Source organism: Melitaea cinxia, chromosome Z (genome assembly GCF_905220565.1).
Source record: "Melitaea cinxia chromosome Z, ilMelCinx1.1, whole genome shotgun sequence".
In the NCBI taxonomy this organism is placed as follows: Eukaryota; Metazoa; Arthropoda; class Insecta; order Lepidoptera; family Nymphalidae; genus Melitaea; species Melitaea cinxia.
The window spans coordinates 22,545,972-22,618,060 of NC_059424.1; the positions used below are offsets into that span (position 1 = coordinate 22,545,972).

Below are 72,089 nucleotides of genomic sequence, written 5' to 3' on the forward strand. Positions count from 1 at the left end.
TCTACAAACCATGTTTCACATGTTTTCTTATACTACATTACTATTACGAGCCTCCTCATTAAATACCCGCACTTTTCGTGTTGGTTGAAGAATAAGCAATTTTATTTAACAACTAGCTGTGAACAGCGGTTTGTGAGATCGAAAATATATTCATATTTCATCAGTATTTAATTCGTATTTAAATAAAAATTCCAAAAAATACGATTTACGAGAAAAGAAACTGAGCAAAGTTCTATCCAGGATCCAGGTACTATTTATTCATTAACGCAAGCATACCCGCACGAAACCCGTAGTATACGGCGGATTTGCGGAGAACTATCTGGAATACATCTCACCGCGCATGATCAGAAAAATTGATAACGAGAGTCCTGCCAGACGTCTCCCGGGGAGTCGTTCGCGTTGCAGATTTAAAATCTTTTAAACAGCTAAATAATAACTTGTAGCTAAAGTGATTTTCTATTTAATTGAAGAACTATCAATAAACCATGTCCGAGAATAATCTTGGTGAAGGTGATGAGCGCGAAATATTAAAATCGATCAATAATGATGCATCAGCTTTTCGAGTAGCGGTAGATCTGCAGCGATATTTTAAAGATAATCGCGCCCGTTGTTATCTGATGGTCGCAAGCAAAGGTTACGTGCGCTATCTGGAGCAGCGGATAAAAACGGTCTTCGATTTGCGCGGCCCTTTTTGTCTGTGCACCGATGGATACCTGTTGCCGTCGTCCGAACCACTCGCCCTGCTCGCTCCTGGAGATGTTATAGAGTAAGGATCTCGCAAAATTATTTAGAAATGAGACCTTCTTCATATATTTGTATAGACATCATTATGAAGCAAAACCTACATTAGTAAATAACTGCAATGACTCCGAACCTAGCCTCAGTGAGTAGTTCAGGGACGCAGCAGACACATGGGTGGTGGATAGGTAAAGGTGATGGGTGTAAGCATTCACGTGCTTTGTTTCTGCGTATTTAGGGACAATTATAATTTTGGGGTCCAATAAACCACATAAATTTATAATCATTTGACAAATGACTTCAATAATACTGTAATATTCAATATTAACTGAACCAAATCAGCCTGTAAATTCACTCACTCGGAGATAAAGATAAACGGCTCCGAATAGCACTGTGGATAGAGCTTAAACCCCCTCGCTGTTTCCATGTGGGTCAGTGGATAACCCGAGTACCGTGAGTAACAATTGCTGTTAGTTTCTTGTGATGACAACCCTAACCAACGATTTCGAATGTTCTTTGGAGCACAGTGACAAAAGTGGGTCGTGACAGATCATAATATGATTGTCTTATTTAATATGGTCTTCAACTTTCTTTACACTCCAATTGTCAATAGAAAAAGAAGTTTTGCGCTCAATGGTCCCCTACATAGATGGATACCAATCCTGTGCCAGGGTCTGAAAACTCACAAATACAGTTTCAGAGCACAACAAGAGTGTGGTCTAGACAAATATGGCGAATACTGCACCTGTAAAAGTTTTTGTAAATTTGTTAGTTATTAAAATTACGTGTATGGCGGCTATAATTTTGAACAACGTCAACAAGATTGACGGTCGGTAAATTTTTTACTGATTTAGTGCGCATTATTCGCACGGGTATTGCTAGTAGTTAACTACTAATAAAGTTAATCTCATTTGTAGGAATTGAAATAATAAAAAATGATTTGTTAGTATGTAGTACAACAACCTCATGCCTGGCACTTCCTTTATTAAAAGACGAATTTATATTTTTCAGAGTTGTACCCCTTGAAGAAACACAAGAGAGTTCTCCTCCAGCCGTACATGTAAAAGAAGAGAAAGAGGCGCCACACCAGGAGAATTCCCGTACAGCAGTCGACGGCAGAATGAATGATCCGTACTTTCTTGAGCTATACGCGCGCCGAAGACAAACTTTGGAGTCTTTACGAAGCGAGCATCGCTTCTTACTGAACATGGATCTGTTGCGCACGGAGAGAGCTGAGGCACCGCCGCGCCGAGTGCGTTGGGGAACGCGCAGCCCGGAGCCGCGAGCTGAGCCGGAGAGGGACCAGCCATAAGTTACGTCACAGTCGCGGGGGGGGGGGGTCAGGGGACCCACGAAGTGTGACTGGGGGTGGGGAGGAGATCAATGTTTTGTGACATTTCATTTCAAAATATAATAGATGTGTTGGATATTAAAAGGAAATAATAATAAAATCGAAACCGATGTTTTAATTTACCAAATAATAATATACCTATAGATGTAAAATGTGAAATGTGATGTTATAAATGTGACCATCTGTGACGAGGACGTGGGAGGAGTCAAAAAATCGTGAAGTATCCTTACTTAGTAATCATTACGAATCACTCTACTAACATCATTTGCTAACTTTTATTTTAAATAACTCTGTGACAAGATGTATGTCAATCACGCACTAACTAATACGAACTTTGCAAGCTGAACAAATCATGCTATTCTCTGTATCGAATAGAGGACACTTTCTGCTCCGCAGATAGCGGGTTCGATTCCCGCCTGAGTCTGGGTGTAATAAAAGTATTTATATATTTGTAAAAGTATATCTATTCTTCTTTGCTCTCACACCAAAATATGTCAGAAAATGTCCCAACAAAGCTCCTGTTATAGGCGGAGCTCAGAATTCCAATTCTAAGAAGTTCTCCATCGAATTCTAAGTTTTCCCTAATAAATAACATGAGAAGCATGGTTTTTTAATACTTTTTTGTTGTTGAAACAATATTTTTTAAGAAAATGATTGAATTTAATGGATAATAATAATAATTTCTTGACATACATTGTACAATACTGTTATCTTAAATACATGTTTAGTGAACAATGTGACATGCAGTAATTCATTACAAGCTGTTTAGAAGTAATATCAACAATTACGTTCAATTTACAGTATCTTCAAGTAAAAGGAGAGAACAAGAAGAAGTAAGATTATTAATTTGCTGTTAAGTTTCATAATTGTGAAAATCATACTTTAAGATGTCAGATAAGCTTTAAATTGATTAATGGAAGACAATACGTAACATATAACAAAATAGTTTGTTTAAAATACATATCTATGTTTCAAAAGTTTTTTATTCTTTACTACAGCTATACAGCCATAACCCTTCCTTGGCAGTCGGGTAATAAAGACTAAGTCGACTCATAAGTCTTAAATACTAGATCTGTGTACAATTATTTTAATCTAGGTTCGTTCTCGTGAAATTGCTGTTTTGTATATACCTGAGATTTCTGTACTGACACATGATGTCCGCATCTACTCACAATAATTATCTCAATAAACTTAGTCCTAGATCGACTTTAATTGTGTTTGGTTTAACTCATGACCTTCCCTCACATGTCACCTCTCACTCACGTGACTCATAAACTGTACCTACGCCCTACACGTTACATACATCGTTCTAATACTTATTTTACGTCATTTCAATTACGGCGGCGCTACATGACAACATTGTTTCAAATTCCCACTGTAGTACTAAAAATAAGGTTAATAATTATTACCAACTAGCTGACCCGGCGAACTTCGTATCGCTTAACACAAACTTTATCGTATGGTATTAAAGTTCAAATTGACTTTTAAGTATTATCACAAATCTTTTGTATGGGAGTATAGAAAAGTGTTGTTTTTAGACTTTTTCAAGAAATTTAATTTTTTTTTTAGAATTTTTCTCTCCGTAAGAACCATCCTCGTACTTCAAGGAACATTTTAAAAAAAGAATTAGCGAAATCGGTCCAACCGTTCTCGAGTTTTGCGCTTAGCAACACATTTTGCGATTCATTTTTATATATAAGATAAAGACAATTCTTTAACTACTTTGTCCTTGAGGAGATACTAACATAATTATATCGCTAATCTCAGTTGAAATTGTAAGATATTTGTCTCTATTAGAGACTCTTTAATTCAAAGGAAATTCGCTAAGCTGACGATTTTGTCCATAACGTCATTTCGCTATCCCCTTGAACTACGCATTAATCGGAGATGAATTACCATTCACTAGGCTACCGCCTAAGTCCGTTCCGGGTCCCTAAGCTACGTGCACACCAAATTTCATAGTGATAATTTATAAAGTATTTTATTATATTATTATGTTCATCTATATTTATTTATATTTATACAAGCATATCCACACAAAACCCGTAGTATACGACACATTTGACGAGAACTATCTAGAAAACATCTCATCGCGCATGATCGAAAGTTCATACGAGAGGCTTGACAGTCTCCCGGAGAGTCTCTCGACGTTAGCTTCATATTAACTTATTCGAAGTACTCTAAACAAGTCATGGATAGGTCTCTAATATTTCGAGTTAATTTAAGTCGGTATCGAAGATTTAACGGTGCTTCCGTCTATTGTCACCTGACTGGCGCGAGGAAACAACGGCTGGTCTACCTGAAATGTCGGATAAAAAAGATATTTGCTTTGCCCGGGACTTTTCATCTGCGCGCCAATGGGAACCTGTTGCGGTCACATGAACCACTTGCCATGCTGGCTCCTGGCGATGTCATAGAGTAAGGATGTTGCAAAATTATTTAAAAATGAGACCTTTTTCATATATTTCAGTTCACATAATTAAGTAAAACCCACATTAGTAAATAGCTGCAATGACTCTGAACCCAGCTCCTCAGTGATTAGTTTAGGGATGGAGGAGACACGTGGGTGGTACGTATGGCACACCTATCCAAGGAAAAAGGTGATATTCACAGAAATATAGCAGACTTGCGTCACTAAAATGTTTGTTTATTCTTACTGAGGGAAATTATGATTTGGAATCTAATAAAACACATCATAATGTAACAAATTAATTTAATAATCTCAATATTATTCAGTATTAACTGGACCAAATCGGCCTGTAAATTCGTCCACTTGGGGATAAAGATAACAGACTCCATATAGCAGAGTGTATTAACTATCTCAAGCCACCCGGCTGCTTCACTGTGGGTCAGTGGATAAGCTGACCACTATGAGTAACAATTGCTATTAGTTTCTTGTAATAACAACCATAACCAACGATTTTGCATGTACTCTGCAGCACAGTGAAAAGAGTGGGTAGTGACAGATCATAATATTATTATCTTATATATATGGTCTTCGGCTCTACACTACAGTTGTCACTGAAATAAAAGTTTCACACTCGATGGTCCCCTAGTTACATGGACGCCAATCCTGTGTCAGGGTCTGAAAACACACAATACACAAGTACACAGTTTCAGAGCACAACATACAAGAGTGTGTCCTAGACAAGTACGGCAAATACCACACCTGCAGCCATTAGAGCCAACACATTCTCTAGTGGTTGTACATAGACTGTGGCACTAAGTTCTGAACATGTTATAAATATTATAAAGATGACAATTGAGTTATAGAATTAAAGGTTTATAAGATAGTAAAATTCAAGTCAGGGTAGGTAATAAATTAAACTGCAGGTAGCACTCGGTGAGGTGACAAGTTATTATTGTGTATAAGAAAAGCAAAAATAAGTTTAGTTTATGGTAGAATAGATAATCCTGTATTATTTAATTTCTAGGAATTAAAATAATTAAAATGATTAGTTATTAACACAATGACCTCAGGTTGTTAATGATTAAATTTAGAAGCTTGTTATATGTGAACAATCTACTTTATTAAAATTATTAAATTTATATCATTTCATAATATTTGAAAAGGAATTTAATTGTTATGTTAGATAAAATTACTCTTAAAATGGTACGAACAAAGTGTAACCAAACTGATGAAAATTGAAAATATTCGGTTCACAGAATAAATAAATACAACAACTAGTCAACACAACAACTCAGGCGGTCTGGGGTTTCGATTCTCGCTCAGGACCGATATTTGTCTGTCTGGTTTAGATATCTGTCCTTGTCCTTGTGGGTTCCCCACCATACCTCGGAGAGCATGTTAAGCTGCCGGTCGCGATTGTATTATAAATACCTGAGAGTGATTGTTACTCACAGTAGGGAATATAACCCACATTGGAGCAACGTGGTGGATTGAGCTACAACCCTTCTCCTACATGGAGAAAGAGGCCTTGTCCGTCAGCGGATGTTACAGAATGAATCGTGACCAAAAAACATCAAATACAAATCTTACCACTACTCATTTAATTTTCAGAGTTGTACCCCTTGAAGAAAACGAATCAGATAGGAATATGGAGTCAGTGCAGTCCGAGGAGAGATCTGGTCACTCTGAGCATGGGACCGATGTAAATGAAGATACTGCTCGAGTATTAGGAACGAACGCGCCACTCCAGGCAAATAAAAGGAAAGCTTCGTACTCTGCAGTCCAAGTACGCCAAGCTCTGGCTCTACACGCACATCGAAACGCGCTATTCGCTGCACAGCTCGATGCTATAGAGGCAAAGGTCGCGGAGATCCAGGAGTCTTTATGGGCGCGTTCCACCTAAAGCCCGCAACGCTATCGATCACAACCGCCGAAATTGTCGTTCCACTAACGTAAAAAACGCCACGGGCGTTGTGGGCGAATTTTATAAGTGGAACGCATATTTGGACGCTGTCAAGGGTCAGGTATCAGCTGTGTGGTCGCAATATTTCTGTGGGGGTTGTGAGTGAATATTTCGTATGGATTGGAGTAAAACGTAATTCAACATGGATTCCCGGGATTCATCGTTGCGTTTTTGCAAAATCGAATGAGAGATAACATTCACAGTTTGACATTGTCAGTTGTTTTTTTAATATTTCCACCACGTTTTGATAAAAGCCAACATTGACCCATTTATATTTTGTGGGCTATGTGGATAACTTCGTCATTTATGAATCGATTGTGATAATTCTTTTTTTATTGGAAAGGAGATATCCTAAGTGTAGTACTATGATAACGAAACCAGGATCTGATGATGGGATCTCAGAGAAATCGAGAGAAACCCTCGAAAATCCGCATAACTTTTTACTTATTGATATACGGTATTTATTTTTTTACATAATTATGGTCTGAGAAAACCTTTTCACATACAACTGTAACGTAATTTGGACATTTCGGAACTTGCTTGCGCGGACCTGGGGTTGAGCAGTCTTGATATATATGTGACTGTTATTAGTATGAAATAATTGCAAAATTAGTTAAAAAAAATAAAACCATAAAAAGCCGAAACTGGTGTTTATATTAACAAATAATAATTGGTATAAAGTTGCAGAATTTGTGACGTCACACTAGCTGGGAGGGGGGTGTTTAAACCTTCCAAGCCGAACATATCATTCTATTCTCTGTATCGAATACTACTAGCCCTAGCCCGTTGCGCAGTTTGTATTGGCCCTTCTTTCTGCTCCTAGTGGGTTCGATTCCCGCCTGATATAATGAAATAAATAAAATAATAATTAAAAAAAAAAAACAAAAAACCCGCCTGCGTGAAGAACAACTAATAGAAAATCAACTGAAAAAGCTGAAACAAGATAAAAATTCAATATGCACACAAAGTCAGCGAAATAAATAGAAACAATATCAAACATTTTGTGTTGTACATTTAAAATATATTAATACGGTAGTCCTTCGAAACTTTATGCAACGTCGTACATAACATGCAGTCGGAGACATGCACAAAGAGAGAATGATTTGACTTATCCTTCAATTTCATGCCTTTTTTTGTCGTTTTAGTCAGACAAATTACGTAATCGGTTCAATTCGTTAAAACAGTTTACATCATGTGGTTGATTAAGTAATTTTTTAGGATCAAGAGAACTGATAGCAAGCCCGGAGAAAGATCTCACTCTGCTCAAAGCAACGTAAGCCTGACCTTTAGCAAATAGGTGACTGCTTAAGTCAACAACTATTAGTTTTAATATAATGAAATTATTATTAAAATTATTTGTTTGTATTTGGTATTATGTATTTGTTATTGATTTTATTAATGTAATTGTAAATTGGTGGGAAATTTATTAACTTTTATTTGTAATTTTAATTGTATGTTTTTTTTTTAACCATTGTATTTTATTAGAAAGGCTACACCCCGAAGTTGATCGTGGCCTAGGAGGCGAGTTTGGCATGGCATAGGTGTGGGAAAGAGCAAAGTCCACATTTTTTAAACTTTAATATTCTATTTCTTTATTAGTATTACGGTAATAATAATCATGATATACCTTTTTAAAATCCTTGTATTGTGCCCTTCAATTTGATACCCATATTGTAGTATTCGAGAAAAAAAAAATTTCTCATTAACTACAATGGCTTCGCGCAGTCGCCATGTTTGTTTTTTTTTTAATGTCACCTATCTAAGAACACTTGGGCAGCTAAGACGAACCTAACGATACCTTAATTATGTAAATCCGTTCAGTGGTTCTGGAATTATGAGGTAGTAAAGAATATTACATACAAATATACATACATACAAGATACGCGCGAAAAACATAACCCTTCCTTGGCAGTCGGGTAAAAATATATAATAAATAAGAAATATGTACTATTTATTTTAACCGTCAGTCGTTTCGGCTGTTATTTATAACTAGCTTTGCCTTGCTTACTGTGGGAACAGACGACCGTGTGTTTCCTAAGATATTTGTTTTTTATTATAGATGTCAACTAGCTTTTAAGAACTATTTTTAGTTTTACTTTTAATAAAATCATAAAAATATTCTAGTTTAGTTTTAATTCAAAGCGCTCCAACGATGGCTTCAGTAAATACCCTATGGAAAAATCTCATAAAACATGGACAAATACAGACCAAATTCTCATAGCGAGTTATAAGAATCTATCAGATCTCATGGGCTCTCATAACCCTGTAACAGAATTTGGTCTGCATTTGTGCATGTTTTATGAGATTTTTTCAATAGGGTAGTTTGTACAGACTTATTTCACTGACCACGTGACACGCCCGCGTCCTTTCTCGTCATATTATGTTACTCGCTGAACCCCGCATTATAACCTGAGTTCATTTTAAAATATTTTGAAACCATTTTACTGTGCAACCCGGGCGAACTCTACAGGCGCGCGGCTCGATCGTTGTTTCATTTGATTTTACATTATCTACTAAATTATAAATAATCTTCTCAGATATTGTAATAAATGAAAAATAAAGACTGTAGTTAGCTTTAATTGTACCAAAAGTTAGTCTACTTTGTTCTTTATTGCACTTAAATTTAGTTACATTACTACAGTTACTTACACTTAGGTATTTGTAAGCAAAAGTTAAAAACGGTGGACTTATCTCCAGAAGAGATCTCTTCCAGCCAGGTTGCGACAGTGAGAACTAATGTTATCTAGCAGGCTAAGAAAGTGCAGTATTTTGCCATTTATGTTATTAGCCACCTTAATCCCCCCCCCCCTTAAAATTTAGGGGTATGAAAAACAGATGTTGGCCGATTCTCAGACCTACCCGATATGCACATAAAATTTCATAAAAAAGCGGTCTAGCAGTTTTGGAGGAGTATATTAACTAATATTGTGACACGATAATTTTATACATAAGAAAAAGATATATATATATATATATATATACGGTCAAATTGAGTAACCTCCTCCTTTTTTGAAGTCGTTTAAAAATAGAATCGAACGAATTGGCAATCAGTGACATTTTTCTTTCGGATACTCCAATCACCCATTATTTCTTAAAAAGATAAAAATAATCACATATCCATTAAGTTATCCCTATAATAAGCCACATGTTTTTAACCGACTTCCAAAAAAGAAGGAGGTTCTCAATTCGATTGTATTTTTTTATGTATGTTACTTCAGAACTTTTGACTGGGTGGACCGATTTCGATAAAACAAATAATAATAATCGAATGGTGGTGTGTGTCAATTGGTCCCATTTAAATTTATTTGAGATCTAACAACTACTTTTCTAGTTATATCGAATACTGTGTATAATTACTTGACTATTTTACTATCGACCTATGTTGTATTATACCTGGCCCCTCTCGCCGGTGACGCTGTAAAGGCCAGTAGGGCCAACAGTAACAATCATTAAAAAAATAAATGTGTTTGCAGACAAATGAAAAAAAACCGACTTCAATTACATCGACAAGTAATACAACGTAGATCGACGAAAAAATAGTCAAGTAACTACGCGTTATCAAAGATTACTCAAAAAGAAGTTATCAGATCTCGATAAAATTTAAATGTGACCACATGATAAACACCAGCTTTTGATTAAATTAAAAATTATCAAAATCGGTACACAAAGTAAAAAGTTGTGCGGATTTTCAAGAGTTTCCCTCGATTTCTCTGGGATCCCATCATCAAATCCTGCTTTCCTCAGCCAAAAGCGTCAAGTAATAAAAATAGGTAAATAAACTTTTTAAGTTAAACGGTTTTATGTTAAACATACATTGCAATGTTTAAGATAAATGTACTAAAAACCAAAAAATAATAAAATAGATACAGTCGTGGGAATTATAAACATATGCATAGACTAGACTAAAATAAAACCGTGGGGCACGTCAATTGTCTACAATCGTTGATTAAAATGTTTGTTTTGTAATGTTACACTATAATTAGGCAGTTGTTCAACCGACAACGATGGACGTGTGATAAGTAGGGCTAGAATGTGGAAACAAGCTAGCAAGCTCGATTATAAGCGAGTTTTAGGGTTTCATAGTGGTGAGCGAGTAGTACTTTTATCATATGTTTTGTCGATTAAAGACAAACTACGAGCAGTGAAACGATTCCTCGCCAGCCAGCAGTGTGAATGTCCAACGATAAACTAGTTGAAACATCTCTTTTATTTACATGGAGTGTATAACTATTGGAATTTCCATGAGCAAGAAAATAGTAAGTAATTTCCTTACCGTCTGCGGGCCAACTGCCTATTTTAACAACGAATTAAACGATTCTTCTATCGCACATTAAGTCGATAATTTGTAGACAATTGACGTGCCCCACGGTTTTATTTTAGTCTAGTCTATGCATATGTTTATAATTCCCACGACTGTATCTATTTTATTATTTTTTGGTTTTTAGTACATTTATCTTAAACATTGCAATGTATGTTTAACATAAAACCGTTTAACTTAAAAAGTTTATTTACCTATTTTTATTTTCTAGTTTTTAGTTTTTATTTCGCATTCTGTTTAATTCATTTAGTGCTTCATTATTGCAAGGCCCATCTTAAATATTGAGGTTGTATAGTGCACTGTATTCTTCTTGTCAAGCCCTTTTATTTGATACCCATATTGGTGGGATTGATAAAAAATTGTTATCAGCCATTTGGTAGCGGCGGACATCTTAGATTTCAATTTTGCATAGTAAATTGTATTCTACTTGTTGAGACCTTTCATTTGATACCCATGTTGATGGGATTGATAAAACCTAAGTTATCCGCCATTTTGTAGAGGACGCCATCTTGGATTTTAATTTTATATAGTACATTGATTATATTGGTTGAGCACTTTCATTTGATACCCATATTGATGGGATCGATAAAACCTACGTTATCCGCCATTTTGTAGCGGCCGCCATCTTGTATTTCAATTTTTTATAGTATATTGTATTCTGCTTGTTGAGCCCTTTCATTTGATACCCATATTGATGGGATTGATAAAACCTACGTTATCCGCCATTTTGTAGCGGCGGCCATCTTGAATTTATAATAATAATGAATAAACATAATTGTATTGTCACCAAAATCCAAAGCGTATACAAAATTTCAGATTAATCGGTTGACAGGAAGAGGGTGAAATTTGAATTACTAAATTTGACCCAAGAATAATAAAAAATAAAACAAACGGGGTGAGCTAAATAAAACCGTTTAAAAACGCATCATTAGATATAACTCGAAAAGTAGTTGTTAGATCTCAAATAAATTTAAATGGGACCAATTGACACACACCACCTTTCGATTAAAAAAAATGTCGAAATCGGTCCACCCGGTCAAAAGTACTGAGGTAACAACATACATTAAAAAAAAAAATACAGTCGAATTGAGAAACTCCTTCTTTCTTGGAAGTCGGTTACAAAAGTAGCACGTTAGTTCTACTTGTCTTAAATTTGATTCTCTATACGCTAAGTCTGAATTAATATAATAAAATAATCCATCATAAGTGTTATACAACAATTTAGTATACTCGTATGGCTGTAGTATACTGTACAATAATACTAAATCATTAATTCGCTAGCTATTGTACTAGATTACGTAGCTTTTTGAATTGATTGAATATTAAGAAAGGTTTATAAGTAAATATTCATATTCTTTTATTAAATTTTAGCTTATTGTGCTCGTGATAAGGTTTAGGTGTCTGTGTTAGATATATTAAGGGGGAACTAGGTAGCGGGTGGGGGAAGAGGGTGAGCCTGTTCACCATCCTCTACCTCCCCGCCAATAGATGTCACTGTACGCTATTAGATCGCGCTAACGACTTGTTTACCTTCCGGTATATAGACTGAAAATTTTCATCCACGTTATCAGAAAATTAAATCCGATAACTGGATACAGTTGTAATTTTTGAAGATGGGTTTAATTTAAAAATCCATCCCATCCCCAGCGCTGGATAACGTATTAATTCATACTCAGTATATGCTATAAAAGATTTTTAATTTGTTAAGTATTGTGTATTTAATTTGTTATTAACTAGCTGGAGCGATATTTATTAAATCAATTTCTTTGAATTAATTTTTATCGATTTTCTTTAATCGGTTTAATAAAAATAAATATTCGCTTTCTGCGAAAAAAAAACGTTTTTTTCTTCTATTATTTAAAAATCTATTTTATATTCCTATTTCAATAATAAACGTTTGCGTTTCACTTCAGCCTAATACAGTCCATCGCTGAACATAGGCCTCCAAAAGTTCGCGAGAGAAATCACGCGAACTCATGTGTTTTGCCCATAGTCAGCACTTTTGTTCAAACAAAGAAAGGATATTACTATCATGTCATTTTATACAAAACAGATCCACACACAGTACCATTATACATGTCGCGCGTAAAAAAATAAGATTAAGAGAGAAGGAGAAAATAGTTTATTTTTTTAACGCGACGAACTAAACTTGAGAGAGGTAAATAAAAGATTAATAGTTAGCTAATTAACATTGGATTTGGAGTTCAAAATTAAATAAGACAATAATTAGAAAGTAATTTAATACAAAGTTATTCAATAGCCTGGATTTAAATGAAAATAAATTAGGGTTCACACAGATTTGTATGAATCGACCACTTTAACTCACTTCTGAGAATTAAACGCACGTTTCTAAAACAATACAATATTATTTAAAACTAAATTGCACTTCACTGTTTGTGACTATCTTTAAGCTTTGTTTGTAATAATAATAATAATAATAATAATAATGTTTATTTCAGAATAAGTCTTACAAGTTGCTTTTATACAATACTTCTGCCAAACTGTAAAACAGTTTGTTGGCAAATGTAGCTCCTAATTTACATTGTAGGTAATACTTATTCTTACTGACTATTGTTAGTTTATTTTACACTACTTAAAATTATTTACAAGAAAATACATACTTAAGTTAGATATTATATAATTCGATAATTCTTTCCTTGAGAACACTTAAAAGGCTCTTTTGTAGTTGATTTTTAAAAGATCTTTTTGTTAATTTATTGTTTTTTAATGTTAGTGGCAAATTATTAAAAATTATAGGCACCATATATTTTCTTTTACGTTGACCGAAATAATTACTATATGTAGGTACTTCATATACTTTTTTGCTGACTGTTTTACGCCCTATAGGTTTATTAATACAAATTTTAAATTCATCGCTACAAAATTGCTGAACAGCTATCAACAAAGTTACCTTGTCATGGACTGGCAGCATATTACACTCGATGAATAATTCCTCGTAATCACTGGATTTACATTTCTTTTTGACTTTATTGTTAACTAGCTGTTTTAAGAACCTAGTCTGTATTAATTTTAATTTGTCTAAATATGTCTTAAACGTGCGTCCGTAACTAGTCAGTCCATAACAAAGCAACGAGTCTACTAGCGCGTAATAAACAGTGTACATAGTTGACCTATCTAATATAAAACTTAAATGATGGAATTTAGTAAGCACGATCCTTAGTTTTTCACATAAGTTGTTAATGTGCGTTCGCCACGAGAAATTCCGGTCTATGGTTAAGCCCAAGTATTTGTATTCATGCACTACTTCAATAGGTAAACAATTGCAGTATGAATGTGCTTGATGCAGACACTCATAGTTATGCCCCACTATTTTTGGCGCGGTATCTACAATCCTGGAATAAGGTGATCGTATGTACATACATTTTGTTTTTTCCATATTGATTAATATTCCGTTGTCATGCGCCCACCGTACAATATTGGTGAAATCCTGCTGGATTTTATTTTCTATGACACTCAATTCCTTATCTGCGTATAATAGACAGGTATCATCCGCATACATATATATACTACAGTTGCTGACAACATTGCACATATTGTTCACATGCATAATATAGCCAACGGGGCCGAACACGGAACCGGTTGGTACGCCACAGCTGATTTGCGCCGGGTCGCCGGTAGCCCCGCTCACTGCCGTTATCAATGTTCTCTCGCTCAGATACGCTCGGAGCCAATTATTTAAGGGTCCTGCAACACCACACTCCCGCATAGCTTGCAACAGCTGGTGGTGTTCCAGGGTATCGAAGGCTTTTTTAAAATCGATATAGACCACCCCCACCTGCTTCCTTTGATCTAGTGCTTCATTTATTTCATCTGTGAAGCGGGCTAACACCGTCTCCGTGCTACGACCACGCCGGAAACCATGCTGTGCGCTTGTTAATATGTTATATTTTTCTAGGAAGTTACTTATTTGGTTGACTATGTACTTTTCTACTATTTTATTAATAACTGATAATATGGCTATAGGTCTATAGTTAGTATAATCTGTGTGCGAGCCTTGCTTGTAAATTGGCCGAATTAATGCGGTTTTTAATTTTTTTGGATACGTTCCCTTTTCTACACATAAATTAATAAACAATGCTAAAATCGGACTTATTTTATTTTTTAATAATTTAATTTCTCTAACTCTTATTCTATCCACTCCTGGTGATTTATCACAACTCAAATTATTTATTATTTTTTCTACATCCACAGGAGATGCTTTTTGAAATCTCAGTGACACTAAGTTTTCTTTTACATACGTTGATCTATCGAGAAACTTACAATCACACACATGCTTAATATTCATAATTTCTTGGGTAAATGTATAAGAAAAGTTGGTACACACCTCTATCATCGTATTGGATCTGCCTAAATATTTTAATATAATGTCATCTATACTTTTTTTACTCTGACCTGTCCAGTTATTTATTTTAGCCCACACTTTTTTTAGGTTATTTTTACATTTTAATATTTCTTCTTTTTGAAACTTATTTTTTGCTTTATTTATTTCTTTATTTAGTCTATTTCTATATTTATTATATTGACTTCTCAAGTTCATATCATTAGGTTTCTGTTTCCAATATTTAAATAGTTTATCTCTAGTCAAAATCATGTTTATTAATCTTTTATTAATCCATCCTTTTGGTTTTCGTTTTTTAGTTACAAATTGTGTTACTTGAGACCGATCATAAACATTAGAAAAAATTGAACATAGTTTATCATATAAAAGTAAAGGGCACTTACAGTCCATTAATTCAGTCCAAGAAACAGCTTCGAATAGTTCACGCACTTTATTATCACAAATTTTTGTTACCTGAGTTTTTCTATTCGTCACAGAGTTATTCACATAACAGTCGTCGCAGCTGATGCCTAGTCCTATCAAATAATGGTCGGATAATTTGCTATTTAACACATACGCTGCCGTCCCCATTGTAGATCGCACCCACACATGATCGATACATGTCTTCGTGACTATGCCTCCATATACCTCCTCGCGCGTAGTGTCGATGATCGCACACTCTAAACCTAGTTCGCACATGTTGGTTTTGTAGATACTAGCAATGTTGCTCGTACTCGTCAACAAATCAATGTTTGTATCCCCGATAGTTACCGTCTCACAGTCATAAGGCACACTGGTTAACATTTGTTGTAATTCTTTTATGAAACCCTGTTTATTTGTTTTGGGTGGTCGGTATACACCCAAAATATGCATTGGTCGTTTGCCAGGTCGGAACAATTCGCACTTAATTGTTTCGCAATAGTTAAGTTTTAAAATGTCAGTGGTAAAGTTGTGAACATTCTTAACATACATTAAGATTCCACCTCCTCTTGTACTTTCTCTTGTGTTTACACACATCTCAAACCCCTCCAATTTGTACAAATACAGTTCATGTTTTTTAATATTGATTTCCGTGAGAATAATAACATCTAGTTTATCCATACTATCTTGTATTAGTGCTTGAAATTCATTAAATTTCTTTCTTAAAGAACGTATATTTAAGTGTATAATGTTAAAACTTGTTTTTTGTTGTTTTAAGTCCTGATGCCAGCTATTTAAATTTAAATATTTTTTATACTTAGTTTTAGGTTCTACATCCAAAGTATATTGATCGAATTATGATTATAGCGATATTCTATGTGTTGCATAATCACGGATACATAAAGAAGTGGCCCTAGTTGTTCGCGTACTTGTCTATATCAGATAGTGTACGAATAGCTCTGATCTTTTTATCCTTAGGGTCATCTTTCTTAATGAGCACTTTACCCGCTTGTGTCCATATGTATTTATATAGCGGTTTTAGTTCAATCTTTGCAGTCCAGAATAAATTACGCATGTACTTAGTTAGATCCTCGTTTATATAAATCCGGTTTTTATTTCCATGCTCGAATAAGTCATTATTACTTAGCCTTACTGTTTTTCTTGTAGCTAGCCATTGATCACGCGCATTACGTGTGGTCATAGTGACTATAACCGGTCTCGGTTTATTCTCACGCTGCTGCTCGCCCGCTGCTGAGTTCTTTTTTTCTTCGCCTACCCTCTTTATTTCACATATGGTTTTGGTATCCATGCCCAATTTATTGGCCAGCACTTTTATAGTATCCTCTAACTTCTCTTTACCCTCTTCTTCCAAACCTATTATTTCCACGTTTCTCTCTTTCTCTTTAATCTCAAGATACATAATTCGTTCCTCCAACGCCTTGTTGCTTGTTTCAAGGTGAACATTCTTATGCTCCAGCGCCTTGATCTTCTTATCGGTTTTTTCTTTTTCTTCCATGAGTTCTTGATATTTCTCTGCGTAAAAACTAATATCGTTTGACATTGACTCAAGTGTCTTCTTCATAGTGAAAACAATAGCCAGCTTCTCGTTTACTTCTGCCAGCACTTTCTCCGGTGTAGCTCTTGACAGGTCCATTGTAATAGGTGATCCCACAGTTGGTGATATTTGGCATTCATCACACATACCAGTTTCGCAAAAAAACTCAATTTTTGCCGCACATTTTTTATGGAATACACCCTCACATGTCCCATTGCATGTCATAGTGCTATCACTCTTTACCCGTGCCAGAGATAGCTTGCACAACTTACACTGCACCATTTTGCTAGGTATTTCACCTGATCAGTTACCTATCGAATCAACACTGCGAATTATCTCCTTAAACACAAGCACAACGGACGCGATGTAATAGCGATAAGATAAGGCACGTCCGCGCGGAAGGAGCTTACGCACACGACTGTGATATATTTGTGGTGTACAATAAAATGTAAAAAAAAACTGCACAATTTGGATAGGTCATCACCTTTCTACCACCAAACCGCTGTTTGCGGCATACCAGCTGTTATCTTAACGGGATTATCTTGGGGGAAGCCAGTATCACCAGCGAAACTAGCGGATATTTAATCCATATTACATCTCATTACACAAGATACAAAGAGCTTTTATAATGGTCGCATTAATGATAATGCAATAGAAAACGACATAGATGAACTAGATACGGTGGATTTCGAAATCGAATAAACGTATCTATATGTATACTTTAATATAATTTTTGGTAATCAAAGCAATATTACGATATTATAAATACACAGTTTCATTTGTATCAGTAAATCCCTGCGGTGTGGTACTTTTTTGCATATGAGAAAATCAGAAAAGCTATCAACCAGTAGATACATGTTAAAAAGGACCACTTGCGGATTTTCTTATCTAGAAAGTTTAAGAGTATTCAGACAAAATTTGTATACACATACTTTAATTAGTAATTTATCCATGAATTTAGATAAAATATATATTAATTTTGCTTCATCTAACAGAGCTGCACATGTTTTTGTAAATCCTTTGCCCCATAATCTCAGAAGTTCGTTTTTGCTGGTGGCTCCTTTTTGCATAAATACGGACAATAATTATTCCACACCATATACAAATATTAATTACTTCTTAACATCAGTGGAAACTTGTAATTGGTCTGACGATGACGTGTTCATATTTTCTTTTCTGTTATTTTTATAATTAGCTGTAAGTTTTCCTCAAATAAATAAATGTTAGAAAAATAATTATGTATGTATAGTATATTTAATACCGCCTCTGTAGCCATAAAAATATTCTTGATATATAAATAATATTTTAAGACATTGGTATATATTTAGAAAACAAACTAATATTTTTAATAATACTCAAACTGAAGAATAGATAAGTATGCTTGCAAACGAAATAAACGAATTCAATTACATGTTAAAAAATAGTCGTATGTAATAGATAAACTCAAAAGGTAAATGGAACCGCGTGACACGTGCCGTCAACTTTCGATTAAACCAAGAATCATCGAAATCGGTCTACCCAGTAAGAGGTTATGAGGTTACTTAAAAAAAAATACAGTCGAATCGATAACTTTCGCCTTTTTTAAGTCGTTTAAAATTTTATTCAATGGCATTGATAATGGCTTTAAGAACATCTAATGAATAAAATACAAATAAGCTCTTCAAATATTTCATAACAATTTTTCGACTACTATAAAAATAGTAGTAGAAGATCGCGCGGTAGAGACGCCATGGACAGAGACCGGTGGAGGCAAATCATCCGCTCCAGATGCAACCCTGATGCTGACCACGATCCCCAGACATATGTAGTAAGTAACTATTATTTTCGTTTCAATAAACATAAAAAAGAATTTAATCAATAAATGATGGATAATTGTTATTTAAAGCCGTATTATGGGTGTAATATGGTTTATATTGGCTTATATAAAGCGCGTCTTTAATGCGGGAGGGTGAAGCGAATTGGGGATGAGAAAGTAGAATGGGGATGATACGTTTAACATCAACAATCCATCCACTAGATGTCACTGTAGGAAATTAAATCGCGCTATAGAAATTTCTCATGTGCAATATATATGGTCGGGAAAACATTGATTTAGTACTGCCTTAACGTTCATATTAGTTTGTAAGTTAATATAAGCGTTGTGCACTAGGGATACCCTGATAACAGCCGAATAATTTTTGAAATCGGTACGTTGTATGGAACGTACCGACCCATTATATCATCTCATTAACATTTAGCGTATTTGCCGAACACTATTTGGCGCTGTTCCTTTGTCGAAACTCAAACTATAAACTATAAAGTAAGAAATTATAAGGCCTATCTAGTGTAAAGCCTAGCATGTTCAGACATAAATACAATTTCCTTTGCAAACATATTTATTTCCATAATCATAATCATTTAAAGTTTAACTAATAGAAATAAATATATACCTATTAAGTTGTGAATTGTAAATATCTATAATATTTTGTAAAATAAAAGTTTGTTCTATATAAATCAAAATATCAATATTGAATGTACACTTTGCTAATGTTATGAGAACGTATGATAGCAAGTCTATCAGACTTGTTTCTTGTTTTTTAACCGACTTCCAAAAAAGGAGGAGGTTCTCAATTCGACTGTACTTTTATTTTATTTTTTTATGTATGTTACATCAGAACTTTTGACCGGGTGGACCGATTTCGACAAATTTTGTTTTAATCGAAAGGTGGTGGGTGTCGATTGATCCCATTTAAATTTATTTGAGACCTAACAACTGCTTTTGGAGTTATATCTAATAATGCGTTTTTACTTGACGCTTTTTTCGTCGACCTACGTTATATTTTACCGCATAACTTTCTACTAGATGTACCGATTTTGATAATTCTTTTTTTGTTGGAAAGAGAATATCCTTAGTTTAGTACCATGATAAGGAAACCACGATCTGATGATGGGATCCCAGAGAAATCGAGGGAAACTCTCGAAAATCCGCAATAACTTTTTACTGGGTATAGCGATTTTGATAATTTTTGATTTAATCGAAAGCTGATGTTTATCATGTGGTCACATATAAATTTTATCGAGATCTAATAATTGCTTTTTGAGTAATCTTTGATAACGCGTAGTTACTTGACTATTTTTTCGTCGATCTACGTTGTATTACTCGTCGATGTAATTGAAGTCGGTTTTTTTTCGTTTGCGAGCAAACACAATTATTCAACGCCAAATCATAATAAAATAAAGAATAAATAATTTATCAAAAATTAAAAAGAAATTAGGGGTGGACTACCCTCAATATTTAGGGGGATGAAAAAGAAATGTTGTTCGATCCTCAGACCTACTCGATATGCACACAAAATTTCATGAGAATCGGTCAAGCCGTTTCGGAGGAGTTTAACTACAAACACCGCGACACGAGCATTTTATATATTAGATATATTATTACACATTTAAAATTGTTCTCAAAATATTATCAATCCCTATTAAGGCTATACCAAAATCAGTGTTAATTTTCTGGAAGTTTATTTCCTAACCGACTCCAAAAAAAGGAGGAGGTTATCAAAAGTACTTTACGCGCGCTTGACTAAGGTAGTAAGTTGGTGAATGCGTGACGAGAGTGAGACGAAAAGTGTGATCGAGGCGAACGGAAGTTGAGAGGGAGATATAAGTGAAGACAGAAAGAGAGAGAGTTATATAGTAACTCCTTGAATATAGTTCCACTTAGTCACTTTCATTCCCTTTCAATATTTCCCATATGTTTAGAAAATTAGGATGTATATTGACATGGTTCCGTGGTGTAGTGGCTATCACATCTGCGTTACGCGCAGGAGGTCGCCAGTTCGATCCTGGCCGGAATCATGTTTTTTTTATTTTATATTCATTATTACCAATAAAACTTTATGCTATAAAAATATGTTCTAATATTTACTCATTGCGTCATTTACGTTTTTAACATTATTAATACTTTTTTTAAATACACAACTAGGTTTGTAAACGAGCGTACGGCTCACCTGATGGTTAGCGATTACCGTGGCTTATAGATGTCTGCAACACCAGAAGTATCGCAAGCGCGTTGCCGACCGAAAGATATTAATCAAAAAGTTATTCGAACATTTATTTTTCAGTTCACGTAGTTATAAAATAAATAAAATTCTAAAATAAAAGTAGCCTAATTTACTCCTTATTACATCAGCTATCTGCCAGAGAAAGTCCCGTCAAAATCGATCCAGTCGTTTCAGAGATTAGCCGGAACAAACAGACAGACAGACAGACAAAAATTGTAAAAAATGTTATTTTGGTATATGTACCGTGTATACATCTATACGTATTCAGTAAAAAGCGGTTATTTTAATATTACAAACAGACACTCCAATTTTATTTATTTATATAGATTACTCTTATCTGTTTATTTCCTAGATGAACTGAACTATTTATCATTTTATTTTTTATCTGTTGCAGTAGGTAGGTTTGTAGGTGTAATGCTCGGATCTTTATTTTTACATTCACCCATTCTTACAATTTTATTATCAACCTACCCCCACATCTTTCCTCTTTAATTAAGAAAATAAATAAAATTACATTTAATACAGTAGTAGGTGTAGGTAGATAGGTAGGTAAATAAGTAGGTAGACTACTCTTTTTTTTTTTTGAAGTTATAACCCTTTTATTGTATGACTTCCATATTTTTCAACACAACGTTTTAACAATCATTTGATTCACACAACTTATGTATCCTAATACAAATTTAATAAAATATTGCTTGCTACCAGTTATAGTGGCGGCTACAAATAAATTATTTTTATTTAATTTATTATTTATTATAATTTTTTATTAATTATTCTTCGACATTGCTAATTAGCAGGTAATAGGAGTAGGAAAATAATTAAAACAATTATAAGTTAAACAATAATAAGTTTTGGTTGTCTGTCTTTATGGGTCTCCCCACCGTGCCTCGGAAAGCACGTTAAGCTTTCGTTCTCTGGTGTTTCCCAAGACACCTGATAGTGGTCGTTACTCAAAGGAGGAAATATATCCGCCGATCTTCAGTGGAGCAGATGGATATAGCTCCGACCCTTCTCCTGGATGACGAAAGAGGCCTACGAACAGCAGTGACATGTCACTGGCTAAATCGTAATCAACTAAAATTTGTGTCACCATAAATTCGTAGCTTCCTACTTGCAGCAGTGTGTAACGTATGTGCATGTTTGTCGATATTTTTAAATCACACGAATAACTGAGATCGTTGGCGGCGCGCTCTGCCGGTGACTCCTTTATGACTGTATGGGGCGTAATGATTAAAACAAATTTTATCCACAGCGATGGCGAGGAGGACCATAATATGATTCGTACGATTATATCGGAACATCTCGTTACTTAACGCTTTAGAGACACGATATATTGGCACGGTTTTATGATTCGAAAAGGAATTTGAGAGATATTTAGGTTATAATTTTTATTTTTAACCGACTTCCAAAAAAGGAGGAGGTTCTCAATACGACTGTATTTTTTTTAATGTATGTTACATCAGAACTTTTAACCGGGTGGACAGATTTCGACAGTTTATTTTTTAATCGAAAGGTGGTGTGTGCCTATTGGTCCCATTTAAATTTATTTGAGATCTAACAACTAGTTTTCGAGTTATATCAAATAATGCATTTTTACTTGACGCTTTTTTCGTCGATCTACGTTGTATTATACCGCATAACTTTCTACTAGATGTACCGATTTTGATATTTTTTTTTTTTGTTGGAAAGGAGATATCCCTAGTTTGGATAAACTAGGATCTGATGATGGGGTCCCAGAGAAATCGAGGGAAACTCTCGAAAATCCGCAATAACTTTTAACTGGGTGTACCGATTTTGATAATTTTTAATTTTATCGAAAGCGGATGTTTATCATGTGGTCACATTTAAATTTTATCGAGATCTGATAACTACTTTTTGAGTAATCTTTGATAACACGTAGTTACTTGACTATTTTTTCGTCGATCTACGTTGTATTACTCGTCGATGTAGTTGAAGTCGGTTTTTTTTCGTTTGCGAGCAAACACAATTTTTAACATCTTTATACAGTCACGTGACATGTATAATTTATAACTTTACTCTTGTTGTGTTCCCTCTACTGGTTTCAAATACGTCTGTTTCGCTGGTTCTCTGAAATATTTACGTTATTTTGACGTATGAGATTTCACATCCTTCGTCAAAAAAATTGTGTTTGCTCGCCAACGAAAAAAAAACCGACTTCAATTACATCGATAAGTAATACAACGTAGATCGACGAAAAAATAGTCAAGCAACTACGCGTTATCAAAGATTACTCAAAAAGTAGTTATCAGATCTCGATAAAATTTATATGTGACCACATGATAAACATCAGCTTTCGATTAAATTAAAAATTATCAATATCGGTACACCGAGTAAAAAGTTATTGCGGATTTTCCAGAGTTTCCCTCGATTTCTCTGGGAGCCCATCATCAGATCCTTGTTTCCTTATCATGGTACCAAACTAGGGATATCCCCTTTCCAACAAAAAAAGAATTATCAAAATCGGTACATCTAGTAGAAAGTTATGAAGTATAATACAACGTAGGTCGACGAAAAAAGCGTCAAGTAAAAACGCATTATTAGATATAACTCGAAAAGTAGTTGTTAGATCTCAAATAAATTTAAATGGGACCAATTGGCACACACCACCTTTCGATTAAAACAAAATTTGTCGAAATCGGTCTACCCGGTCAAAAGTTCTGATGACACATACATTAAAAAAAAAAAATACAGTCGAATTGAGAACCTCCTCCTTTTTTGGAAGTCGGTTAAAAATATGAACTAGCTCACTGAACGAGAATAATTTAAATCAAGTCACAGTGACCGTATCAAAGATTTTATAAAATTAATTGTTAAACAATTCAAGCTTATCACTTATTATTAATTATTGTCTGGTGACAAGAGGGCTGGTGCATTTGTTGCCCAGAGAACCGGCATAGCGATTCAACGGGGAAATGCTGCCAGCATTCTTGGCACAATTCCACGCGGACATGATTTATACCAAAACTATCTGTAAATATTTAGTCCTTAAGTTGTGAATTGTAAAGTATGATGTTTAATAAACTATTGTTAAAAAAAAATTATTGTCCCTCATAAGTCATATGTATTGTACAACATACACACATGCACAAGGATACATTGCAGAGCAAAAGCAGTTTGTCATCATGTTAAGCCTTATATTATTTTCAGTGAACCAAACCATAGCGCGATTTAAAGTACACTTAACGCCATCTATCATAGACATCTTGAGCACCTATACCGTAATAGTACAAGGATATTCTCGCCAGATTTAAGTGAGATATAAAATGGGTTTCCTTGTAAATAAAAACACCTCGCGTAAACTTGTGACTAACTACGAGTCGGATTGTCAAAGAAACTCTTGCAACGCAAAACTTTCGAAAGTTTGATAGTCCTTTGACGTAAGAGCCCTCAAACGTTTTTATCTAAACAGTGGAAATATCTGAAAAGAGAAATTAACAAGAGTCTGCGATGCTCTAAATCAATACGCGTGTTCTGAAATGTTGAGAAGTGAGTCGAAATGGCAAATGTAACTTTTTGTATATACGACTAGGTCGGTAAACAAGCGCACAACTCATTTGATGGTATGCCTAAATAGACTACAAACCTGAAGTATCGAAGGCGCGTTAGGTTAAGGAACGAAGTTGAATCTTATGGGCAGTAGCGGAGGGGTACAAAGACAACATTCTTATGTATCATATCATATTATGTACAGTGTCTAGTGTATAGTCTAGTTATTATTATTGCAGTTTGCTATTATTATTATAGCATTCGATAATTATTATATCTTATATATAAATTCTCGTGTCACAATGTTAGTTACCCTACTCCTCCGAAATGGCTGGACCAATTTTTATGAAATTTTGTGTGTATATCGGGTAGGTCTGAGAATCGGCAACATGTATTTTTCATACCCCTAAGTTATAAGCTCTGCGGTCACCAACCCGTCTGTCCAGCGTGGTGACTATGGCAACACACATGAGTTCACGTTATTTGTGGCGTAAACTTGTGGAGGCCTATGTCCAGCAGTGGACTGTATAGGCTGTAATGATGAAGTTATAAGGGGGTGGGAATTAAGAGGGTTAATAACATATATGGCAAGACAACGTCTTTCGAGGTCAGTTAGTATTTTAATAAATCGTTTTTAATGAAATAAAAGTGTATAGATAATTTTGTAAAGTAGTTGTTTAATTTTTATCAATAATAAAATCAAAATAAAAAATGTATATTTGAATAATTACTTTCTTTATAGGAACCTCGGAAGAAACTTGAAATTAATATTTTATAATAAGGAACTTCGTTACTATCTGGTGTCCCACAGCACCACACGCGTGTCATGTAGTCCCATTCAATTTATTTGAGGCCTGATAAGTACTTTTCGACTTATTCTAATGCGTATTTACCTGACTATTTTTTCGTCCACCTATTTTATATTATACCACATACATTTTAACTGGATATACCAATTTTGATGAATATTGTTTGTAATCAAAGCGAATGTAGATTGTATTGTAGTCGCATCTGATTTGATCGAGATCTTATGGCCACTTCTTGAGCAATCTTCGATGAAGCGTTATTTACTTGACTATTGTTTCGTCTGCTTACCCCCAAGCTACCTACTTGTCCCCAAACCCAATTTAAGCATTTTATAATTTCGTATAGTTTTACGAAATTTAATAACGAATTATATTGTGATCAAAAATAAATTTAAGAGATTATGAGTGAATAATAATAATATGTTAGCTTATCCAGAGACAGTTGTACAGACATATGCGCCGTTTTATTCGTGTTTTTAGGCAATGATAAACTGCTACAATATCATTACAATACGACGGCAGATTTCGTCACTACTAATGAGGTTGTAATAGTTCATGTGGGACATCTAGTCGAGTCCGCTTACTTGTTTCCCTTTTTTTTCAATTTCCTTTTTTGTGAGAAAAACTATAACCAACGTATATAATTCGTATCTATTAAGTTATTTTTTTAAGTTTATATTTCTTATTATTATGTCAGTGAGACCGAAAAATATTATTTATATTTCATCAGTATGTAATTTATATTTAAAAATAATTTCCATAACACAAGAATTACCAAAAAAAAAATACATTGCAGAGCTAAGCTCGGTCATAAGGTTACGTTTAGATTTTAAAAACGAATAAAAAGAACGCATCTTCTGATTCTATGTATTTTGTAGCAAATTATATGATTGTGTGTCAAACTTAGTTATACCTTTTTAGCCGACTTCCAAAAAAGGAGGAGGTACTCAATTCGACTGTATTTTTTTTAATGTATGGTTCATCAGAACTTTTGACCGGGTGGACCGATTTCGACAATTTTTTTTTTAATCGAAAGGTGGTGTGTGTCATTTGGTCCCATTTAAATTTATTTTAGATCTAACAACTACTTTTCGAGCTATATCTAATAATGCGTTTTTACTTGACGCTTTTTTCGTCGACCTACGTTGTATTATACCGCATAACTTTCTACTGGATGTACCGATTTAGATAATTCTTTTTTTGTTGTAAAGGGGATATCCTTAGTTTGATACCATGATAAGGAAACCAGGATCTGATGATGGGATCCTAGAGAAATCGAGGGAAACTCTCGAAAGTCTGTCTGCCTGCCTGCCTGCCTGCCTGCCTGCCTGCCTGCCTGCCTGCCTGCCTGCCTGCCTGCCTGCCTGCCTGCCTGCCTGCCTGCCTGCCTGCCTGCCTGCCTGCCTGCCTGCCTGCCTGCCTGCCTGCCTGCCTGCCTGCCTGCCTGCCTGCCTGCCTGCCTGCCTGCCTGCCTGCCTGCCTGCCTGCCTGCCTGGCTGCCTGCCTGCCTGCCTGCCTGCCTGCCTGCCTGCCTGCCTGCCTGCCTGCCTGCCTGCCTGCCTGCCTGCCTGCCTGCCTGCCTGCCTGCCTGCCTGCCTGCCTGCCTGCCTGCCTGCCTGCCTGCCTGCCTGCCTGCCTGCCTGCCTGCCTGCCTGCCTGCCTGCCTGCCTGCCTGCCTGCCTGCCTGCCTGCCTGCCTGCCTGCCTGCCTGCCTGCCTGCCTGCCTGCCTGCCTGCCTGCCTGCCTGCCTGCCTGCCTGCCTGCCTGCCTGCCTGCCTGCCTGCCTGCCTGCCTGCCTGCCTGCCTGCCACACTCAAACATTTTAAAATAGGTTATGATATTTTAGTCTTTAAATTATTATTTTTACTAACCGATTCCAAAAAAGGAGGCGGTTCTCAATTTATAAGTAACTTGTGAACAGTTTTCTCTCCCTGGTAGTCAATCGTTGATCTTACCCCGTATTTTGTAAAATTACTATTAGTTTTCTGCTTCAGTGTCCATATCTTTACTCCATAAGTTAGTTGGAAGGGAACCCCACCCCGCTGTAAGACTGAGTTGCGTGCAAGAAAGACAAAGTAAGAGGAATGAAAGTGCGACCTAAAATTGACTATTACTGTACATAAAATGTAATATCTAAAATATACCTTTCTCAAAATATAAACCTCACCGACTCAAGAGGTGTCTTAATTCACGTAGAAGTGTCACATCCAATCATAAATACGGCTCGCAAATAATGTCGCATTTCTTTGAGAGGGTGTGTGTGTGAGGCAACCAGAAATCCTGAAGATCATAAAAAATACAAAAACACATACTTAGAGCACTTATTCATAATCCTGCCGCAAACACTCACAAGAGCTTCTCTGGACAAGCCATAGACTTCAGTACTGACTGCACACGCTTGTTTACTCTATAGTGGAAGAGTGAGATACAGCAAATTTAATAGCGATAATAAGTTCAACTCTACGGATATGTCTCTCTTGTAAAATGTACAACAAAATCTAATTTCTGTACAAGTACTCAAAATTTATCATTTTCAAACAAAGTGTGTGTGTACTTATGCATGGTAACGTTAGAAGTTATACTTCATTGGCTAGCTGACTTCACTCTGCTAACTTCTTCGTTGACTAGCTAACTTGGGTGTCAGTTTTTTGCGACGGTGTGCGCGCGCATCCTAAATATTATTCTCATTATTTTTCCCTAACGCGCCGAAAAAGTATATAAAAATACAACTATTAAGGTATGAAGTTTGAATAACTACCGACATAAGACAGTTTTTACTGAGTTAACGTTGTGAGTACATGTATATCGAGTTAAGTCGGAACTAGAAATAGCGTTCTAGCCTGATATCTCAGAGTATGCAGGTCTTCTGAGTGAAACACACTGAGTGAAAATAAAACAAAGAAGAGAAAAAATAAAAGAATACTCGCTTTGATGATTTTACATTTTTATAGGAATTGAAATGCAATACAATTAAACTAATTTTTTTTTTTAAATTACAATTTATTTTGTACATTTTTCAATTTCCCTTATAATATTGTACTTAATTTACTCACATGGTGGGTACATCAGAAAGATTTCGAACATTTACATATAATATTACAATAAAACGTACATCGTAAAAATATTTTGCACCGAATTTTAAGGCGCACGTACGTAGAGTTCTACTTCCTAAAAGAAATAAAAATAGGTAAAAAAACTTTTTAAGTTAAACGGTTTTATGTTAAACATACATTGCAATGTTTAAGATAAATGTACTAAAAACCAAAAAATAATAAAATAGATACAGTCGTAGGAATTATAAACATATGCATAGACTAGACTAAAATAAAACCGTGGGGCACTTCAATTGTCTACAATCGTTGATTAAAATGTTTGTTTTGTAATGTTACACTATAATTAGGCAGTTGTTCAACCGACAACGATGGACGTGTGATAAGTAGGGCTAAAATGTGGAAACAAGCTAGCAAGCTCGATTATAAGCGAGTTTTTGGGTTTCATAGTGGTGAGCGAGTAGTACTTTTATCATATGTTTTGTCGATTAAAGACAAACTACGAGCAGTGAAACGATTCCTCGCCAGCCAGCAGTGTGAATGTCCAAAGATAAACTAGTTGAAACATCTCTTTTATTTACATGGAGTGTATAACTATTGGAATTTCCATGAGCAAGAAAATAGTAAGTAATTTCCTCACCGTCTGCGGGCCAACTGCCTATTTTAACGACGAATTAAACGATTCTTCTATCGCACATTAAGTCGATAATTTGTAGACAATTGACGTGCCCCACGGTTTTATTTTAGTCTAGTCTATGCATATGTTTATAATTCCTACGACTGTATCTATTTTATTATTTTTTGGTTTTTAGTACATTTATCTTAAACATTGCAATGTATGTTTAACATAAAACCGTTTAACTTAAAAAGTTTTTTTACCTATTTTTATTTTCTAGTTTTTAGTTTTTATTTCGCATTCTGTTTAATTCATTTAGTGCTTCATTATTGCAAGGCCCATCTTAAATATTGAGGTTGTATAGTGCACTGTATTCTTCTTGTCAAGCCCTTTTATTTGATACCCATATTGGTGGGATTAATAAAAAATTGTTATCAGACATTTGGTAGCGGCGGCCAGCTTAGATTTCAATTTTGCATAGTAAATTGTATTCTACTTGTTGAGACCTTTCATTTGATACAAATGTTGATGGGATTGATAAAACCTAAGTTATCCGCCATTTTGTAGAGGCCGCCATCTTGGATTTTAATTTTATATAGTACATTGATTATACTGGTTGAGCACTTTCATTTGATACCCATATTGATGGGATCGATAAAACCTACCTTATCCGCCATTTTGTAGTGGCCGCCATCTTGTATTTCAATTTTTTATAGTATATTGTATTCTGCTTGTTGAGCCCTTTTATTTGATACCCATATTGATGGAATCGATAAAACCTACGTTATCCGCCATTTTGTAGCGGCCGCCATCTTGAATTTATAATGATAATGAATAAACACAATTGTATTGTCACCAAAATCCAAAGTGTATACAAAATTTCAGATTAATCGGTTGACAGGAAGAGGGTGAAATTTGAATTACTAAATTTGACCCAAGAATAAATAAAGAAAAAATAAAAAAACAAACGGGGTGAGCTAAATAAAACCGTTTAAAAAGCCATCAGATGAGCTATCATCCTGTCGAACACTTTCCGTGCTGGACACAGGTGGCCAGATCGTAGAACGTATAGTCCATCAACGGATCGAGGCAGCGTTTGACGCGCTGGCCAGTAACTGGTATGGTTTTCGATTACGACACGGAGGCAAGAGAAGTAATCACAAAGGCAGGGTGACAGGAATATACGAAGATTACATCCAGCTACTTTATTCATAGACTTTTGAAATACAACACGAAGTTTGCTCCAGTAGGATGATCTCCTGTGTCGAGGCAACACACATAATTTACAAGCACAAACGCCCATATTACGACAAACATCTATATGGCCAATATAAATTTCGTGAGCGGGGATCGAACCCGCGATCGCCAGCGTAACAGCCAGTGCTGAGATCGCTGCGTTAACGCGTCGGCAAATATTTTGTAAAAAAACGCACGCGGTATAGTTGAACAAATATTTTACGTAGTAAAAATGGCATGGGCAACTAAGAGACCGCGGATGTCGTTAACTTAATAAATAAAATAAAAAATAAAGTAACTCTACCAAGAGAAGCTAAGTTAGTAGCATATGCTGACGACGTGGCCATAGTGATTGTGGCGAAACATTTCTGTGAGATAAATTACGCCTTCGAGATCACTATAAGAGAAGCAGTTGATGGATGAAATCTGTTAACCTAAGTTTGGCTGAGCACAAGATTGCTTCAGTGCTCATTCCGAGTAGGAAGCGGCTGGAACCTATCTCGCTAAGAGTTGGAGAACACGAAATAACATGACAACAATTTTTCTCGTATCTAGGAGTATTTCTCGATAGCCGACTCAAATTCAAACTGCTGGCAAAGCATGTGAGCCACATAGGGCAACACTATTACGGCCTATATATTATAACGTGCCTAACGCCTGCCGGTCTAACGTGGGAGGTAGAAAATAGAAAAGGATAGCATTATTGGCCTCTGTAATATAGCATTGGTGCTGCGTACGGGTATTCTACAAGTACAAGAATCACGCAGGCGAATTGCCCCGATATATTAACGGAGTGCCCAACGTGTCGTCAGTGCTTATCGCATAGTTTCTGAGGACGCAGTTTACATAATCGCTAAAAACATTATTACTTGCTGAAGAACGACAATAATTCTATTTGCAAAACAGTGTCTTAAGATAGCCAGTACTACGGAATCCCGCAACGAAGGGTAGGTGGACATACTGACTTGTAGCACAAGTGGATGAGTCGTTAAGCCTCAAGCATCATGAAGTCAGCTACTATATGACGCAGATTTTCTCAAGACATGGCTGTTTTCGACATATCTATTACAGCTTGATGACTCCCCATAATTATCGACTTGCCATGGATCTATTGAAGATGCGACACACATTATTATAGCATATTCTGTCCATAAACTCGGATTATCGCAATCATACGATACTTTATTTATTTATTACACAAACATAGGTTACATTGTACTTTTCGGCAACTGCATTTTCGGCAATTTATAAACAATAGTTGCACCCATAATGCCACCTAGCACATCGTTCGATACTCACTTACCCCCACTCATCCTATTGCTCGAGTCATTCTGAGCTGTAATAAACGACCGGAGCAACCGTGGCCGAGGCACGGTCCTCTGGGCTTTAGCTTGGCACGGTGCTCTTGTTGCTTAACCTAGACGCTTTTGATAATTTATTTGTGCAAACGAATTAATTGTCACATATTAGATTACGATCTATAACTGTTAACTAATAACTATCTTATGTTACCTTACATTGTTATTAACCAGTGTGACCTCCTTGCTACATACTTATAAAATACAAAATATAATTATGGACTTCGCAGGGCCACGAAATATTTAGGTAGAGAGTAAGCGCTTTGTTCAGTAAATATAATTATTCGCATTACTCTTAATACATACAGTTGCAGTTATTGTTTATCTTTCAAATAATCGTGTTTATCACAGATATATTCAATCAAAAGCTTCGTTACATTTATTTATTTATTTTTCTAGCCCACGCTTTAGTTTATTGCATACTAGCTGTGCCCGCGACTTCGTCCACGTGTAAATTAACAAATAAGTTATTGTTCAGTTCGCATAGCCATTATAAAATAAATAAATTTCTAAAATAAAAGTAACGTAAGCTACTCCTTATTATATTAGCTATTTACCAGTGAAAGTCCCATCAAAATCGGTCATCGGAACGTATTAAACAGAGATTAATGTTAAATTAATTTACGAGTACTTATCAAGAAGAGAAACAAAATTAAGTATAATAAGTAAGATAATGCATACAGAATTAGTAGTGAATTGTTTTTTTAAGCAAGAACAAAATTACAGAGTTTTTTATTTTCATTTTGGTAAATTAAAATAATATGTCTTGTGTGTTATTTTAATAGACAATAATCAATTGTGTAGTAAAATTAAAATGTTTTATAAACTTTCTATGTTGTTGAATCGGATGAATCAATCCCGTTGTTGATCTCAACGCGTGATGCTTCAAGCGAAGATTCTTCTTGAAAGACATAATACATTTACCCGATTCCTTCCATAGTCACAGACCTGTACATAAGTTTTATTAGTAAATAATATTATAAATGTGAAAGTGAGTTTGTTTGTTTGTTTCACCGTGTCGATCGCCATTTTCACATTACAAACAGACACTCCAATTCTATTTATTTGTATAGATTACCTAAAAATAATTATAGTACGATGTCAATGTCAAGCTGTTGACTGTTTTTTTGTTTTGTTTTTTGTAAGAGAAAAAGTGCACAATATTTATATTGGTCTTGTATATACGGCAGTAGGCATGGTTCACTCATGGCTCAGTCATGGTTCACTCATGGCTCACTCATGGTTCACTCATGGTTCACTCATGGTTCACTCATGGTTCACTCATGGTTCACTCATGGTTCGTTATGAAAGTGACAGTAAAATGCAAAGTAAATGAATAATTTGCATTTTGTACAAAAATAAGTTAACTATACATTGATGCACTATCTGCGTTGACGCGAAATTAAGAATTGTTTTATGTGAAAATGAGTTTATATAAGTCCAAATATTATTTTAAGATTAACGAGAAAGTTTTAAGTGGTTTGACTACATTTGATTGGGGTGCAGTGAAGTTTCTTTGTGTATGATTATCAGATGAAAAGAACAAAATGTAAGTGTTAAACACCTTTGTCTGAATGCCCGGCGCGTGACAGATAAATATAATATAAGGCATAGGTTAACATGTCAAACTTACAATTTCTGGACGTAGTTTGTTGAAACAAAATTAAAACAAGTTTCGCAAACCTAAACATAAAGACATTAACATTTCATACATTATCCGCCTGTTTTGTTCAGCATTGAAGAATCTTAATCTAATGAGAGTAATAAGTATACCTCGGTGTTCGAGGGAGCCTCTCGGGAGCTGCTAGCCGCGTTGGGCGCTTAGGCCAAAGGCTGGTGCGATCTTGGAAGTGAAATAGCGTCCTGTGATTCCGCCCAGGCGTGTCGAATGAAGCGCTGCGGGTGTCAGTCGGTTCGAGTCCGACGTAACCCTCACGTCCCCCGGGCCGCGGTGTGTCCATAACGGATTTCCTCTGGGGCAACAAAAGCAAACGTGAGAAATAAGTATCTGTATGAATGAATACAAACACAAGAGTGTAACATTTGTTGTTTGATAGCAATTAGACTATTGCTAGATTAAAAAAAACATTTACAGTTAAAAAAATGGTTTCATTTTGTAATGCCATTGTCGAAATTCCGTACAACCACGGTCTTATACACAGGTTGTGCAAAAACTGTGGTGGGGGTACGTCGGCTTAATGGTTGCGCTTTTCTTTTCAATTTACGGCCGCCAGGGGTTGACGATAGATTATGTTTAAAATATAACCAAATTACAAGGAAACGTCACGCAATATCTATACATATAATAAAATGGTAGGAAAGTCAAAACTGTACATTGAATATTTTTTTTTAAATAATACTCGGGGTGTGATCTACAATCGATACCGAAGCCAAAAATATAGTTTTTAGAATTTACTAGCTGCTGTCCGCGACGTCGTCTGCGTGAACGCTATACAGCACCAAAAATACCTACGATTATACCTTTTATAAAATAATTTTTTACAAAAAAAAACCGACTTCAAAAAGGAAACTAAAAAGTGAAAAATAAATTTACTTAGTACTAAGTAATTCGTATTTTGATTTAGTTAATCAGAAATGATTAAATAAATATTTTATAATTTTGAAGTCGGTGCCAAGTAAAACAATAACTACTCTAGTATCTACTCGTAAGTTGTAGTCAGTTTTCTTTCATAACTATTTTCATTGACTATTAGGTTGAATACTGTTATTATTCTGTTATTGTTTTGACATATCTAATGATATTTTTTGTACTTGTTTGTTGTGTGTGTGTGTTGTTTGTATTTGTTATTGTAGCCAGGTTGTTGTAGTATTTGGTGTAGTATTGGTTACAGGTGGCAAGATAAAAAAATGCAGCTGTTGGGGTTGTGAGTAAATATTTCGCATTGATTGGAGTAAAACTTAATTCAACATTTCAACATGGATTTCCATGAATTTATCGTTGCGTTTTTGACGAAACCAATGAGAGATAATGACTTGGAAAGTTTATTAAGTTCTGATGACATTCACAATTTGACATCGACAGTTGTTTTTTTCAAATTTCGCCACGTTTTGATGAAAGCTAATTCTGACCCGTCTATATTTTGTGGGCGATGTTGGTGCGATGGGGTTGCGAATAGTGACGACATCTATGACGTCGAGCGATCGCTCGCGACAACCACGACCACGGGTGGAACCAAGAGTGGGAGTTACAATCATTGCGGTCGTTTAGGGTACGCACCCTTAGTAACATACAAATACAATAAATGGAATAAAAAACAAAATATAATAATGGCTGTGTGGCTAAGGCATTAAAGAATATGGTCACCCCGTCTCTTCCCGTTGATGTCGTAAGAGGTGATCAAGGGATAACACAGTTCCACCACCACCTTGGAACTTATACAGCCGACCGATGGCGGGATAACTATCCAACTGCTGGCTTTGAAATATATAGGCCGATGACGGGCACGACGGCGTTTTCAGTGCGACGAAGCCAGCCCTTCGGTCACCAACCCGCTTACCCAGCGTGGTGACTATGGGCAACACACATGAGTTCTCGCCATTTTTGGCGTGAACTTGTGAAGGCCCACGTCCAGCAGTGGGCTGCAATAGGCTGAAATGATGATGATGATGATGTTGATGATGATGATGATAAAATACCATAAATAAATACATTGAACAAGTACAATTTAAGGAAATCATGATAATGATAATGTAATCAGCACTAAATCAAAATGAATTATTAACTCCAATCGATACCAGCAATTTATGCTAAGTTTACTCACATAAGTGAACTTTACAATAGAGGTTTATAAAAGGAGGAAAAAACGTGATACCTTTTATATTAATTAAGAAACTTATTTGAAATTTAGTAACTTTAATAGTTATTTATTCATTGTAATTTCACATTTTATTTATTAAATATAAAAGCACATTTTATCAAGGTCGCATTAAAAAACCAACTTATCGAAAATTCGAGTTGGCGTAGTATAAATTGTTGGTGTCGACAAAATTGTTACTCTATTGTAAAAACAATTTTAATATAATTGTGATGTGAAACAACTAATAACTTTAAACACGACATTTCGTTTTATTTAAAAACATTCAAGTACATTTTCTAATCTAAACATTTCGTTGATCGCCTATCTGTTGTAGCATTATATATCGTTGTAGCTAGGTATAAAGACTACTAAGGCATAAAATTTGCACAGCATAAATATAACTACACAATGTCTATTACAAGATAAACAGATCCATTCTCTTCAGCAGGGAATCTTCTTGTGATCGTCGAATTATTATTTCTGAAAAAAATTAAAAGTAGACGTAGAGAAAGTATGTTTCCGTCTATTTTTAATTTTATTCTGAAACAACAATACGGCCTGACTCTATCGGCGCAGTCAACAGTCAGTAGACGCAGCGAGCTTCACGAGTGACTGAAACAAATTTTGAGACGATTGAGGATGAAATTGTTCAGTCTAAAGAATTACATCCTCAATCGTCTCCAAATTTTCATCCCAATGCAATATTACGTAGTATCCTTCTGTCGCTTCGAGATTATTACAAATTTTGCCTAAAACAATACATTTAAAAAACTCGCAAATTTAATAAAAAAAACGTCTGCTAAAATATACATACATATACTTAAAGAGCTGCCGCTTATCAGTTTTCTACTTACCGGTTTCAACGTGGCGCGCAACAGATGTGAGTGCGCGTGACAGAAATGTTGACACGAAGTTCGAACTTTAAAACTTGAGTCACTAAAAGATTTAGAACTTTACACGATTTTAAAAGAAATGGCGTACTGTTTTTTTTTTGTTCTTTTTTTATATATTGACTTGTAAAATATTAACTTAAACCAAAAGTCTCCTCATTGGAGAGAAATGGATTGAACAGTGGAACAGTAGGAGTGGTGAGCGGAGAAACGTGTGAGCCGGCGGACGTACGGGGTGCGAATGTAGCTGGCCCCGGGTAAAGGCCAGGAGGGAGGGTGCTTGCGATCGATTTCCCGCCTACAAGAGGGGGCGGGTGCGCGCGTCCTTTTTAATCGAGCTCGCTCTCTGTATTGTCCAAGAATTTTAGATTTACAGAATTTGCATCTAAATCGAGATTTATTTTAACGGAAAGGACATGAAATATTTTATTGAGAATGTTTCGCTGATACGTCCTTTTGTACATAGGTGGGTACTAAATAAATCGCAACGCATACCGATATATTTAATTATCAATCATGTACATGAAGTGATAGACGAGCAGGTTAAATTCTGTCCACTCCTCCAGTCTTGGTGAATCCCACATGAAAAAAACTGTTTGTTCGAAATGGCGCACTGTCTTTCTTGTTTTGTCGGCATTTAAAATAGCAAACTCTGTATGTAAACAATCTTTTCAAAAAACTATCTGTAGTTCCACACATATCTGATATTATTATTAATCGAAATTATGTGTTTTAATTTTCGAGCCTCTTTCACCACTTGCTGATAAAGTGTCTAATTGTTATCTGACAAATAAAAATTACAAATATGTACGCGATTTTAAATGTTACATGTCAATTAAGTTGCTTCTAAACAATCAGACACTTGTCAGCAAGCGTTGAAACAGTCCTTAATCCCTACTAATATTATAAACGCAAAAGTAACTCTGTCTATCTGTGTGTTACGCCTAAACTGCCGAAACTGAGAAAAATAAATCAGCTATTCTATACAAAAGCTCAAACCTCCACGACCGAATGTATGAATCAGGTTTATTTGAGACTATCTGTCCCGGCGTACTTCGTACCGCTACGACCGCAGCGCCACCGACCGGGTCCAAATAAAACATGTTATTCTGATATATAAGCTATATTATTTCTCTTTAAAAGAAAAGAAAATATTTTGGGACACCTTGTTTACCTGGGAACTAAAATTTGAAGACAATGGAATGCACATATACGCGTAATTACTCGATTTTCAATGATCGCCTTTGGACTCATATAGCGAGCGATCTTTACTTCTAAATATCTCGGAAACGTGACACTTTAGGATACCATGTTATTTAACATTTTTTGTTTGTATAAGTGACCTCTATGAAATATACAACTTTTATCGTGCTCGGAAATTTTGAAAAAAAGATCTTGCAGGCCAATATACAATTACATAAATATAATATTTAAAACTCACACAGTTGAAAAATTCCATTTTTCACAAAGTGGTTGAATTATTTCACATACACTACACGTACCTACTTATTTGCACAAAAATCACAATTTGGAAACCGCAACATAATTAAGATACGAGACGATGTGAAATGAACAACTGACGATCAATCAATAAAATTTTCTTTGAATTGTCAAACTTTTACAAAGAATCGCGTTCCCCGCACGTGAAATAAACTATAATCAATTTAATATGTATACAGAATGTAAGCGATTCTCAAACTTCGCCACAAAATATGTAATTAAAAATTCCGCGCTCCTTTCAATCGGTCCGAATTTGTAGTTGCGATAAAAATAATATAACATGAGTCAAATATTTACAAAATATTTTTATGATTTAAGTATTGTTAAATTTTGCCGCCCCCTAAATAATGCCGCCCGGGGCGGGCCGCCCCTGCCGCCCCAACTACGCTACGCCACCGCCACCTTCAAAAAGTACTTATTTTCAGCCTGCTTTGAGTAAATGACTTTATGGTGATTCTGCTGAATTAAGTTATAAATTGTGACTGAAGCAAATGGAAAAAATAATAAATATATATGGCTAAATAATTGTGTTTGCTCGCAAACGAAAAAAAAACCGACTTCAATTACATCGACAAGTAATACAACGTAGATCGACGAAAAAATAGTCAAGCAACTACGCGTTATTAAAGATTACTCAAAAAGTAGTTATCAGATCACGATAAAATTTATATGTGACCACATGATAAACATCAGCTTTCGATTAAATTAAAAATTATCAAAATCGGTACACCCAGTTGAAAGTTACTACGGATTTTCGAGAGTTTCCCTCGATTCCTCTGGGATCCCATCATCAGATCCTAGTTTCCTTATCACGGTACCAAACTAGGGATATCCCCTTTCCAACAAAAAAAGAGTTATCAAAATCGGTATATCCAGTAGAAAGTTATGCGGTATAATATAACTTAGGTCGACGAAAAAAGCGTCAAGTAAAAACACATTATTAAACGGTTTTATTTAGCTCACCCCGTTTGTTTTATTTTTTATTTATTCTTTATTCTTGGGTCAAATTTAGTAATTCAAATTTCACCCTCTTCCTGTCAACCGATTAATCTGAAATTTTGTATACACTTTGGATTTTGGTGACAATACAATTAAGTTTATTCATTATCATTATAAATTCAAGATGGCCGCCGCTACAAAATGGCGGATAATTTATGTTTTATTAATCCCATCAATATGGGTATCAAATGAAAGGGCTCAACAAGCAGAATACAATATACTATAAAAAATTGAAATCCAAGATGGCGGCCGCTACAAAATGGCGGATAACGTAGGTTTTATCAATCCCATCAATATGGGTATCAAATGAAAGGGCTCAACAAGCAGAATACAATATACTATAAAAAATTGAAATACAAGATGGCGGCCGCTACAAAATGGCGGATAACGTAGGTTTTATCGATCCCATCAATATGGGTATCAAATGAAAGTGCTCAACCAGTATAATCAATGTACTATATAAAATTAAAATCCAAGATGGCGGCCTCTACAAAATGGCGGATAACTTAGGTTTTATCAATCCCATCAACATGGGCATCAAATGAAAGGTCTCAACAAGTAGAATACAATTTACTATGCAAAATTGAAATCTAAGCTGGCCGCCGCTACCAAATGTCTGATAACAATTTTTTATCAATCCCACCAATATGGGTATCAAATAAAAGGGCTTGACAAGAAGAATACAGTGCACTATACAACCTCAATATTTAAGATGGGCCTTGCAATAATGAAGCACTAAATGAATTAAACAGAATGCGAAATAAAAACTAAAAACTAGAAAATAAAAATAGGTAAAAAAACTTTTTAAGTTAAACGGTTTTATGTTAAACATACATTGCAATGTTTAAGATAAATGTACTAAAAACCAAAAAATAATAAAATAGATACAGTCGTGGGAATTATAAACATATGCATAGACTAGACTAAAATAAAACCGTGGGGCACGTCAATTGTCTACAAATTATCGACTTAATGTGCGATAGAAGAATCGTTTAATTCCTCGTTAAAATAGGCAGTTGGCCCGCAGACGGTGAGGAAATTACTTACTATTTTCTTGCTCATGGAAATTCCAATAGTTATACACTCCATGTAAATAAAAGAGATGTTTCAACTAGTTTATCGTTGGACATTCACACTGCTGGCTGGCGAGGAATCGTTTCACTGCTCGTAGTTTGTCTTTAATCGACAAAACATATGATAAAAGTACTACTCGCTCACCACTATGAAACCCTAAAACTCGCTTATAATCGAGCTTGCTAGCTTGTTTCCACATTCTAGCCCTACTTATCACACGTCCATCGTTGTCGGTTGAACAACTGCCTAATTATAGTGTAACATTACAAAACAAACATTTTAATCAACGATTGTAGACAATTGACGTGCCCCACGGTTTTATTTTAGTCTAGTCTATGCATATGTTTATAATTCCCACGACTGTATCTATTTTATTATTTTTTGGTTTTTAGTACATTTATCTTAAACATTGCAATGTATGTTTAACATAAAACCGTTTAACTTAAAAAGTTTTTTTACCTATTTTTATTAGATATAACTCGAAAAGTAGTTGTTAGATCTCAAATAAAATTAAATGGGACCAATTGGCACACACCACCTTTCGATTAAAACAAAATTTGTCGAAATCGTTCCACACGGGCAAAAGTTCTGATGTAACATACATAAAAAAAAAAAAAAAATACAATCGAATTGAGAACCTCCTCCTTTTTTGGAAGTCGGTTAAAAAATAATACATGGCGCTGCTTTAAAATTGTCTTGATACTATTTATACTCATTTAATTATGTTTATCGGCCTAAGTTACTTATATTGCGTGATATTTATAGTGTGAAGCTAGCTTATAGCATGGTTATTATTAACATAATAATAACAACATTCAAATATGCGTCGTTAGATAACGCGTTGTTACAGAATGCGTTGAAGAAATAAAGGTTCACTGCTCGTTCCCCGTAGGTGATAGCGTGATAATATGTAGCCTATATGTTGACCCGACTTCTTAATAATATTCGTGCCGAATTTGAAGTAAATCCATGCAGTACTTTTTGAGTTTATCCCGGACATACATACAGACAAACAGACAAAAATTCTAAAAACTATATTTTTGGCTTCGGTATCTCTCTAATACGTTAAATACATTGTTGATTTAATATAGATGTATATGGCCCTTTACAGCTATGATTTAAATGAATATTTTCGAAGATATTACAGATTTAAAAATTGCGGTACGTAGCGTTTGCGGCGGTTCCGGCCGGCTTTTTTTAACCGACTTCAAAAAAAGGAGGAGGTTACTCAATTCGACCGTATATATATATTTTTTTTTTTTTTTTATGTATGTTCGGAGATAACTTCTTCGTTTATGAACCGATTTTGATAATTCTTTTTTTGTTGGAAAGGAGATATTCATAGTTTGGTACCATGATAAGGAAACCAGGATCTGATGATGGGATCCCAGAGAAATCGAGGGAAACTTTCAAAAATCGTAAGGATGACTAGTAAAGTTAATCATGTTTTCATTAAATACTATAAAGCACTACTATTTAATAAAGGTCTGGAGTCGATCTGATGATGGAGAAGACAGATAGTCGAGGGAACTCTTCAACAATTTATAGCAATTACCTACTTTTTGAACTTAATTCGTTTCTATTGATGAGAACTTTGCACCTGTATGAGTTATAAGTGCCATTACAGTCTGATGATGGAGACAAAAGTTAGTCGAGGGAACTCTTTAACGATTTATAGCAATTACCTGCTGTTTGAACTTAATTCGTTTCTATTGATGAGAACTTTGCATATATATGAGTTATAAGTGCCATTTCAGTCTGATGATGGAGACAAAAGATAGTCGAGGGTACTCTTCAACGACTTATAGCAATTACCTGCTGTTTGAACTTAATTCGTTTCTATTGATGAGAACTTTGCACCTATATGAGTTACAAGTGCCATTAAAGTCTGATGATGGAGACGAAAGATAGTCGAGGGAACTTTTCAACGATTTATTGCAATTACCTGCTGTGTGATCATCTGTGTCGCAGGACCAGGTTTGATGATGGAGCCCATAAACACTCGAGGGAATTTCTCAATAATTGCTTGATATGACCGCTTTGATATAATGGTGCATGTGCCGTGTCGGCGGCGCCTAAACACCGACGGTCGCGGGTTCTATTCCCGCTCGGAGTGGATATTTATGTTTATACAAATATTTATTTTCGGTCTAGTTCTTAATCCTTGTGGTTCTCCCAACCTAGCCTCGGAGAACACGCTAGGCTGTCAGTCCCGGTTGTTATTACGTACACCTGATAGCGAACTTTACTCATAGTATGTCGACGCGTTAGCGCAGCGGTCACAGCACCGGCTGTTGCGCTGGCGTTAGTGGGTTCAATCCCCGCGCACGACAGACATTTGTATTGGTCATATAGATGTTTGTCATGATCTGGGTGTTTGTGCTTGTGTATTGTGTATGTTTCCGAACCCCCGACATAAGAGAAAAAGCATCCTTGTTAGGTCTACCCATCACTAAAAATTGTAAAATAAAATAATTTTTAACAAAAAAAAAAACCGACTTCAAAAAGGAAACTAAAAAGTGAAAAATAAATTTACTTAGTACAAAGTAATTCGTATTTTGATTTAGTTAATCAGAAATGATTAAATAAATATTTTATAATTTTGAAGTTGGTGCCAAGTAAATACTACAACAACCTGGCTACAATACAAATACAAACAACACACACACAACAAACAAGTACAAAAAAATATTATTAGATATGTCAAAACAATAACCGAATAATAACAGTATTCAACCTAATAGTCAATGAAACAAATTATGAAAGAAAACTGCATACAACTTATGAGTAGATACTAGAGTAGTTATTGTTTTACTTGGCACCGACTTCAAAATTATAAAATATTTATTTAATCATTTCTGATTAACTAAATCAAAATACGAATTACTTTGTACTAAGTAAATTTATTTTTCACTTTTTAGTTTCCTTTTTGAAGTCGGTTTTTTTTTTTGTTAAAAATTATTTTATACTCTAAAGTTAACGCGTGCGGGCCACGGGCAGTAATGAATAAATCAAAACTACTGGATCGATTTTAATCATTTTTTCAGTGAATGAGATAGGCTATAATTATATTTTATACCCATGCGAAGCCGGAGCGGGTCGCTAGTATATATATATATAAACAGAAAAGAAACAGAAACTCGGAAACGGCTCTAACGATTTTCATGAAATTTAGTATTCAGGGGATTTCGGGGGAAATAAATCGATATAGCTAGGATACATTTTTAGAAAATGTCATTATATCCCTGTTTACTTGTGCTTGCATACTTGTAAGCTCGTTATTGTCTATAAAAAAATTCGTCTAGAATTATAATGTTAAAACAAGCACATTTTAAACTAAACGAAACGCTAGCGCGATTTAAACGGCACCTCATGCCATCTGTTGGTAGATATCAATAATTATGTAGTTCTAATGTGCTTTCTATTACACATAAAGATGAGTTGCTGTTGTTTTATGATGAAGACGATAATATAAATAATGTGTAAGGTCTTTTGCTACTGTCGTTGAAGGGAAATCTCAATCATGTCATAGTGTGACCTGAATATTACGAGTTTGATAAACGCAAGACATGCTATATTCAAATTACTGGCGGCCGCATACGAATACATTTTTATTTAAAATGTCCGAATTATTTCTAAATAAAATGTAATTAATTTAATAGTACATAATTATTCTACCTATTATCTAGTGCTTTTTAAGACAACAGAATTAATTTTAGTAATAGTACGAGCGGAGGCTGTAGATGGCGTGAACGACGTATTATCAACTGGTCTAAGTAAATTATCGGTTATCTACGAGAGTTTTATGTAACAATCAATCTGTTTTCTATTTACCGGTAAAACTTAGCGTTTTAAAGCGTTTCCATCTCATAATTACTGTTATAAAAAATTTAAACTTAATGTAAGATGTCAATAAATATTAACTTATTTTCTAACGGTAATTGGTAACGTTACTAAACCTTGGTTCATATTAATTTCATGTAACATTTGATTGGCTTAAGAACAAAAAAAAAAAAATTAAATATAAAGCTGAGTATGAAATTAAATGCTTTTTTTTAATCTTTATTTATTTATAGAGGGTTTATAAAAATTAAATGCTTAATTAAAGTAACATTCAAATACGCGTAACTTGTCAAATCATTTACATTATTTGTATGTACGCGCTAAATTGGAAACAAAACCCCCTAAACCAAACATTGAAATTATTTAAAAATCAGTCAGATTAATGTTTTTATTATAAGATTTTATTTTTCAAAGGATTTTAAAATTGAAAATATTTTTTTTTTATACTTTCCCTTTTCTTCTTATACTTTGCTTTTGCGTTTAGTAAGGAATTATATATTATAAATTGCTAAAATATATTCGTAAATGGATAAATGAAGAATTTTTTGTTAGTATTAAAAATATATTATGTTCTGACGAATTAAGAGTTCCCAGGAAAATACCCGAAAAAAAATGTATCTCCAAAAACATTCCCAGAGGGAAAGAACCGATTTGAAAAAGGTGTAAGAGTAACGGTTTCAGCGCGTCGTGCAATTGGCTAATAATAATTTGAACAACCTTAATATAACAGTCTTACTCCTGTGCCTCATGATGACCGTTAGTCATTAGACGGTATTCTTCCGGGCGCCTTTTGTTTATGTATTCATTAGTAAATATCGTAAAAATAATCGTAGTTATTAACGATATGTGACTTAATAGAATTTTATTTAGACATTTTATTTACGTCTTTATAATTTGTGTGTAAAGTGAAGTGAAATGTTTGGTGAAAATGACTATATGTTAGTCAATTGTTTAAACTCTGGTTGAAACTACGTAATTGGAGATTAAATACGCCTGCTGCTTGCAGAGTTGGTCTCAACGACGCAGCAAAATAATGCGATGCCATCAGGTCAGTGGTCGTTATACACTAATGTTTTGGCTATTCCATACACAATCGGGATCTAATTTATAGGGTTTGGGGGGAGAGGTGGTGAAGGGGGGAGGGGGGTGCTAGTATATAGGTATAGAAATTCGCAAAATACCGAAAACCGAATCGGAGCACCCATTGTCCACGTGGTCTTGGTCTGCCCTACCCCGTGTTTTTTTTTGAAGCCAGAGGCGCGGTTGGAGGTTAGCCCTCCCGCCACGCGAAAGCGCGCGAACGAATGCGTAGAAGAGCGGCTCAGGCAGCCTCCGCTGCGAAACGGAGCATGAGTGAATGTTAGCGCGTTTTTTTTTGTAACGAAAATATAATTAGACCCCGATTGTCTATAGCCGTACCATTTAGTTTTTTTAGAATATTACTAATAAATTTCAAAGCAAATCTTGGAAGAAATCGCCGAGTATAATAATAAATTGAAGCATAGACCTTACATTCTCGCAACGTGTTCCTTGTTGTCGTTGTACTCGTCTATTGGATCGTCATAAGATGAATAAATAATATAAAGCGTGTAAATAATAAGCTAATATAAAACGTGTAAATATACACGCTTTATATTAGCTTCACCTGTATGTTTGTAACCGACTCCTTTGGACTTCATTTTGACCCACTTCAAAAATTCAATTCAATCATTTGACATTTTACTAAAGATTGAAGATTACTAGATTATTATTTAGAAATAAGGATCGTCAGGATTATATGATTTTCTTTCTTTTTCTTTTTTTTTTAAGAAGTTGTGTAGTGTGTCTATAATAAGTAGTACTATATTGAAATCAAAGTATTTAAACATAAAGATATATTTTACTACGTAACTATTTTTTAAAAAATATATAAGTTTTAACATCCATAGTACCCATGCCTTTTTTATTTACATTTTAATTTTCAAAGCGTTGAGGCGTATTAATTTCAACACTGCATGCTTCAAATTACGAACTAAAGCTTATTTTCTCTAATTCGATGGTGAGTCCAGCGCTTTTAAATAGCAAGGCGTCTTTGGGTTAAACAGTAAGCAGTAGAAAAGTAACAGGATGTGAGCCATCATACATAGACTATAAATAAAAGAATTGCGTGCGTACAAAGTACACATGTCAGAAGTGAAACTTCTTTGGCAAACTCATTGAAAAAAAAACTAATTAATCAAAACGAATTAAAAAAAAATCTAAAGATTTAGATTTCCGTTCAAGCGCTATCTAGTTATTAGTTTGCAATATAATACTATTTATATTAATTTAACAATCTTTGTAGTTTCTATAGCACACGCTAGGTGGCTCTGTTTTGTCGAGCTGTGAACGTAGTATATATATTTTATAAATATTATTTTTCACGACGTTTTCTGTAAGTTGTAAAAAAGTCCTTTAATGTTTTATTCTGCCATGAAAGAATCTGCATACACAATGCCATGAAAGAATAAATTATCCGCAAGAACATGATGTGTTTTGTTAAATTATAGACTGTTTACATTTCGTATCTCGAATTTCGAAGAATAGATATTCTAATAAAAAATTATTTTCATTATGCAATCTTTAATTTTTTTTTCAGGTAAGCTAAATTACAAATACCAATTGAAAAAAAAAACAAAAACAAAACTGAAAAAAAAAAACAAAAAGCCAACGTCACGCGGTGTTCCCAGGCGGTCACCCATCCAAGTACTGACCGCGCCCGACGTTGCTTATCTTTGGTGATCGGACGAGAACCGGTGTATTCAACGTGGTATGGACGTTTAAATTCTAAATAAAACATGTTTTGTATTGTCTAATAACAACATAATTGTGTTTGCTCGCAAACGAAAAAAAAACCGACTTCAATTACATCGAAGAGTAAATACAACGTAGATCGACGAAAAAATAGTCAAGTAACTACGCGTTATCAGAGATTACTCAAAAAGTAGTTATCAGATCTCGATAAAATTTATGTGACTACATGATAAACATCAGCTTTCGATTAAAGTAAAAATTATCAAAATCGATATACCCAGTAAAAAGTTATTGCGGATTTTCAAGAGTTTCCCTCGATTTCTCTGGGATCCCATCATCAGATCCTTGTTTCTTTATCATGGTACCAAAGTAGGGATATCCTCTCTCCAACAAAAAAAGAATTATCAAAATCGATACACCCAGTAAAAAGTTATTGCGGATTTTCAAGAGTTTTCCTCGATTTCTCTGGGATCCCATCATCAGATCCTGGTTTCCTTATCATGGCACCAAACTAGGGATATCCCCTTTCCAACAAAAAAAGAATTATCAAAATCGGTACACCAGTAGAAAGTTATGTGGTATAATACAACGTAGGTCGACGAAAAAAGCGTCAAGTAAAAACGCATTATTAGATATAACTCAAAAAGTAGTTGTTAGATCTCAAATAAATTTAAATGGGACCAATTGGCACACACCACCTTTCGATTAAAACAAAATTTGTCGAAATCGGTCTACCTGGTCAAAAGTTCTGATGTAACATACATAAAAAAAAAAAAAAAAAAAACAGTCGAATTGAGAACCTCCTCCTTTTTTGGAAGTCGGTTAAAAAAGCTGTGAACGTTGTAAAGACATTCTGTAGTATATTTAGTATCAGCATTGCACCCGTGCGAATCCCGAGCGGGTTGCTAGTTAATAACTAAAAATTTGCTAGAAAAATTCTGTTTTGCCGTTGTCGTTCTCTCTCCACGTTCTACTTCCTGTCCAAGGTGGTTAAGAACCTTCATACGCCCGTCATTTAAAATAAATATTCTTTATTTAGCTATTATTCAAGGTATATATGTATATTATAGTATAAAAAAAATTAAATAAAATTACATGCATAAGTGAATATTTTATAGTTTAGTTTAAATAATTAAAAAAAAAAATCAAAAGCACAAAACTTTTTTTGGGTGGTTTTATTTTGAAGTAATTCATTAATATCATTGATTGTTCAATCTTCTACTACTGTAATATAAATTCTTTGTAATTAAAAAATTATTTTCTACTTTTTTTAGTTCGATTAGCTATAAAATAGTGTTTTTTTTTAATCTATAATTTTTAACGTCATTGTATATTTCATCGTCATTGTATATAAATTAGAGATGCCACGAATAGTAATTTGGCCGAAGCGCCAAACATTCGGCAGCCGAATATTCGGCCACACTTTACCTACTTTTCGAACTACTTGCCGAATATTCGTGGCATCTCTAAATAAATGTATTCACGATCGTCCTCTTAACCAGTACACTAAGAAATTTTTTTTTTTTAGAGCGCTAGGCTTAAAGATTTATATGTTATCAGTGCCATCTACCGTCCTTACTATGCATAAATATCTTACATTTAAAAATAATAAAATATACATGTAAATAAATAATATTTATGGTAAATAAGTATAGTAATATATAATAATAGTAATATATATGGTAATTACCATTGTATGTTTTTTTTTACTATTTGTACAAATTAATTTTCTTTTATTTCTCTTTACTTCTTTGAATCCTTTTGTTTTAATCTTTAATTGTAGTCAATTTAATTGTAAAACACTATCTTAAGTTCTTGCCATTTGCATGTTTTTTAACCGACTTCCAAAAAAGGAGGAGGTTCTCAATTCGACTGTATTTTTTTTTTTTTTTTTTTTTTTTTTTTTTTTTATGTATGTTACATCAGAACTTTTGCCCACGTAGACCGATTTCGACAAATTTTGTTTTAATCGAAAGGTGATGCGTGCCAATTGGTCCCATTTAAATTTATTTGAGATCTAACAACTACTTTTCGAGTTATATCTAATAATGCGTCTTTACTTGACGCTTTTTTCGTCGACCTACGTTGTATTATACCGCATAACTTTCTACTGGATGTACCGATTTTGATAATTCTTTTTTTGTTGGAAAGGGGATATCCCTAGTTTGGTACCGTGATAAGGAAACCAGGATCTAATGATGGAATCCCAGAGAAATCGAGGGAAACTCTCGAAAATCTGTAATAACTTTTTACTGGGTGTACCGATTTTGATAATTTTTAATTTAATCGAAAGCTGATGTTTATCATGTGGTCACATATAAATTTTATCGAGATCTGATAACTACTTTTTGAGTAATCTTTGATAACGCGTAGTTGCTTGACTATTTTTTCGTCGATCTACGTTGTATTACTTGTCGATGTAATTGAAGTCGGTTTTTTTTTCGTTTGCGAGCAAACACAATTATTATATTATTATGGTACAAGGGTATGCTAGTTAAATGTAGTTATCACCTATAATCAAAGTTACACTCAGACTACGGTTATTGTATACATGTACTTGAAATACGGTGTGTACTTTGTTGCTGTTCTATAAAAAAAAAAACAAATAAAAAAATAAATAAAACAAACTTCATTAACATGTATACACTAATTTCTGTTGTGATCGATATTTAAAGAAAGAACTAATTAAACATAAAAATCGGTATGTCGTCTTCACACTAGATGGCAGTGGTTGTATTTTCAATCACGCTAACGTTGTGATAATCTTAAAACATTTGATAAGCGATGGTTCAGTTTTCTCGTGGTTTCGTGGTTTCGTGGTTTCGTGGTTTCGTGGTTTCGTGGTTTCGTGGTTTCGTGGTTTCGTGGTTTCGGTTAGGTTTCGGTTAGGTTTCGGTTAGGTTTCGGTTAGGTTTCGGTTAGGTTTCGGTTAGGTTTCGGTTAGGTTTCGGTTAGGTTTCGGTTAGGTTTCGGTTAGGTTTCGGTTAGGTTTCGGTTAGGTTTCGGTTAGGTTTCGGTTAGGTTTCGGTTAGGTTTCGGTTAGGTTTCGGTTAGGTTTCGGTTAGGTTTCGGTTAGGTTTCGGTTAGGTTTCGGTTAGGTTTCGGTTAGGTTTCGGTTAGGTTTCGGTTAGGTTTCGGTTAGGTTTCGGTTAGGTTTCGGTTAGGTTTCGGTTAGGTTTCGGTTAGGTTTCGGTTAGGTTTCGGTTAGGTTTCGGTTAGGTTTCGGTTAGGTTTCGGTTAGGTTTCGGTTAGGTTTCGGTTAGGTTTCGGTTAGGTTTCGGTTAGGTTTCGGTTAGGTTTCGGTTAGGTTTCGGTTAGGTTTCGGTTAGGTTTCGGTTAGGTTTCGGTTAGGTTTCGGTTAGGTTTCGGTTAGGTTTCGGTTAGGTTTCGGTTAGGTTTCGGTTAGGTTTCGGTTAGGTTTCGGTTAGGTTTCGGTTAGGTTTCGGTTAGGTTTCGGTTAGGTTTCGGTTAGGTTTCGGTTAGGTTTCGGTTAGGTTTCGGTTAGGTTTCGGTTAGGTTTCGGTTAGGTTTCGGTTAGGTTTCGGTTAGGTTTCGGTTAGGTTTCGGTTAGGTTTCGGTTAGGTTTCGGTTAGGTTTCGGTTAGGTTTCGGTTAGGTTTCGGTTAGGTTTCGGTTAGGTTTCGGTTAGGTTTCGGTTAGGTTTCGGTTAGGTTTCGGTTAGGTTTCGGTTAGGTTTCGGTTAGGTTTCGGTTAGGTTTCGGTTAGGTTTCGGTTAGGTTTCGGTTAGGTTTCGGTTAGGTTTCGGTTAGGTTTCGGTTAGGTTTCGGTTAGGTTTCGGTTAGGTTTCGGTTAGGTTTCGGTTAGGTTTCGGTTAGGTTTCGGTTAGGTTTCGGTTAGGTTTCGGTTAGGTTTCGGTTAGGTTTCGGTTAGGTTTCGGTTAGGTTTCGGTTAGGTTTCGGTTAGGTTTCGGTTAGGTTTCGGTTAGGTTTCGGTTAGGTTTCGGTTAGGTTTCGGTTAGGTTTCGGTTAGGTTTCGGTTAGGTTTCGGTTAGGTTTCGGTTAGGTTTCGGTTAGGTTTCGGTTAGGTTTCGGTTAGGTTTCGGTTAGGTTTCGGTTAGGTTTCGGTTAGGTTTCGGTTAGGTTTCGGTTAGGTTTCGGTTAGGTTTCGGTTAGGTTTCGGTTAGGTTTCGGTTAGGTTTCGGTTAGGTTTCGGTTAGGTTTCGGTTAGGTTTCGGTTAGGTTTCGGTTAGGTTTCGGTTAGGTTTCGGTTAGGTTTCGGTTAGGTTTCGGTTAGGTTTCGGTTAGGTTTCGGTTAGGTTTCGGTTAGGTTTCGGTTAGGTTTCGGTTAGGTTTCGGTTAGGTTTCGGTTAGGTTTCGGTTAGGTTTCGGTTAGGTTTCGGTTAGGTTTCGGTTAGGTTTCGGTTAGGTTTCGGTTAGGTTTCGGTTAGGTTTCGGTTAGGTTTCGGTTAGGTTTCGGTTAGGTTTCGGTTAGGTTTCGGTTAGGTTTCGGTTAGGTTTCGGTTAGGTTTCGGTTAGGTTTCGGTTAGGTTTCGGTTAGGTTTCGGTTAGGTTTCGGTTAGGTTTCGGTTAGGTTTCGGTTAGGTTTCGGTTAGGTTTCGGTTAGGTTTCGGTTAGGTTTCGGTTAGGTTTCGGTTAGGTTTCGGTTAGGTTTCGGTTAGGTTTCGGTTAGGTTTCGGTTAGGTTTCGGTTAGGTTTCGGTTAGGTTTCGGTTAGGTTTCGGTTAGGTTTCGGTTAGGTTTCGGTTAGGTTTCGGTTAGGTTTCGGTTAGGTTTCGGTTAGGTTTCGGTTAGGTTTCGGTTAGGTTTCGGTTAGGTTTCGGTTAGGTTTCGGTTAGGTTTCGGTTAGGTTTCGGTTAGGTTTCGGTTAGGTTTCGGTTAGGTTTCGGTTAGGTTTCGGTTAGGTTTCGGTTAGGTTTCGGTTAGGTTTCGGTTAGGTTTCGGTTAGGTTTCGGTTAGGTTTCGGTTAGGTTTCGGTTAGGTTTCGGTTAGGTTTCGGTTAGGTTTCGGTTAGGTTTCGGTTAGGTTTCGGTTAGGTTTCGGTTAGGTTTCGGTTAGGTTTCGGTTAGGTTTCGGTTAGGTTTCGGTTAGGTTTCGGTTAGGTTTCGGTTAGGTTTCGGTTAGGTTTCGGTTAGGTTTCGGTTAGGTTTCGGTTAGGTTTCGGTTAGGTTTCGGTTAGGTTTCGGTTAGGTTTCGGTTAGGTTTCGGTTAGGTTTCGGTTAGGTTTCGGTTAGGTTTCGGTTAGGTTTCGGTTAGGTTTCGGTTAGGTTTCGGTTAGGTTTCGGTTAGGTTTCGGTTAGGTTTCGGTTAGGTTTCGGTTAGGTTTCGGTTAGGTTTCGGTTAGGTTTCGGTTAGGTTTCGGTTAGGTTTCGGTTAGGTTTCGGTTAGGTTTCGGTTAGGTTTCGGTTAGGTTTCGGTTAGGTTTCGGTTAGGTTTCGGTTAGGTTTCGGTTAGGTTTCGGTTAGGTTTCGGTTAGGTTTCGGTTAGGTTTCGGTTAGGTTTCGGTTAGGTTTCGGTTAGGTTTCGGTTAGGTTTCGGTTAGGTTTCGGTTAGGTTTCGGTTAGGTTTCGGTTAGGTTTCGGTTAGGTTTCGGTTAGGTTTCGGTTAGGTTTCGGTTAGGTTTCGGTTAGGTTTCGGTTAGGTTTCGGTTAGGTTTCGGTTAGGTTTCGGTTAGGTTTCGGTTAGGTTTCGGTTAGGTTTCGGTTAGGTTTCGGTTAGGTTTCGGTTAGGTTTCGGTTAGGTTTCGGTTAGGTTTCGGTTAGGTTTCGGTTAGGTTTCGGTTAGGTTTCGGTTAGGTTTCGGTTAGGTTTCGGTTAGGTTTCGGTTAGGTTTCGGTTAGGTTTCGGTTAGGTTTCGGTTAGGTTTCGGTTAGGTTTCGGTTAGGTTTCGGTTAGGTTTCGGTTAGGTTTCGGTTAGGTTTCGGTTAGGTTTCGGTTAGGTTTCGGTTAGGTTTCGGTTAGGTTTCGGTTAGGTTTCGGTTAGGTTTCGGTTAGGTTTCGGTTAGGTTTCGGTTAGGTTTCGGTTAGGTTTCGGTTAGGTTTCGGTTAGGTTTCGGTTAGGTTTCGGTTAGGTTTCGGTTAGGTTTCGGTTAGGTTTCGGTTAGGTTTCGGTTAGGTTTCGGTTAGGTTTCGGTTAGGTTTCGGTTAGGTTTCGGTTAGGTTTCGGTTAGGTTTCGGTTAGGTTTCGGTTAGGTTTCGGTTAGGTTTCGGTTAGGTTTCGGTTAGGTTTCGGTTAGGTTTCGGTTAGGTTTCGGTTAGGTTTCGGTTAGGTTTCGGTTAGGTTTCGGTTAGGTTTCGGTTAGGTTTCGGTTAGGTTTCGGTTAGGTTTCGGTTAGGTTTCGGTTAGGTTTCGGTTAGGTTTCGGTTAGGTTTCGGTTAGGTTTCGGTTAGGTTTCGGTTAGGTTTCGGTTAGGTTTCGGTTAGGTTTCGGTTAGGTTTCGGTTAGGTTTCGGTTAGGTTTCGGTTAGGTTTCGGTTAGGTTTCGGTTAGGTTTCGGTTAGGTTTCGGTTAGGTTTCGGTTAGGTTTCGGTTAGGTTTCGGTTAGGTTTCGGTTAGGTTTCGGTTAGGTTTCGGTTAGGTTTCGGTTAGGTTTCGGTTAGGTTTCGGTTAGGTTTCGGTTAGGTTTCGGTTAGGTTTCGGTTAGGTTTCGGTTAGGTTTCGGTTAGGTTTCGGTTAGGTTTCGGTTAGGTTTCGGTTAGGTTTCGGTTAGGTTTCGGTTAGGTTTCGGTTAGGTTTCGGTTAGGTTTCGGTTAGGTTTCGGTTAGGTTTCGGTTAGGTTTCGGTTAGGTTTCGGTTAGGTTTCGGTTAGGTTTCGGTTAGGTTTCGGTTAGGTTTCGGTTAGGTTTCGGTTAGGTTTCGGTTAGGTTTCGGTTAGGTTTCGGTTAGGTTTCGGTTAGGTTTCGGTTAGGTTTCGGTTAGGTTTCGGTTAGGTTTCGGTTAGGTTTCGGTTAGGTTTCGGTTAGGTTTCGGTTAGGTTTCGGTTAGGTTTCGGTTAGGTTAGGTTAGGTTTCGGTTAGGTTAGGTTAGGTTTCGGTTAGGTTAGGTTAGGTTGGGTTAGGTTGGGTTAGGTTGGGTTAGGTTGGGTTAGGTTGGGTTAGGTTAGGTTGGGTTAGGTTAGGTTGGGTTAGGTTAGGTTGGGTTAGGTTAGGTTGGGTTCCCAGGCCTTTGGAGCCCAGGCCCCAGACTTAGGTCTGGGACCTGGGCTCCAAGGGGAGGAGTTGCTGGACTTCTACTGGGCGCGTCCCCCGGGTGGCGGATAGGGGAGTGCCGCCTGCGGTTTCACGACTGCGGGCGGTAGGGGTCTTCGGATCCCCGCGGACCAAAACCAGACGATGCGCTCCGGGTCCCGCTCTGGTCTAGTACTGGGGTGGTCCTGCGAGCGCGGATGTGTTGGCGCGGAGACGCGGCAGTGTGTGTGGCGCTGAGACGGCGCGGTGACGTGGGGGTCGGTTTTTCCTTCCCCCACGCGGAGGACGGGGTGGGCGGGTTCGCTCGCCCGCCCTAAGGCGTGCGAGGGCGCTCTCTCGCGCCGAGGCTGCGGTCGGCTGGAGGGCCTAGACTGCGGCCACCCTGGCCTTTGTCGGCTTCGTCGGGCTGACATTGTCCGCCCCGGGCTAGGTGCCTGGTGTCCCGCAACGCCGGGCTAGGCCTGGGGTGCCGGGGCGACGCGGGATTGTAGCACCCAGAGGCGCAATGCGGGCGGGGGGTGTCCCCCTGCCCGCGGGGGGGGCCACGCGGGCGATGGGTCGGGGGATTCGTCGTCCGACTTGCACGGTCCCCCCAAGGAGGGGAGGGCGCGCTTCGTGTTCGAGTGCGTCCTCCGAGGTGCTTTGCACCGCGGTGGGCCCGAAAGGGCAAGCGCCGGCGGGGTTGCGAAAGAGCTAATAGCGTCCTTGTGACCCCGCCACATTGGCGTACGGCAGAACACACGTGGCGGTTTTTATTCAGTAAGAGTCTGAATCCCCTCCGAGCCCCCCCTACCGGAGGGTGTCCATGACGGATTTTCCCCACGTTAAAAAAAAAAAAAAAAAAAAAGGTTGGGTTAGGTTAGGTTGGGTTAGGTTAGGTTGGGTTAGGTTCCCAGGCCCCCCAGGCCTTTGGAGCCCAGGCCCCAGACTTAGGTCTGGGACCTGGGCTCCAAGGGGAGGAGTTGCTGGACTTCTACTGGGCGCGTCCCCCGGTGGCGGATAGGGGAGTGCCGCCTGCGGTTTCACGACCGCGGGCGGTAGGGGTCTTCGGATCCCCGCGGACCAAAACCAGACGATGCGCTCCGGGTCCCGCTCTGGTCTAGTACTGGGGTGGTCCTGCGAGCGCGGGTGTGTTGGCGCGGAGGCGCGGCTGTGTGTGTGGCGCTGAGACGGCGCGGTGACGTGGGGGTCGGTCTTTCCTTCCCCCACGCGGAGGACGGGGTGGGCGGGTTCGCTCGCCCGCCCTAAGGCGTGCGAGGGCGCTCTCTCGCGCCGAGGCTGCGGTCGGCTGGAGGGCCTAGACTGCGGCCACCCTGGCCTTTGTCGGCTTCGTCGGGCTGACATTGTCCGCCCCGGGCTAGGTGCCTGGTGTCCCGCAACGCCGGGCTAGGCCTGGGGTGCCGGGGCGGCGCGGGATTGTACCCACCGGCGCAATGCGGGCGGGGGGTGTCCCCCCTGCCCGCGGGGGGGGCCACGCGGGCGATGGGTCGGGGGATTCGTCGTCCGACTTGCACGGTCCCCCCAAGGAGGGGAGGGCGCGCTTCGTGTTCGAGTGCGTCCTCCGAGGTGCTTTGCACCGCGGTGGGCCCGAAAGGGCAAGCGCCGGCGGGGTTGCGAAAGAGCTAATAGCGTCCTTGTGACCCCGCCACATTGGCGTACGGCAGAACACACGTGGCGGTTTTTATTCAGTAAGAGTCTGAATCCTCTCCGAGCCCCCCCTACCGGAGGGTGTCCATGACGGATTTTCCCCACGTTAAAAAAAAAAAAAAAAAAAAAAAAGGTTCCCAGGCCCCAGACCTAGGTCTGGGAGGAGTTCCTGGTCTTCTACCTGGGCGCGTCCCCCGTTTGGCGGATAGGGGAGTGCCGCCTGCGTTGCCGCGATGCGCAGGCGGTAGGGGTCCTCGGACCCCCGCGGACCAAAACCAGGGGGTAGGGCGCGAAAGCGCATCGGAGTGCCGGGGCGCTCTGGGAGGTGGACGGGGTGGGCGGGTTCGCTCGCCCGCCCTGAGGCGCTGAGGCGCGGGGTGCTGGTCGGGTTGTGCTGGCTCCCTGGAGCTTGCTCGGTTGCTGGTGCAACCCGGCGGACGTGTTGCGTGAGAGTCGGGCTGTGCTGACTCCCTGGAGCTTCGGCTCGGTTGTCGGTGCAGTTCGGCGGAGCCGTAGGGTGGTTGCCGGGTCGCGCTGGGCTCCCTGGAGCTTGCTCGGTTGTTCGGTGCGATCCTGGCGTTGGAGGTGGGGCTTTTCGCCTAGCCGGGAGGGACAGGGCGGGTGGGTCCGGGCGGTCTGGCTCGCTCGTCCTGTGGCGCTGGGGCGCGGTATGCTGGCCGGGTTGTGCTGGCTCCCTTGAGCTTGCTCGGTTGCTGGTGCAATCCGGCGGACCAGTTGCGGGAGGGCCGGCTGTGCTGGCTCCCTTGAGCTTTTGCTCGGTTGTCGGTGCAGTCCGGTGGACCCGTGGGGTAGTTGCGGGTTCGAGCTTGGCTCACTCGCTGGGGTGGCACTGCGATGCGGTGCGGGGAGAGGAGGACGGGTCGAGCGAGCGAACTCGATATAGCGACGAGTTCGCTCGCTCGCCCCGTGGCGCGCATGCGCGCGGGTAGGTGCACTCCGGGTACTGCTCTGCCCAGAGCGGACTTGTGAGTGCAGGCGCCGCGAGGGCGCGGAGACGTGGGGGTTGGTTTTACCTTCCCCTGCGCTGGGGACGGGGTGGGTGGGCTCGCTTGCCCGCCTCGGGGGAAGTGGTGCTCAGGCGCTTTCCCTTGCGCCGTCCCGGCCTGTGTTGACTCGCGTTGGCACTGTCCGGGCGGTGCGGGGCAGCCTGAGCGCCAGGCAGAGGGTGGTCGAGTTTTCGGCCAACTTCTGCCCGGGTTGGTGCGCGCGGTGCCACCGCGTGCCACCCACTAGGAACGGGATGGGCCCGCAAGGGCAACGCCGCCGGAGTTTGCAGAAGAATTTTCTTGATTCCTGCGACTTCGGCAATGGCGAGGGAGTGGCGCCGCTGGTTTTTACTGAGTAGTCTGGCTTGCCGGGAGTCTCAGACTTCCGTCGCCTTCGGGCGGCGGGGGTGCGTAAATGCATTTTCCAGCGTAAAAAAAAAAAAAAAAAAAAGGTTGGGTTAGGTTAGGTTGGGTTAGGTTAGGTTGGGTTAGGTTAGGTTGGGTTAGGCGGGCCTCCTCGCCACGGCCGGCGTCGCGCAGGTGGTGGCCAGGATTCGGGCTCTCGGGCTGGAGGTCGCCTTGCAGAAGACGGAGGTCCTGGCCTTTCACGGGCCGAGGGCCGCTCCTCCGCCCGGGACGTCGATAGTCGTCGGGGGTACTTCGATCGCCGTCGGGTCGACGATGAAGTACCTGGGCATCGTTCTCGACGGTCGCTGGAAGTTCGACGAACACTTCCGGCGGCTGACCCCGAAGCTTCTGGCCGCCGCCGGAGCGCTCGGGAGTCTACTGCCCAACCTAGAAGGGCCCGCCGACAAATGCAGACGCCTCTTCGTGGGCGTCGTGCGTTCGATGGCGTTGTATGGCGCTCCGATTTGGGCGGACGCTCTCTGCGCGCGGAACGTGTCGCTGATTCGCAGGCCGCACCGCGCTATCGCGCTGCGGGCTGCGAGGGCGTACCGCACGGTGTCCTACACCGCATCGTGTCTCCTCGCCGGCAGCCCCCCGTGGGAACTGGAGGCCGAAGCTCTCGCGTCGGTCTTCTGGCGCGTGACGGAAGCGCGCCTGAGGGAGGAACCGCCTCGTCCGCAAGAGGTCGTGCGATGGAGGAGAGAAGCTCGCGACGGCCTCTTCCGGAAGTGGTCGGAGAATCTCGAGGACCCGAACGTAATTACGAGTCGGGGACTGGTGGCGGCGATTCGGCCCGTTCTGCACGGCTGGGTCGATAGGCGACACGGTGCGATGTCGTTCCACTTGGCGCAGATGCTGACCGGGCACGGCTGCTTCGGTCGCTATCTGTGCCGAGCGCTGGGGCGGGAGCCGACGTCGGAATGTCACCATTGCGACGCCGGCGCCGAGGACACGGCGGAGCACACGCGCGCGGTCTGCCCGGCGTGGTGCGAAGAGCGCGCCGCCCTGTCGGCGGCCATCGGAGCGGATCTCTCGCTGCCGGCCGTGGTCTCGGCCATGGTCGACAGCGAGGAGAACTGGAGCGCCGTCTCCTCCTTCTGCAGCGCCGTGATGCTGCGGAAGGAGGAGGCGGAGCGGGAGCGGGAACGGGATCCGAACTCGCTTCCGTCTCGTCGCGGTAGACGCGGTCGGCGGCGCAGGGCCTACCTGGCCAACCTGCAGCCGCCGCCCCCGTAGTTTGGATCAGCGGGCGATAGGTCGGGGGATCTATCGACCGCATCGCACGATCCCGAGGAGGACGGAGAGAGGCGATCTTATGTGTTCAAGGGATCCTCTCTCGGGTCGCTGTCGCTTTTGCGGCGACGACGACGGGCCCTAGTCTGGGCAGGCGCCGGCGGGATCGCGAAAGAGCTTTGTGTCCTCGCGATCTCGCCACAAGCGCATAGGCGGAACACACGTGTGGTTTTTGTTCAGTAAGAGTCTGACTCCCCTCCGAGCCCCCCCAACCGGAGGGTGTCCATGAAGGATTTTCCACACGTTAAAAAAAAAAAAAAAAGGTTAGGTTGGGTTCCCAGGCCTTTGGAGCCCAGGCCCCAGACTTAGGTCTGGGACCTGGGCTCCAAGGGGAGGAGTTGCTGGACTTCTACTGGGCGCGTCCCCCGGGTGGCGGATAGGGGAGTGCCACCTGCGGTTTCACGACTGCGGGCGGTAGGGGTCTTCGGATCCCCGCGGACCAACACCAGGCGGAGGCGTCCGGGTCCCGCTCTGGTCTTTTGCCGGAGTGGTCCCGTGACATTGCGCCACGAGGGAGCGCGGAGTTTGCGTGGAGTGGCCTAGCCCTTCACGCGGCGCCGGAAGAGAGGGCGCGGAGTGGGACGTGGACCTTGGCGGTCCCCCCGGCACTAGAGGGCGGGGTGAGCGTCATCGCTCGCCCCCCTTGGTGATTAGATGGTGAGACTGGCGCTGCGAAGGCGCGGAGAAGCGGGGTGGGGATTTTCCCCCCTGCTCCAAGTGGACGGGCGACCTCGGCGGCGGTGACCCCGCTGTCGGGTAGAGTGGGCGGGTTTCCCGTCCGCTCTACGCCTCATAATCTCGTAACCCCGTGCGAGGTGTCGTGGTCATGTCTCGCGGCTTCGTTCGGGACCGAGGGGTCTTGCCTTAACCGGCCGGATCTAGAGGAAGAAGACCTCTATAAAAATTACCCCGAATCCTAAGCGGCGACACAGCGCGAAGGGATGCGTGGCCGATGGGAGGTTCGGTCTAACTGTGTCATTCAACAACATGGACACGACGAATAAAACGTTATTACCCCAGGAGGGTACCTGCGCCTCCGGCAAAGGAGAATCCCTCCGTGCATCTGCAGATGCACGCTGCCCGTTCGAATCTGGGGAGGGCACCCATCGTGTTTGTGTTCGCGGTTCGTCCGCCGTAGAGAGGCCCGAGAAGGGCGGAGTGGAGGTAGTGCCCGAGAAGGGCGGAGTGGAGGTAGCGCCCGAGAAGGGCGGAGTGGAGGATGCGCCCGCGAAGGGCGGCGAGGACGGGAAGCCCGAGAAGGGCGGTGTTGTTCACGGGTCTTCTACCCGTGAAGCTGTAAGCTCGATTCCTATACGTCTACCACTGGTGATGCTAACGCGCATCAGTGATGAGTATGGAACAGAACCTGGACAGGTAAGGAGTAGGTCCTGCTCGATTACGAGTCAGGAAAATATGTCAGAGGGTCTGACTGCCATTGACTCCGACGATAGTTTTCCGGCCTACAGAAAGGCCCGAAAACCGGGAAAACGACAACGACTGCTCTCATCTCCGTCGGCGTTGTCTTCGGACGAGGAGAGCCGTCAGACGTCGTCGAAGCTGGCGCGTAAGCGCTGCCAGAGGAGAGAGGAAGCCTCGCGCGAAAAGGAGAAAGCGCTGGAGGCGAGCATCTCTGATGCGGAGGAGAGACGTCGGGCGATGGGTCTGGACGTAAGCGACGCTCGAACCGCCGACGCCATTAGTGCGCAGGTCGGTAAGGACGTCGACGTGATTTACCAAGTTGCGACCAGGTCTATGAACCTGAAGGGTACCTCCGTCAGGGCCCTCAAGGACGCCGCCACTTCAATCCGGCTCGGGGTGGAGGTGTTGAAGGAACGCACTTCCTCGGACGAGGTCCGCAAACTGCAAGCGGAGAACACTCGTCTGAGGAGGGACGTCGAGGACCTCAAATGCCAAGTGGCGGAGTTGGTCAAGGAGCGTCAGCCGGCTGTCGTTCCGGGCCCGGCTCCAGTCACTACCAGCGAGGCTGACAAGGAAGAGCGGATGCGGGCGTCGCTGTTGTCGTCGGTTCGAGAACTGTTCGACGCCCGCCTTACCAGCATCGAGCAGAGGCTGACGCCGACCAAGACGACGGACCACTCGAGTGATGCAACGCAGCAGGTGCCAGCGCTAACCACTAGCGCTGGAAAGAAGAAAGCTAGCCCGCGCAAGGCTGCGGCCGCGGCGGCGAAAGCCGCCTCGTCGGCGGCCTGCTCGGGTGAGGGAGCCACGCCGGCCACACCGGCTGCTGCTGGCGACGCCGAATGGGTCACCGTCGCCAAAAAGAAGTCAAAGAAGAAAAAGAAGAAGAAAGATAAGGGCAAAGCTCCTGAGTCGGACGCCGCTGCTAAGGCTGCTCCGCAGCAGCAGCGGAAGGGACTCAAAAAGAAGAAGAAGACACCCAAGTTGGTGGCCCCCCGTCGGCCCGCAGTGATCATCGCACTGAAGCCGGACGCGATCGAACGGGGGGTCACCTATGCCGACGTTATTCGCCAGGCTGCAGGTTCGGTGAATCTCGCCAGCCTGGGAATTAAGGAGGGCTTAAGCATTCGTTCTGCCGCAACCGGGGCCAGGCTGTTAGAGCTGTCTAACGACCAGGCCCCGGAGGTGGCGCAGCGTTTCGCACAGGAGCTCGAAAAAGCCGTGGGAAGTGTGGCTAGAGTCGTCCGGCCCGAGAGACACGTCAGCCTGCGTGTTTCCGGACTCGACGACTCGGTCACGAGAGAGATGGTCGTCGACGCGGCGGCAAAAGTGGGAAAATGCGACGCCGGGTCCATAAGGGCCGCGGAAATCGCATTCGGTGGGAGCGGGATGGGATCAGTGGTTCTCCGCTGCCCGATCCCGACAGCGAAGGCACTCGCCGAGGCCGGCAGACTTCTGGTCGGCTGGAGTTCGGCGAGAGTCAGGCTTCTGGAGCCGCGCCCGTTGCGCTGCTTTGGATGCATGGGTATCGGGCACACTCGCCCGACCTGTCCGACGGCGGTAGACCGTAGCAGACTCTGCTACAGGTGCGGCCTCGAGGGGCACTTGGCCCGCACATGCACTAAGGCGCCGAATTGCGCGGTCTGTGCCGCTTCCGGCAGACCGGCGTCGCATGTGATGGGGGGACGGAATTGCCGTCCCCCTAAAGCCAATCGGAAAGTGGCCGCGAAAGTGGCCACTCCCGCTCAAAGGAGAGAAAGCCGTCAGGCAACTGAGGAGGCTGCGCCAATGTCTCCTTAGCGTGTGGGAGTGGGGGTTAAACCCCCCACTTGCCGGGCTGGCGGGCGACAGATAAAGGGGTATCTGTCGTCCGCACTAGTCGGCCCAGAGGAGGAAGACGCACTTCTTGTGTTCGAGTGCGTCTTTCGGAGAGCTGCGAAACTCTCCGCGACGGGCCCGCAAGGGCAAGCGCCGGCGGGATTGCGAAAGAACAATGTGTCCTTGTGATCCCGCCACATTGGCGTACGGCAGAACACACGTGGCGGTTTTTATTCAGTAAGAGTCTGACTCCCCTCGGTGTCCCCGCGCCGAGGGTGTCCATGAAGGATTTTCCCCCACGTAAAAAAAAAAAAAAAAAAAAAAAGGTTAGGTTGGGTTAGGTTAGGTTGGGTTAGGTTAGGTTAGGTTAGGTTCCCAGGCCTTTGGAACCCAGGCCCCAGACTTAGGTCTGGGACCTGGGCTCCAAGGGGAGGAGTTGCTGGACTTCTACTGGGCGCGTCCCCCGGGTGGCGGATAGGGGAGTGCTGCCTGCGGTTTCACGACTGCGGGCGGTAGGGGTCTTCTTCGGATCCCCGCGGACCAAAACCAGACGATGCGCTCCGGGTCCCGCTCTGGTCTAGCACTGGGGTGGTCCCGCGAGCGGGGGTGTGTTGGCGCGGAGGCGCGGCGGTGTGAGTGGCGCTGAGACGGCGCGGTGACGTGGGGGTCGGTTTTTCCTTCCCCCACGCGGAGGACGGGGTGGGCGGGTTCGCTCGCCCGCCCTAAGGCGTGCGAGGGCGCTTTCTCGCGCCGAGGCTGCGGTCGGCTGGAGGGCCTAGACTGCGGCCACCCTGGCCTTTGTCGGCTTCGTCGGGCTGACATTGTCCGCCCCGGGCTAGGTGCCTGGTGTCGCGCAACGCCGGGCTAGGCCTGGGACGCTGGGGCGGCGCGGGATTGTACCCACAGGCGCAATGCGGGCGGGGGGTGTCCCCCTGCCCGCGGGGGGGGCCACGCGGGCGATGGGTCGGGGGATTCGTCGTCCGACTTGCACGGTCCCCCCAAGGAGGGGAGGGCGTGCTTCGTGTTCGAGTGCGTCCTCCGAGGTGCTTTGCACCGCGGTGGGCCCGAAAGGGCAGGCGCCGGCGGGGTTGCGAAAGAGCTGAACAGCGTCCTTGTGACCCCGCCACATTGGCGTACGGCAGAACACACGTGGTGGTTTTTATTCAGTAAGAGTCTGAATCCCCTCCGAGCCCCCCCTACCGGCGGGTGTCCATGACGGATTTTCCCCACGTTAAAAAAAAAAAAAAAAAAAAGGTTAGGTTAGGTTCCCAGCCCAGCCCAGGCCTTTGGAGCCCAGGCCCCAGACTCAGGTCTGGGACCTGGGCTCCAAGGGGAGGAGTTGCTGGACTTCTACTGGGCGCGTCCCCCGGGTGGCGGATTGGGGAGTGCCGCCTGCGGTTTCACGACTGCGGGCGGTAGGGGTCTTCGGACCCCCGCGGACCAAAACCAGACGAGGCGCTCCGGGTCCCGCTCTGGTCTAGTACTGGGGTGGTCCTGCGAGCGCGGGTGTGTTGGCGCGGAGGCGCGGCGGTGTGTGTGGCGCTGAGACGGCGCGGTGACGTGGGGGTCGGTCTTTCCTTCCCCCACGCGGAGGACGGGGTGGGCGGGTTCGCTCGCCCGCCCTAAGGCGTGCGAGGGCGCTTTCTCGCGCCGAGGCTGCGGTCGGCTGGAGGGCCTTGACTGCGGCCACCCTGGCCTTTGTCGGCTTCGTCGGGCTGACATTGTCCGCCTCGGGCTGGGTGCCTGGTGTCCCGCAACGCTGGGCTAGGCCTGGGGCGCCGGGGCGGCGCGGGATTGTACCCACAGGCGCAATGCGGGCGGGGGGTGTCCCTCTGCCCGCGGGGGGGGCTACGCGGGCGATGGGTCGGGGGATTCGTCGTCCGACTTGCACGGTCCCCCCAAGGAGGGGAGGGCGCGCTTCGTGTTCGAGTGCGTCCTCCGAGGTGCTTTGCACCGCGGTGGGCCCGAAAGGGCAAGCGCCGGCGGGGTTGCGAAAGAGCTAACAGCGTCCTTGTGACCCCGCCACATTGGCGTGCGGCAGAACACACGTGGCGGTTTTTATTCAGTAAGAGTCTGAATCCCCTCCGAGCCCCCCCTACCGGAGGGTGTCCATGACGGATTTTCCCCACGTAAAAAAAAAAAAAAAAAAAAAAAAAAGGTTCCCAGCCCAGGCCTGTGGAGCCCAGGCCCCAGACTTAGGTCTGGGACCTGGGCTCCAAGGGGAGGAGTTGCTGGACTTCTACTGGGCGCGTCCCCCGGGTGGCGGATAGGGGAAGCCGCCTGCGGTTTCACGACTGCGGGCGGTAGGGGTCTTCGGATCCCCGCGGACCAAAACCAGACGATGCGCTCCGGGTCCCGCTCTGGTCTAGTACTGGGGTGGTCCTGCGAGCGCGGGTGTGTTGGCGCGGAGGCGCGGCGGTGCGTGTGGCGCTGAGACGGCGCGGTGACGTGGGGGTCGGACTTTCCTTCCCCCACGCGGAGGACGGGGTGGGCGGGTTCGCTCGCCCGCCCTAAGGCGTGCGAGGGCGCTCTCTCGCGCCGAGGCTGCGGTCGGCTGGAGGGACTAGACTGCGGCCACCCTGGCCTTTGTCGGCTTCGTCGGGCTGACATTGTCCGCCCCGGGCTAGGTGCCTGGTGTCCCACAACGCCGGGCTAGGCCTGGGGTGCCGGGGCGGCGTGGGATTGTACCCACCGGCGCAATGCGGGCGGGGGGTGTCCCCCTGCCCGCGGGGGGGGCCACGCGGGCGATGGGTCGGGGGATTCGTCGTCCGACTTGCACGGTCCCCCCAAGGAGGGGAGGGCGCGCTTCGTGTTCGAGTGCGCCCTCCGAGGTGCTTTGCACCGCGGTGGGCCCGAAAGGGCAAGCGCCGGCGGGGTTGCGAAAGAGCTAACAGCGTCCTTGTGACCCCGCCACATTGGCGTACGGCAGAACACACGTGGCGGTTTTTATTCAGTAAGAGTCTGAATCCCCTCCGAGCCCCCCCTACCGGAGGGTGTCCATGACGGATTTTCCCCACGTTAAAAAAAAAAAAAAAAAAGGTTAGGTTCCCAGGCCCCAGACTTAGGTCTGGGAGGAGTTCCTGGACTTCTACCTGGGCGCGTCCCCCGTTTGGCGGATAGGGGAGTGCCGCCTGCGTTGCCGCGATGCGCAGGCAGTAGGGGTCTTCGGACCCCCGCGGACCAAAACCAGGGGGTAGGGCGCGAAAGCGCATCGGAGTGCCGGGGCGCTCCGGGAGGTGGACGGGGTGGGCGGGTTCGCTCGCTCGCCCTGAGGCGCTGAGGCGCGGGGTGCTGGCCGGGTTGTGCTGGCTCCCTGGAGCTTGCTCGGTTGCTGGTGCAACCCGGCGGACGTGTTGCGTGAGAGTCGGGCTGTGCTGACTCCCTGGAGCTTTGGCTCGGTTGTCGGTGCAGTTCGGCGGAGCCGTAGGGTGGTTGCCGGGTCGCGCTGGGCTCCCTGGAGCTTGCTCGGTTGTTCGGTGCGATCCTGGCGTTGGAGGTGGGGCTTTTCGCCTAGCCGGGAGGGACAGGGCGGGTGGGTCCGGGCGGTCTGGCTCGCTCGTCCTGTGGCGCTGGGGCGCGGTGTGCTGGCCGGGTTGTGCTGGCTCCCTTGAGCTTGCTCGGTTGCTGGTGCAATCCGGCGGACCAGTTGCGGGAGGGCCGGGCTGTGCTGGCTCCCTTGAGCTTTTGCTCGGTTGTCGGTGCGGTCTGGCGGACCCGTGGGGTAGTTGCGGGTTCGAGCTTGGCTCACTCGCTGGGGTGGCACTGCGATGCGGTGCGGGGAGAGGAGGACGGGTCGAGCGAGCGAACTCGATGTAACGACGAGTTCGCTCGCTCGCCCCGTGGCGCGCATGCGCGCGGGTAGGTGCACTCCGGGTACTGCTCTGACTCGAGCCCAGAGCGGACTTGTGAGTGCAGGCGCCGTGAGGGCGCGGAGACGTGGGGGTTGGTTTTACCTTCCCCTGCGCTGGGAACGAGGTGGGTGGGCTCGCTTGCCCGCCTCGGGGGGGGTGGTGCTCAGGCGCTTTCCCTTGCGCCGTCCCGGCCTGTGTTGACTCGCGTTGGCACTGTCCGGGCGGTGCGGGGCAGCCTGAGCGCCAGGCAGAGGGTGGTCGGGTTTTCGGCCAACTTCTGCCCGGGTTGGTGCGCGCGGTGCCACCGCGTGCCACCCACTAGGAACGGGATGGGCCCGCAAGGGCAACGCCGCCGGAGTTTGCAGAAGAATTTTCTTGATTCCTGCGACTTCGGCAATGGCGAGGGAGTGGCGCCGCTGGTTTTTACTGAGTAGTCTGGCTTGCCGGGAGTCTCAGACTTCCGTCGCCTTCGGGTGGCGGGGGTGCGTAAATGCATTTTCCAGCGTAAAAAAAAAAAAAAAAAAAAAGGTTAGGTTAGGTTAGGTTAGGTTAGGTTAGGTTAGGTTAGGTTAGGTTAGGTTAGGTTAGGTTAGGTTAGGTTAGGTTAGGTTAGGTTTGCCCCCCAGGGGGTGCTTGTCGGTGACCTCCTCGTGGTGCACCCTGGGCAACGGGACGGGCAGCAGTATCACAATCGCGGCACTGCTGCCCGTCGCGGCTGACGACCGACGCGTGTGGGGATGCATTCCGGCGCTCTACATTAGAGTTGTCCCGTGAGCGCATCAGGTGGCACAGCGCTCGCGCACTGTGTCACCACGGGAGGGTGGATGGGTTCGGCGTGCGCTTACCCCGCCGTCGGACAGAGTGGGCAGGAGTCCTGTTCGCTCACCGTCCTATTATCGTAATCCCGTTTGTGGTGTCGTGGTCATGTCTCGCGGCCACGAACGGGACCGAGGGTCTTGCCTTAACCGGCCGGACCGCGAGGAAGAAAACCTCTATAAAAAATTACCCCGAATCCCAAGCGGCGACGCAGCGCGAGGGGATGCATGGCTGATGGGTAGTTCAGTCACTACTGCGATCCCCTGCTCTGTAGCCCCGCCGAGGCCAGAGTGGGGTTACGCGAGGCTTGCCCAGGTACAGGGGGTGTTACCTCGGGCTGACCACCCTTTCCCCCATACTCGTGGGAACAGTTATGGAATTTCAAAAATCAACAATTTTAAATGATGATGGTGTGGAGATTGACGAGAGGCCCGAGAAGGGCGGAGTAGAGGAGAGGCCCGAGAAGGGTGCAGTTGTTTCGGATGGAGAGTTGTCTGACGTCGGCATGAGGTCGCGATCACCGTGCGACTCCGACTCGTCTCGCGCTCGGCTCTGGAAGCGGAAGCGCGATAGGGAAGAAGACACGTCAGATGACACTGATGATAAGTCCGCGGCAGGAAAGTGTCACACGGCGCGCAGGGGTCGTGGTCGACCGCCCACGACAGGGCAATATGTTGGCCTCGCCAAGGCCAAGGCCGACTACCTCAAGCAGTGCGAGAGGGAGCTCGAGCTTGAGGCCGAAAGCGAGGCCATTGAGATCTCAAAGAGAGTGAGAGCTTCGCGATCCAACATAATTTCGGAAGGTGGGACGGTGTCGGGGGAATGCTCGATCATTGATCTACACAGGAAGGCCCAAGAATACGTCGAGGCCATTCTTACTGTCACTAAGATATCAAAGAACCTCAAAGGGACGAGCAAGAAAGCTCTGAATGAGTCCGCCGAGGGTATAGGCGAAGTACTCGGCGCCCTATACCACCGAACGACGAATGACGAGGTCAGGCAGCTGCGGGAGGCCAACGAGCGCCTAGAAGCGGAGAACGTACAGCTCCGCTCGGAGATCTCCGAGCTGCGACAGAGTGTAGCCGACATCAGGCGTGAGCTGGGCTCGACGTCCACTCCAGCCCCTCCCGCGAATGAAAACGGACTGATCGACCGCATAATGGCGGGGGTGGGCGCCATGCTCGACTCCCGCCTGGCGAAGCTGGAGGAGTCTGGCAGACTCCTGCCTGAAGCGTCTGAAGTGCGAAAAGGACCACCGGCGGCTTCGAAGAAGATCGCAACGTCGCCGCCGCAGACAGGGGTCACAACGCTGACTCCGCCAGCGAACCCGGCCCCAAAGTCTGCAAGTCAGTCTGCCAAGAAGAAGAAAAAGAAGAAGAAGGCGGGTGCGGCTACCCAAGTCGCCGCGCCCAACGAGCCTCGCCCCCTACCACCTGCTCCGGCCGCTCTGACGGAGGGGTGGAATGTGGTGGCGAGGAAAGGAAGAAAGGCGGGGCCGCCCAAAAACCAGCCCCAGCCCCAGAACAAAGGTGCGCCGGCTAAAAAGCCAAAAACGCCGAAGCTGCGATTGCCGCGATCGGCGGCGGTGCAGCTGACGCTGTTGCCGGGCAGCACGAGGACCTACGCGGAAGTCCTCGGTGCCATAAAGGCTGACGGCCTTATAGCGAGCATGGGCGTCGAGACTCGCTATAGGGTCTCTCAGACCGGCGCGCGAAGGTTCGAGCTGCCCGGCACCGGCAATAAGGAGAAGGCCGAGGAGCTAGCCCGGCGCATCAAGGCGGTCGTCGGCGAGGACGTGGCGGTCACCCGCCCGGAGAAGTGCGCCGACCTGCGGGTGGCCGGGTTAGACGACTCGGTCACTCCCCAGGAGCTGGCCGGCGTGATCGCCAAGGCGGGAGGATGCGCCGAGGAATCGATAAAAGTGGGCGAAGTACGGCAAAACTTCGCCGGCATAGGGACAGCGTGGGTTCGCCTGCCAGTAGAGGCGGCGAAGAAAGTGGTCGACGGGCGCCGCCTACTCGTCGGGTTCGTGTCGGCGAGTGTGACCCTGTTGAAGACGAGACCGCAACAATGCTATCGCTGCCACGAGGTTGGGCACGTGGCAGCGAAGTGTGACAAGGGAGTGGACCGCAGCGGCCAGTGCTACCGCTGCGGCAAGGAGGGGCACATTCGCCGGCAATGTACTGCCGAAGCTTGCTGTCCCATATGCCAGGCGGAGAAAAAACCGGCTGGGCACAGCCTAGTTGCGTGCCCTCGCAATAAAGCGGGAAGGAGGAAGAAGGCGGCGACCAAAAATAAAACCCGCGCGCCGCCTGCCAACAGAGCTGGGGAGGTGACAATGGACACCCAATCATAGTAATGGCGCTTAAGGTGCTCCAAGCCAACCTGAACCACTGTGCCAGGGCCCAGGACCTCCTCGTCCAGAGCCTGGTACAGTGGTCCGTGCGGGCGGCGGTGGTGGCCGAGCCGTACTCGGTCCCGCCGAGGGATAACTGGATCGGCGATAACGATGGCGTGGTGGCCATCGTGACCCAGGTCGCCGCGGGCGCCCCGCCCTTTACGAACATTGTGAGGGGCTCGGGTTGCGTCGCGGCACTGCTGGGGGAGGTGGCCATCGTCGGGGCATATTTTTCCCCGAACAAGTCGGTCGCCGAGTTCGAGGCGTTTCTCGACGGGACCGAGTCGATCATGCGTAGGTTTTATCCGGCGGAAGTGCTCGTGCTCGGCGACTTCAATGCGAAGTCACGTCTGTGGGGGTGTCCTGCCACAGATGCGCGGGGGGCGATTCTGGAGGAGTGGCTCGTTGCCACCGGCCTGACCGTCCTCAATCGCGGGACGGCCAACACGTGCGTGCGCAGGTCGGGCGGCTCGATCGTGGACGTTTCGTTTGCGAGCCCCGGCCTCGCGCGCCGCGTTCGGGACTGGCGAGTGCTGGACGACGTGGAGACTCTCTCGGATCATCGTTACATCCGCTTCGAGATCTCCGCTCGTCCGGCGGTGCCGCCAAGCTCCAGCCGCGCCCCGGCGGAGGAGGGTCCTCGGTGGCAGCTGAAGCGTCTCGACCGGGAGCGACTCGACGAAGCGGCGATTGTGGCGTCGTGTCAGCCGCGCGTCGACGGTCCACCGGACAGGGTGGCAGACTGGCTGGTGGCCAGAATGACCGACGCGTGCGACGCGGCCATGCCGCGGTCGAGGGGTCGCCCCGGGCGGGCTCAGGTGTACTGGTGGTCGGAGACGATAGCGCAGCTGCGCAGGGAGTGCGTGGCCGTCCGACGCCAGTACACGCGCTGCAGGAGGCGCATCTTCAGGACGCCCCCCGCTTCGCAGGACAGGACACGGCACGAGGAGGAGGGCGAGCGGCTGTACGCCCTTTACACGGCAGCCAAAGCCAGCCTCCGTCGTGCCATCGGCGAGTCGCAGGCCGCGGCCAGGGAGGAAATGCTGGACGGACTGAACAGCGACCCGTGGGGGATGCCCTACAAGCGGGTACGCAGCAAGGTCCGTCCCTGGGCTCCTCCACTCACGGAGACCCTGGACACCGAAGTGGTCCGTGAGGTGGTCGCGGCCCTGTTCCCGACGGCGCCGGCCGAGCACGAGCCGCCGTCGATGGCACCGCGGGGAGAGGATCGAGACGTCGGAGAGGAGGCACCGGAGGTCGGGGAGTCCGAATTCGGGGAAGCAGTCGCGCGGCTGCGACGGAAGAACGTCGCTCCAGGCCCGGATGGGATTCCGGGGAGGGCGTGGGCGGTGGCACTGAACCACCTGGCGCCGCAAGTTAGAGGGCTATTCTCTGCCTGTCTGGCTCAAGCCATAATTCCACAGCGGTGGAAGACAGGCAGGTTAGTCCTCCTCAGGAAGGAAGGCCGGCCGGCGGAGTCACCGTCGGCGTACCGCCCAATCGTCCTCCTCGACGAGCTCGCCAAGCTGTTCGAGCGCATCGTGGCCGCGCGTCTGGTGGCGCACCTCGGGCGTCGAGGACCCGACCTCTCGGACGTGCAGTTCGGCTTCCGCAGTGGCCGTTCTACCGTGGATGCCGTGCTGTGCGTCCGTGCCCAGGTGCAGGAAGCGGTGGCCCGGGGCGACGTCGTCGTGGCGGTGTCTATTGACATCGCCAACGCCTTCAACACGTTGCCCTGGGGCTGCATCAGGGAGGCACTCCGCTACCACGGGGTGCCGACCTACTTGTGTCGCGTGGTCGGTGCCTACCTCTCCGACAGGTGGGTGGTCTTCCCCGGAAGGGATGGTCAGTTAGTGAGAAAGGAAGTCGTATGCGGTGTTCCGCAGGGGTCGGTGCTCGGTCCACTCCTGTGGAACATCGGGTACGATTGGGTGTTGCGTGGCTCGCTGCTGCGCGGCGTCAGCGTCGTCTGCTACGCCGACGACACGCTGGTGCTGGCCCGCCGACCGACGTATCGGGAGGCGGCAGTGCTGGCAACCGCTGGCGTCGCGCGGGTCGTGGCGCGAATCCGGCGTCTCGGCCTCGTCGTCGCGCTGGACAAGGCACAAGGAATAGTCTTCCACGGCCCGAGGAGGGCGCCTCCCCACGACGCCCATCTTATCGTGGGAGGCACTCGCATCGGCTTGTCGGGCACGATGACGTACCTGGGTCTCGTGCTCGACGGCCGGTGGAATTTCCGGGCGCACTTCGCGCGGCTCGTCCCGCGCTTGCTGAAGGTGGGAGCCTCGCTCTCGTGGCTTTCCGAACATCGGCGGTCCCGGTGTGAGCTGCCGCCGGCTCTACACCGGCGTCGTGAGAGCGATGGCGATGTACGGTGCCCCCGTCTGGTCCGACTCCCTGGACCGCGAGAACATCGCACTGCTGCGGCGCGCGCAGAGGGTGATGGCGATCAGGGTCGTACGCGGGTACCGTACGATCTCGGGCGAGGCAGCGTGCGTGCTGGCTGGAGTCCTGCCCTGGGACCTGGACGCGGTCTCTCTGGCGTCGTCATACCGACGGCGTCGGAGTCTGGCGTCCGGGACCCTCAGTCCGGCACCACGGCTTGCAGAACACCTGAGGCGAGAGCGGGATGCCGCGATCGCGGAGTGGGTTGTGAGGCTCGAGCGTCCGAGTGCGGGGCACCGGACGATCGATGCGGTTCGGCCGGTTCTTCGGCAGTGGTTGGACAGACGACATGGCGTCCTAACCTTCCGCGCCACGCAGGTCCTCTCGGGGCACGGTTGCTTCGGGGGGTACCTGTGTCGGGTCGCCGGGAGGGAGCCCTCTCCTCGCTGCCACCACTGCCAGGATTGTGACGACGAGTCGGCGCAACACGTGTTGGAGGAGTGTCCGGCGTGGGCGGAGGAGCGGGAAGAGCTCCGAAGCGTAGTTGGGCCGGACCTTTCGCTGCCGGCCGTGATTTCTGCCATGACCGGCAGCGAGAGGTGCTGGGACGCCGTCCTCGCGTACTGTGAGCGGGTGATGGCGCAGAAGGAGGCGGCGGAGCGGGTGAGGGAGGACACCACCGACCTCCCCCTCCGCCGCAAAAGGACCGGGCGTCGGAGGCTGGCGCACGATAACCGCCTCCCTCCCTAGACGCTAGGCAGACCAAAATCTGCCGGGTAGGCGCGCGCGGTGTCCCCCGCGCGCCACCTCCTCCACGAGGACAGGAAAGGGCCTGACGAGGCACGCCGCCGGGGTTTGCAGAAGAATTCGGACTCCTGCGACCCCGGCACGGGCGACGAAGGTGGACACCGTTGGTTTTTAGTGGGTAGTCTGGCATTGCACCTACCGCCGGGAGCCCCACACTCCCGCTGCCGAGCTTTCGGTGGCGGGGTCAGTGCGTAAATGCATTTTCCAACGTAAAAAAAAAAAAAAAAAAAAAAAAAAAAAAAAAGTTTGCCCCCCAGGCCTTTGGAGCCTAGGCCCCAGACTTAGGTCTGGGACCTAGGCTCCAAGGGGAGGAGTTCCTGGACTTCTACCTGGGCGCGTCCCCCGTTTGGCGGATAGGGGAGTGTCGCCGCAGCCGAATGACTGCAGGCGGTAGGGGTCTACGGACCCCCGCGGACCAACACCAGGCGAGGCGTCCGGGTCCCGCTCTGGTCTTGTACTGGAGTGGTCCTGTGAT

General features: G+C 43.1%; 3 protein-coding genes and 2 non-coding genes across 5 annotated transcripts; 3 read left to right on the forward strand and 2 right to left on the reverse strand.

Annotated features, from left to right (window-relative positions):
• Positions 1-581: 581 nt before the first annotated feature.
• LOC123668743 lies at positions 582-2,195 on the forward strand. Its single transcript, XM_045602438.1, has 2 exons — positions 582-766; positions 1,750-2,195. Exons 1-2 carry the CDS (start codon positions 618-620, stop codon positions 2,048-2,050), a joined length of 450 nt encoding a protein of 149 aa, XP_045458394.1. The 5' UTR covers positions 582-617; the 3' UTR covers positions 2,051-2,195.
• A 14,107-nt stretch (positions 2,196-16,302) lies between these two features.
• LOC123668931 lies at positions 16,303-17,376 on the reverse strand. Its single transcript, XM_045602622.1, has one exon. It carries the CDS (start codon positions 17,374-17,376, stop codon positions 16,453-16,455), a length of 924 nt encoding a protein of 307 aa, XP_045458578.1. The 3' UTR covers positions 16,303-16,452.
• A 3,479-nt stretch (positions 17,377-20,855) lies between these two features.
• Trnav-uac lies at positions 20,856-20,928 on the forward strand. The gene has a single exon. It is a non-coding gene; the product is annotated as a tRNA-Val (tRNA).
• A 25,586-nt stretch (positions 20,929-46,514) lies between these two features.
• Positions 46,515-46,633, reverse strand: LOC123669068. The gene has a single exon (XR_006745680.1). It is a non-coding gene; the product is annotated as a 5S ribosomal RNA (ribosomal RNA).
• Positions 46,634-66,529: 19,896 nt separating this feature from the next.
• On the forward strand, positions 66,530-68,380 carry LOC123668932. The gene has a single exon (XM_045602623.1). It carries the CDS (start codon positions 66,530-66,532, stop codon positions 68,378-68,380), a length of 1,851 nt encoding a protein of 616 aa, XP_045458579.1.
• Positions 68,381-72,089: the final 3,709 nt, after the last annotated feature.

What these genes read in the sequence shown, in the direction of transcription:
- LOC123668743 (XM_045602438.1), top strand. Translation starts at nt 618, where the DNA reads ATGGTCGCAAGCAAAGGTTACGTGCGCTATCTGGAGCAGCGGATAAAA. An exon ending in GCTCCTGGAGATGTTATAGA is followed by an intron (nt 767 to 1,749) that starts GTAAGGATCTCG and finishes TATATTTTTCAG; the next exon opens with AGTTGTACCCCTTGAAGAAA.
- LOC123668931 (XM_045602622.1), bottom strand. Translation starts at nt 17,376, where the DNA reads ATGGTGCAGTGTAAGTTGTGCAAGCTATCTCTGGCACGGGTAAAGAGT.
- LOC123668932 (XM_045602623.1), top strand. Translation starts at nt 66,530, where the DNA reads ATGAGGTCGCGATCACCGTGCGACTCCGACTCGTCTCGCGCTCGGCTC.